Source organism: Pteropus vampyrus, unplaced genomic scaffold (assembly GCF_000151845.1).
Source record: "Pteropus vampyrus isolate Shadow unplaced genomic scaffold, Pvam_2.0 Scaffold223, whole genome shotgun sequence".
Lineage (NCBI taxonomy): Eukaryota > Metazoa > Chordata > Mammalia > Chiroptera > Pteropodidae > Pteropus > Pteropus vampyrus.
In genome coordinates, this window is record NW_011889004.1 from 160,647 (window position 1) to 231,878 (window position 71,232).

General features: G+C 42.3%; 1 protein-coding gene and 1 long non-coding RNA gene across 6 annotated transcripts; one reads left to right on the top strand and one right to left on the bottom strand.

Moving 5' to 3' along the window:
• Positions 1–5,519: 5,519 nt before the first annotated feature.
• LOC105300898 lies at positions 5,520–22,898 on the bottom strand. 2 transcript variants are annotated; one of them, XR_896663.2, is made up of 4 exons: positions 20,588–22,898; positions 18,775–19,462; positions 9,779–17,149; positions 5,520–6,138 (listed from the first exon to the last, which is right to left on the bottom strand). It is a non-coding gene; the product is annotated as an uncharacterized LOC105300898 (long non-coding RNA). The 2 variants fall into 2 exon arrangements; XR_002783534.1 differs by having other exon boundaries at positions 9,779–19,462.
• A 320-nt stretch (positions 22,899–23,218) lies between these two features.
• On the top strand, positions 23,219–60,425 carry MORC2 (MORC family CW-type zinc finger 2). Of its 4 annotated transcripts, XM_011373295.2 has the most exons (27): positions 23,220–24,478; positions 30,699–30,752; positions 32,577–32,611; positions 37,785–37,853; positions 38,386–38,476; positions 41,774–41,882; positions 45,339–45,498; positions 45,590–45,701; positions 46,218–46,343; positions 46,963–47,042; positions 47,710–47,792; positions 48,338–48,423; positions 49,592–49,732; positions 49,830–49,984; positions 50,099–50,227; positions 50,715–50,820; positions 51,130–51,262; positions 52,457–52,531; positions 52,618–52,998; positions 53,546–53,677; positions 54,175–54,229; positions 54,640–54,781; positions 54,892–55,116; positions 55,211–55,304; positions 58,645–58,833; positions 58,927–59,019; positions 60,140–60,425. In XM_011373295.2, exons 1-27 carry the CDS (start codon positions 24,411–24,413, stop codon positions 60,206–60,208), a joined length of 3,192 nt encoding a protein of 1,063 aa, XP_011371597.1. In that variant the 5' UTR covers positions 23,220–24,410; the 3' UTR covers positions 60,209–60,425. The 4 variants fall into 4 exon arrangements, with proteins under 4 accessions (XP_011371600.1, XP_011371597.1, XP_011371599.1 ...); XM_011373298.2 differs by lacking the exon at positions 46,218–46,343 and having other exon boundaries at positions 23,219–24,478; XM_011373297.2 differs by lacking the exon at positions 58,927–59,019 and having other exon boundaries at positions 58,645–58,824.
• Positions 60,426–71,232: the final 10,807 nt, after the last annotated feature.

Below are 71,232 nucleotides of genomic sequence, written 5' to 3' on the forward strand. Positions count from 1 at the left end.
ATATGTTGCTGTTCTGGTGCTTTGGAAACAATATTTCCACAAATTCTTCGATACTTCTCTCTTCAAGAGATAGAGCTTAATTCCCTTTCTCCAGAGTGTGGGCTAGACTTAGTGACCTGCTTCTAATGAATAGAAAAAAAAGCAGAAGTAATGTGTGACTTTGAAGCCTAGATCACAAAAAGGCACTGTGACTTCTGTCTTGTTTGCATTTAAGAGAACTGGCAGTTTTCACTTCCTCTTTCTTGGAATGATTGTTCTGGGGGAAGCCAGCTGACATGTAGAAGTCTATTCTGAGACTGCCATGCTGAGAGGAAGCCCAAGCTAGCCATGTGGAAAAAAGGCAGCATCACAGAAAGATGACCCGCTTACCTCCTGCTCTCCAACTCTTCCCAGCCCAGGTGCCAGACATAGAAGCAAAGGAGCCATCTTGGACACATTATAATGAAGAACTTCCCAGAAGACACATCACAGAGAAGAACTGAGGCCCTAGACACATGGCCCAGGTTGAGCTCTCCCTGCCACCTTCAACCATCCTAGGCACTCCAGGCGTCCCAGATAGAAAAGCACAGAGGTGAGCCATCCATACTATATTCTACCCAATTCCAACTCACAGAATCCTGAGTATATAAAATGATTGTTGTTTTATACAACAAAGTTTTGGGGTGGTTTGTTATAGAATAATAAATAATTGGAACACAATTCATAAATGTTAAAGAAATTCCAGCATTCTTTAAAAGAAATCTTTACTAAACATTATTTTTTCATTGCAAAAGTAACACCTGTTTATTGTATCATAAACACAGAAATATTGTTTAGAGATGGGACTTTATCATGCTTATCTCCTTAGCTCTAGTTCCTAGTATAGGGCCTAGACTTCTAGAGGCTTTATAAAGCTTATTGAATGACTGATTCATACCTTTATTTCCCCTCATCTCCTTCCTTTCTACCTTCCCACTCACATTTAAAAAAAGCCAAACCCTAAAAATTCTGGAATAGTGCTCACATTTCAACTGCTCTAGAGGCCAGGGGAGACTCAGGCCTCATGGGGTGAGCTGGCCAGATCTCAGGCAGAGGGATGCTGCTTCCTCTTATTTTAAGCCCCTCTGATCACTCCTCTTGATTAGGGATAAAGCTGTGGCTTATGGGAAATGAATTCTGGCAATAATTCCAAGGGTAATGGCTTTGGGGATATAGCAGCTCAACTACAATGTCTTTAGGAGTCTGGAGGGGGAGAAACTTCTGGATGTTGACAGGCTATCTGGCCTTGAGTATGGCCTCCCCTCTCTGGTCTCAGTTTCCTCTTTATGAATCTCCTTTGCTAAAGCCCTGCCTGAGAAAACCTGAGGTCATTAAAAGTGGGGTCTGGCAGCATCCCAAAATGCTAGGAACAAATTCACCCTTCTGATGCTTCAAATTTTTTAGAAAATGTGGGCTGACATGTGGAGGACAAGTTAAAAAACAGTCTGTACAGAGCGTTCTCTGTTTGTAACTTTATCTAGCCTCTCTACACAGGACCAAGTTGGGGAAAGCTGTTTGCCACCGTGTTATCTGTGGTTATCTGAGGGGTGGGAGGAGAGTATTTCTGGTAACTTAAATTTTCTTTTTTGATGTACTTCCAAATTTTCTACAATGAACATCTGTTACTTTTCATAATTAAGAAATTAAAAAAATTTTAAAGGCAGTTAGGCACATGCCCTTCGTCATCCTCAGTAAGTATACGACTTGCTTCTAGGTAGAAGTAAAAAAAGAGGAATCATCCATGCAGCCTTGTAAACTGATCTTATGGGGTTTCCTAATGTATTCATTTTCCATTGTTGTGTAACAAATGACCACTGACTTGGCGGCTTAGAGTAGCTCACATTTATTATCTGCATTGCTTAGCTGAGTCCTCTTCTCAGAGACTCACAATATTACAATTAAGGTGTTGGTCAGGCTGTGTTCTCATCTGGAGGCATGAATGAGGCAGAACCTGTTTCCAAGGTCACTCAAGTTGGCAGAATCCAGTTCCCTGTGGCTATAGGACTGAGGGCCCCAGCTTCTTGCTGACCTTTGGTTGGAAGCCATCCTCAGCTTCTAGAGGCTGCCCAGTTTCTTGCCACGTAGATTTTCCAATGAACCAGCAAGGAGAGCCTCTAGAGCAAGTTTGGGAATAAGATGAAGTCTTATGTAATGTAATGACAGTGACATCCAATGACCTTTGCTAGATGCTATTGGTTAGAAATAATCTTGCATGTATCACCTCAGAAGGAAGCCCAGCTTAAGGAGAAGGGATTACACAGAGGTGTTGTTATGGACTCAGATCGTGACCACCCCCCACCCCAAATTCATGCTGAAGCCCTAACCTCTAGTATGGCTGTATTTGGAGATGGGTCCTCTAAGGAAGTAATTACAGTTAAATTAAGTCATAAAGATGGAGCCCTGATCTGATAGGATTAGTGTCATTGTAAGAGACACCAGATAGGTCACTCTCTCTCCTTACACATACTTTGAGGAATGGCCATGTGGAGATAGAACAAGAAGGTAGGAAGAGAGCCCTCATTAGAAACCAAATCGACTGGTCACCTTTATCTCAGACTTCCAGCCTCCAGAACTGTGAGAATAAATTGTTGTTGTTCGAGTCATCCAGTCTGTGGTATTCTGCTATGGCAGCCCAAACTAGGACAGGTGTGAATGCCAGGAGGCACTGATCATGGCAGGGGTACCATAGAGTCTATCTGCCACTCTGACTATTGTGAGATTGGCTGGAATTTCAAATATAAATTCTACATAGAAATTCTAGAAGCTTCTAGGTTATATGTGGAATATCTAAAAAAATGCAGATTTTCCCTAGAGATTTTCATTCTGTCAGCCAGGGAAGTTTTTTTTTCTTTTCTCCCCTCTTTAATTTCCCCCGCTCCTACCTCTGACCTATGGATGTTGCCATTTCCTCTTAAGAACTGGATCTCTGAAGGCGGGGCATCTCCTCCCACACGCTCACAGCAGGGCCTGGTGCACCTGGGGTATGGTCCAGTGGCTCTACCTGGGGTGCAAACCCAGGACCTTCTGCGTGTAAAGTAGACGTGCTAACCACTACACTATGGAGCCACCCACCAGGGAAGTTTCAATGAGCTCTCCCTGGGAATTTTCAATGAGCTTTCCCAAAGTGATTCTAAGGCTGAACAGGTAGCCCAGGTTTGAGGGTTTAAAGACCGATGGCTTCAAATTTCAGCCACTTCCTAGTTATAGGACTTTAGACCAGATTCTTTCTTCCAGCCAAAGTTTCTCCATCTGCTGTAACCTCGCAAGTTATTTAAAGAAAAACAAACAAACAAACAAACAAACAAACAAACAAACAAACAAAAAACCCTCTGGTGTTAGCTGCTCCTCTCCCTAGCCCAGCTATAGCAAAAGGAGGCTGCAACTACTACCTCATATCCCTACCTCCACGCCCTTAGGGTTTGGTGTTTCAAGGCCATGGAAAAGTTTAAAATCAGAAAGGTGTTTGGGGGATGTTTAAATAGTAGAGGTGACTTGGGTCTTGCTTGTCTTTACAGATCCTTCTGGGAGATGCTGAAATATATAGCACCAGGGCTGGAGAAAGTGAGGGTCCAGGTGTAGATCGGAGATTAGGTCAGATCTGAAGTGAGGGCCAATGTCCCTAGACACCAGAAGAAAAAGCAGTCTTTGGCTATGATGTCCATGAGCAGATAGAGCAGCCTCCATGTGGTGACAGCTGTGGAGGTGCCTCAGTTTTCTCGCATCACAGAGTCCATGGCTGGGTGGGGAGGGAAGGCTGTGTTTGGGCAAGTTGACTCAGGGCAGTATTAAATGACCTATAGAGTGTGGGATACTACTTGCACTAGGGCTATGGAATAAAAAAATTCACATCAGAATGTGTCAAATGATGCAGAGCATAGTGCCTGGCACATACTAAATGTTTGATAAACAAAAGTTATTATTCTATCATGTCAGAATCTCCTAGTTTTAGTGACTATAATACCTCTGTTCTTATTTAACCACCATTGAGAGTCTCATTGTTTTTTAGGCTAAAATAGATCCATGGTTTGGAGTACAAAACTTTGGTGAGAAACCTGGGTAGAAGACCACTTATCAGTTGAGGGACCCTGGTTTTCCTTCTATAATGACTGGAGTGTTATGAGTATTAACTGAGTTAATACAGGCAGAGGGCTTAGCTTCATTCCTAGCCCTACTGATAAGTTATCATCATATATTATAATGATTCTGAATGTTGGCCAGAACTGGGAGCCTGGGTGTCATGGACATGTTTTAGAGGTACTGGACTGGAATATACCAAGGCCAGATTCTTGGGCATGAGACCGGTGTAGTCACACAGGGCCTCATACTTAGAAGGGTCGCATGATCAGGAAATGTGCTGTCACATTTCAATTTTTGAACAAGGCCCCTGCATTTTCATTTTGCACTGGACCCCTCAAATTATGTAGCTGGTTCTGTAATACCACCACATCTTGACTATTCTTAGTAGCAATCTACATGTTGTTTCCAAATTTCTTATAGTCTTTTATCTTGTATGAGTCTTAATATATGTTGAGTGCCTTTCTCCATATGAAGTTTCACAAGGCAGGTGTAGGAGAAGGTGAACACTACAGGATTAGAAAAAAGAGGAGCCAGAGCTGGAGGAAATGTATGAGGATTCCTTCTATATAGACCTGGTACTCACAGATGTGTAAAAGGAAGTGGTTTCCTGTAAGGGCCATGTGTGAAGCACATGGAAGCTTGACTCAACTTTTCTTAGTGGAAGAAAGACCAGAGAATGAGAGAAGGAAGGGAACAAGTAGGTTCTGCCTCTTCTTCTTAGGCTGTTAGGTCCAAGGACAAGTACAGAAAGTGAAGCCAAGAGTATCTAGTTATCATAAAACAGGTTCACATAGGCAAGGCCAGGCTCCGGGGGACAGAATGCTATTAAAGCAGGGTTCTTTTCCTTAAAAAAGGAAACTGGGAGAGGTATCCAGGCAAAGAGTTATAAACACAGCCTAAGTCCTTGTTCCCTTTTTGGGTGGCTCAGGCACAAGGAAACAGCAATCCATTTGGCGAAGTGCTAAGAACAATTCTGTATCAATTTGGTTTTCAGCTAAAGCCAAGGCTGCCTGCTATTACAGACTTGAAATTTCTTGAAACTTTTCCACATTCACTTTTGATTATCCAAGCTTTCCCATCATTAGAGATAGTGAAACATCTCAAAGTGGTGGTGATGGGGGTGGGTTACTTTGGGTCAGGGAGTGATGGGAAGAAGCCCTGTAACTGCTCAGTTCTTCTGTAGGACCCTCAAGGTATGATATTCTCCAGCCACAGGCTGTCTTTCATGGAGACCCAGCTGTGCCTTGCCTCTGACGTCAGCTTTCTGGGCTGTCTCAGCTTAGTGGCGGTAGCAACAAATATGTGTGTGTTTACATGTAGCCCTGGACTCTGATTTCATGTTTGCTGTATCGTATACTCTTCAAAATTTGTGGTATAACTTCAATTACATTGGGAAATGAATATTGTAGAATACACACAGAATATACTGCAATGCAATTGTACTGGCCACAAGAGAACCAGAGGATTTATTTTAAAATGTTAAGTCATAGCACACTACAATCCATGTGTTCCGAAGATGAGATGGAAGTTGAATGTTGCTTTGAGGACTGTCACTGCTGTCTTCTGAGCATGCCAACCAATCTTTGTGACCAGAGTATCGTCTGAGTTCATTGGTCCTCCCGTACTCACAACTCCCTGTCCCACATCCTATCCCCATACCAACCCTGAAGGCTGTGAAGCCCCGATCTGTGTATGTCTTCCCGAGTCCTGGACCACGTAAAACAGCGTCTGCACTTGAATACTTTCTCCGAACAAACTTTCTTCTCCCCAACGCCAAACAGTCCCAGGCATCTTCAGAACTCAAGAAATCAGAGCTCCTGTTCAAAGAGGCCAGTCGTTGAGTCTTGCAAGTGTGACTGGGATGTTTCTGTTCCATTGTCGTTGTCTCAGGAGAATGACAAGGATGAGCCCAGGGCTCCACAGGCTCTGAGTGCTTGCTGTTTGATGAAATCTGGCTTCAGCCCATTTCCCTGACCTAACGATTAGGTCTGATTTCAGCTACTTTCCCTCAGCCTTGAAGGCCAGACAGTTCAGGATGGCAACCTGCAATAAAGCCATAAAGTTTCTTGAGATATTTAGAATGATATGAACAGAAAAAAAATCTTTTGTTCTTGTTGGTGTGAAGGACCAAGATTCTTAACTCTGACTTAAACCTGTAGTTTTTAAAACAAGGAGCATTTGGGTGTGCTGGGTCTCAACCCAATGCAGTGAACAAATGAGCTGCACATCCACCTAGAGCATGCCCAGGCTCCCCCATGGGCTGCCTACTGGCATAGATGAGGAAGGACATATTTCTGAGGAAGGACATATTTCTATCAACAGGAATTGGACTTCCTTAACTCAGGCCTCTTACCACATTTGCCAACAGACCAACTGGCATGGGTGGTGTCCAAGGACCTCAGCACACAAGAAAAATGGAATGTGACATGTTTTTCTACCACCAGCACTCTCAAGGGTGATAGAGCAAATAAGGAATCGACTTTCCTTATAAAAGAGATTGAATATGATAGTGTGTCATTGACACCGGCAAGTCGAGGTTAAAAAGACAGCAAGAGAATGGCTGGCTGGCTGGCTGAGCTGAGAGTCTTCCAGGGTATCGTCACCTTAACATTATTACTAAGATCAACTGCAATTTACTGAGGGCTTACCAGGTGCCAGGCATGGTGGTCAGCACTGTGTTCATCTTTTCTAAGCCTCACAATCTTTAAAGCAGGGACTGTTGCTACTCCTCTTTTTATGAGTAAAGAAACACGCTTGGAGAGGTTGAGTGCTTGCCAGCATTCCAGTGCTGCCAATGCAGAAACTTCCGTGGTTCAGTCTATTAGAGTTAACAGGTTCTAAATTTGTACCTCTAACAAAATAATCTCATATTTCCTAAACAGTGTCAAGTGTTGGTGATAAGTTGAAATAAAATGTTTTAGTCAGAACTCTGTCCATTTCATGAAAAGACTCAAATGGAACAGGCAAAAATTGGATTTCCTGGCTTGCAGAAAATGTCCAGAGTTAGTTGGCTTCTGGCATGACTGGATCCAAGTGACAACAATGTCTTTAGGAGTCTCTTAGTCCCCTGTATAGGTTCCATTCTCAGATAGGCAACTTTGTGGTAGTGAGATGATTACCAGCAGTGCCAGGCTTGCAACTTTATAGTTCAAAATTCAATAATTAAAAACAAAAGGAAATGCCCTTCTCAGATGTTTAACCACCACCCCCTCATCCAACCTCTCGGAATAAGCTGGTTGTGTACGATTGGTCTGGCTTAGATTATATATTCACTCCTTATCCAATTATCCAGACCAAGGGGATGCAAGGCTCTGGTAGGTCAGTGTGAGTTATGTGCCAACCCTGGAGCCAGGGGTAGTTAGCATATGAACAAAAAGTGGAGGAGGGCTGGAAGCCTAGAGGGCAATTGATGTGCATTTATCAAAATATGAGGGATGGATATTGGGATGATAAAAGCAACATATCTATAGTAGTGGGGTTTTAGGAGCATTAAGGAGGGGGCGCCTAGCTAATAAAGCAAGAGGCCAACTTATTAATTTATGACGGCAGATACATACTTGGTTCTTGACCTAACCTGTCATCTACCTTGTCACTGCCCTCTTGTCAGTGAGCCCAGCTAGGGGCAGGTTGCTTCAGCAGTTTAAAATTAGAACAAAAGGAATTAGAAAACTTCATATATCAATTATGTAAAGAGGATACATGTTAATTTATCTTGTAAATGAAGTCTAGAGGTAAATGCTTCAGGCCTGGTGGCTCCACATTCATCATGAACTTTGGCTCCTTCTCACTGTTGCTCCATCACCATTCATACACAGCTCCTTCTCCTTCATGGTCCAAGTGACGTGCTTAAGTTCCAGCCAATGGACCCAAGTTCTAGCCAGCAGAATGTAAGGAGATGGGCACACATTCTTTTAAGTCCCAGAAGCTGCTCATGCCCCACTGACTAAAATTTAGTCATTGGGTTATATTTATCAGCAAAGGAGGCTGGGAAGGGTGGCATTTATTCTGAGAAGAATAGATACAGGGAGAGAACCGGTCTTTGTTAGAATGTGGCATCCTAATGGACAGCCCCTTGTCTGCTGGAGAGAGTGGCCTATTTAAAGGTTGAAGACCAGTCACCTGGAAATCAAGTAACCTTAAATATGTAAGACATTGGTCTTTGTTAGTCTTTGTTGCCTTTTTTTTAGCCTATTAATTCAAAAACGACCAGTTGTAATTAAATTGCTTCTTCAAAAAGTATTTCTTCAAAGTGTTTAAAAAAAAAAAAGGCACATGCTTCCCACAAGTAGTGAGACAATGCTAGTATGTATAAAGTGCTAAATTTCTCTAAACTCAACTGAAACCATAATATAGCCTACAGTGAATCCTACTTTCTTTTACTTGGTTATTTCGACACATTTTTAGGTTTCATTTGTTTTTACAAAAATGTGTTCTCATGATGTACATTACCTTGTAACTTTCTCTTTTTGCTTAAATACATCATGGACATGCCACAAGTTAAAAGCTAAGGCTCTTACCTATTCTTTTTAACAGTTGTATAATACTCCAGCTGTTCTATAACTGATTCAAACATTCTTCTTTGATGGACGCTCAAGCTGTTTTCATTTTTCTGCTTCCACAGGCCATGCTGCAGTAAACTTCTCATTCTGACGTTCTTGTATCTCAGTGCTTTTAGTTCTTTGAGTCTTTGACACTGGACTGAGTCAAAGTACATTTTAAAGTTTTAATAGATATGGCCAGACTACCAATGTACAAAAGTTTTCATTTACCCTAATTCTTCCCAGCACTGGAGGTTATTTTTCTTTTAAATTTTGCCATCTGATAGGTGATCAGTGGTACCTCGCTGCTTTGATTTATATCTCACTGATAATGTGTACACTTCTTTCATATGCTTATTGAAATGCAGAGCATAATGGTTCAGAGCAGACAATGGAGTCAGACCATCTGAGTTTGAGTCACAGCTCAAGATGTGTGCCTATGACTTGGGCAAGTTACTTTATTTCTCTGAGCCTGTTTCCTCAGCTGTAAAACAGGGATATTACCTTTCTTACAGGGTAAGTTATCAGAATTAAATAATACTTATAAAGTACCTGAAACAATGTCTAGCACATAACAAACAATAAATGGTTAGTGACTATTACTATTGATCTTTTAGATTTCTACTGAGTTACCTACTGGGTATTTTCTATGGGGGTGATTGTTTTGTAGTGATCAATTTGTAGGAACTCTGTATATTAGGGATATTAATCTCGATCTGCCACCTATGTTAAAAATAATTTCCCTAGTCTATCATGTGTCTTTTATAGAACCAAGATATTTTCCCAAAATTTGTTTCTATAGCCAAATATATCTATAATTTCCTTTAGGGTTTGTAGGTTTCCTGTTTTGCTTATGATCTCCTACCATATGATTATAAACATAGTCTTCTAAAAATTCTTCCAATATTTCATTTTAACATTTAAATTTGTAGTCCTTATGTTATTTCTTTTTGTGTATGTTGTGAGATAGGGATTTGGTTACTCTCTAGGCACCTTAGTGTAGCTCTATTTACATAGTAGTTACACATATCAGATTTCATTTAGAAACTTCATGGAAAGAGAAATTTGGAAGAAAGTAAATTATGTTAATTAGGTAGTTCTGAACATCAAGGGTTTTGATTTTTTTCCTTTTAATGAAAGCTTACCTTTCTTTTTAAAAAAGGTAGAATCCTTTTTCAAATGAAATATTACAGGTAACTCCAATATGTAAAAATGAACTGCCATGTTTGGAGTGGTGAAAGATGAGGCCTGAAAAGCAAAATAATGAAGAACCTTGTAAACAAGGGTAAAGTTCCAGAATAAAAGTTTAGATGATATTCTGAAACAACTTGGGGAACTATTAAAGAGTTTTAGGCACAGACGGGACACAATCAGATCTATTAAAGATTATTCTAGATGCTCTGCAAAGAACAGACTGTAGTAGGACAACAGTAGAGGCAGTGACACTACTAGAAGGGCATTGCAATAGTCCTAGCAAGGGTGATAGAAGTGAAGATGGTTTTGAGGTATATTTACACACCAAAAGAATTTAATGATTCATAGGGATGCCTGGGTGAGAAAGAAGGTAAGGAAGCATCAAGAATAATGAGCATGTTCTGGTTTGAGAAACAAGATGAAGGGTGGTGCTGTTTATCAAGAAATGGGAACACTGGGAGAACAGAATTTTGAAGGAAAAATAATGGGGTCAATGTGAGGTATCTATGTGCTAATCAAGCAGGGGAATATCCAGATGAAAGGTGGACATTCAGATCTGGAACTCAAGAAATACGTCTGTGTTGAAGACAGGAATCTGGAAGCTATCAACAGTTGGAAACTAAAGCCATGGGAAGAGATGAGATTTTTCAGAGTCTATGGGGCAAGAAGGCCTAACACATAGGAAGGACAGTGATTCAGTTAGGGTCTCTGACTGAAAGGAACAAAAATCAAGGCTGGCTACAGGGCCTCTGCATATGGTTGTACAGGGGAAACCTTGTACAGCCATATGTAGCAGCCTGCCTAACCAATGTAATCCACTGAAAGGATATGAGGCAGTTCACGAAATTAGAGTTTATCATTCAAGAAAATCAGGAACCTGGGCAACTGAGGAAATCTCCTATGCTTCTTACATATTATCTTTTGGTAGCGTGGGAGAAGGGTAGCTTCTCAAAGGAAAGGTGAAGTGTTATTCCCAAAGGAGGAGGAAAAAGACCTGGGTAGGCAAATAAATGCAGATGTCCACTAGGTTCTATTCTTCGGCTGTCCAGCAATGCATTCTTCAACATGAACAATTTTAGAAATGCCTCCATTCAACATACTGCAGGAAATGGATTCATTTTCTTCCCAAGGAAGATAACCTAAAATAATTTCGTTATCACATCCAGTGTCAAGTCTAGGATTTCTAGGTGATATTCATCCTATTCTAGTTCTTAACCTCATCTTGATAATCTACAATTATGGATTTACTGCTATATTTAACCATCACCAACATATTCACATATATTAGTGAAGGCACAGTGCCAGCAGAATGTCTATTTGAATCGAGGGTAAATCTGATTACATTAACTTGGATCATATTTAAACTTCAGCCAGGAAGTGAGACGCAAAGTACTAAAATGGAGAAAGAAGAGGGATAAAAAAAAAACGAGGTAAACAAGGAGATATGGGTAAAGTCTATAATATAGACCTTATTTCTGCAACAAGTCGCAGGGCTGTATTTGGTACTTCTCTCTTCCTCCTTCACTATAGATTCTGTATATTTTCTTGAGCCAAGGGTTTTTGACTAACAGGAAAACCCAAACTTTTACTTCTGAGATATATAGGGATTGGGATTTCCCATGTCTTTTGACTCCTTCCAGATATCAAAAGTCCATCAGTCAGTCCCTTTAAGTTTGCAGTAAAGCTGCAAATTCAATCAGCATTGTAATTTCTAAATTTGTGGAATCAATCTCTAAGGCGTAGTTTTAGAATTAAGCATGAAGAGATTCATTCATCCAAGACACAGAAAGGCCCTGGATTTTACTCTCTGCCTACAGACCTGTTTCTGGGTCTAACCTTGTCCTCTCACTTTAAATTATCCAATGTAATCCAAGAAATTATCCTAACTCAATGGTCTTATCTACTTCCAATTGTCCCATTGTCAACAACGAGCTGGCTATCCAAATTCTGCCTGCATAGTCATATGATTCCAAATGACAAGGGGAAGTGTCTTTACTTGCTGTTTTGCCAATATAAATTGCATACACAACCTCCTCACTCTCCAGGGACATAGAGCAACAGTTATTGCCTTTAATTCAGTCTCAATGCAATAATCAATTCCAGATCCTCCATGTTCCTGAGGGTCTGAAATCTACTATTATTTAACTCTATTATCAGCTTCTGAAATCAATGTCATTTGGTTGCAAGCGACAGAAACCTGCATACAAACAAAAAGGGAACATAAGAATATATGATAGTCTACAGAATCAAAGGAAAATCTGAATAACTAGGCTTTGACAACAGGATCCAGGGAACTTTTGGGGATGTCCTTGCACCAACTCTTATGCTTTCCTTGGGACACTACCATCGGAATAACTCAGCTCCTATTATTTTGCTTGTGTCATCTCTCTTAAGACTCAAAGTCCTGGTGGGAGGGGAAATTTGATTGGATAAGCTTTAAGCACATGATCAAATCTCAGTCAGGGGGTACAAGGCCAGAATACTGTAATTTATAGTTCCACAAACATCACAGAAAGAGTAGCATTCCAACGGAAAAATGGGATCTATCATCAAAGTAAATGGGAAATGATTTGAGGGAGGCAAAAATTAAGGGATGTCCACTATACCAATATTTAAAAGATGTGGAGAAGAAAAGAACCTACAATGGAACAATAGCCAGGAAGGCAGGAATGCGAAGTGTATCAAGATGCTGGTGGGAGTCCTCGTGGTGCTGCTGAAAGTTGTAAGATGTATTTGTCATGGACTTAGCAATGAAAAGGTCACTAATGCTCTTAATTGCAGTGAAATCAGAATACCCAGATTTCAAAGAAAATAGATCTTTTTCTTCCTCTCTGCCTACTGTGAAAACTGCAAGAGGTCTTAATAGGTTAACATTCAGCTGAGAACTGAAATACTTTTTTGACGACTGGAACTATGAAGTTCTGATTTTAAAAATGCAAACATTTTAGAAGAAGTTTGCTTGAACAATTAACAATTACTGAGTTCAGAGTTTCTTAAACAAGTAAAGGTGCAGGGATCTGTGGGTTTGAATAATGGATGATGAATATATTTATTGAAATTGTCACAAAGATAAAAGGTGGATATTTTAAATTATTTGATGAAACAGGCTCAGTGTTAAGTAACTTGTCAAGGTCAAACAGTAAGCACTAAATTGAAAAATTCTTTATTTTTAAATAAAACTTAATGTTAGTGTAAAATATTCATATACAGAAATGTGTCAAGTTGAAAGTCTCATATAATCTACACTGCTCAAAGAAAGCCATTAATAGACTTTTCTATGCTTTATAAACAAATTTTAAAATTAGCGCATACATTTTGCTATCAATAGTTTGTTTAACATATCATGGCCTTTTTTTCCCATGTCCATGTACAATAAATGTACCTCATTTATTTTAACAGACATGTAGATTTTCTTATATGGCTAAACTATGTGTTATTTAACCAATTCTTTACTGATAAACAGCCATGTTTTCTTCTATATTTTTCTACTATGTAATTAATTTTTATGCTTCCATCTTAATCATTGCCAGTTCCTGTTTTGCTCTGTCTTCAAGTTTGGAAAATAATTTGTGTGGCTATGACTTCTAGCTTAATAAATACTTGGATCTGTCAACTTTCAAGATTGGTAGATAGTATATTAGGACTCAATTTCAAGCAACAGAAACCCGACTCAAAGTAACTTAAACAAAAAAGGGTTTTATTGGTTCACAAAACTGAAAAGTCCAGAGGATATATCTAGCTTCAGGCACAGGTGGATCCAGGGGCACAAACATTGTCACCAGCACTCAAGTCTCTCCATCATTTGGCTCCGCTTTCCTCTGCACTGGCTTCATTCTCTGACTGGCTCATTTAATATGGTGGACTCTGCTGGTTGAGCTTTTTCATCCTACAAAGCTAAGCAAACTCAGTATAGTTTGAGCTTCTTCTCTTCCATAGTTCAGTTAAACTCCCAAGGTTGAATTGAGTATCACTGGACCAATGTGAATCACACAACCATTTGTGAACCAATTACTATGGTCAAAGAGATGGAAGTATGTTGATCCATCAGGTTTAAACCATATGTCCACACATGAAACATGTCAGACTGTCTGAACCACGTGGACTAAAAATAGGGAGATGTAGTTCCAAGATCAGGGAGCATGGAATGAATGCTGGCCAATCAAAAACAACTGCTGTCAATGATAAGACCAGATGTTGAAAGTTTAGTCTCTGCTCAAAAAATCGAATGGTAACAGCTGGCACTGTTACTTTCTTGATAATAAAAGTATCTGAAAAAGCATCACGAGGAGTATGTCCAGTACTCAGGAAGCTTATAATCCATTCAAATGGAATAATCATGTCCGATAGCATTCTTTAAATGATACAATGGAGTTTCAATATAAGCAAACTCAGTGGTCATGAGTCTGAGAGCTCAACCGTCTAGCTGACATGAAGCAGGACAACTAGCCTTCTGCTGGCACGTAGTTGTGAGGCAATTCAAGTCAGTGGTAAATTTTAAGTTCAGTGGAAAACTTTTCTTGTGTTCCTTTAAGTCCTTTGCCAAGTTGAACTGGTACATTTCTCATTTCTGTACTGGTGGCTCAGACTCACCTCTGTTATTACTGCAGAAGAGAGGAAGGGACAGTACTTTTAATCTGCTGTACTTCAGATCCAGTAGAAAGGGTCCCAGGTGCTGAAGATGATCAAATATATATAGGCATAGAGGCTTATTCAGCACTTAAAAAAAGAGGGAAAAAAAAGCTGCTGCTGGTCAAAGAGTATACAGCATAGTCTTACTGCTGAGAACATTAAGTCCTGGTAGGGTAAAGTACAGGTTACTTCTGTTCGAAACTCCTTGGTGGAACTGGGCATAAGACAGGCTGAAATCAGTTGTAGTCTTCTCAAGCACAAGTGTGATTGCAGCAGCTTGTCAAAAAAGGCAGGCAAGGGCCGAGTCAGGTAAATAGGCAAGTAGGGTACCTTCAGTAGGGCCAGCCATACCAATAAGCACGACACAATATGGAAGAACAACCCGAGTATTCCAGGGTTAATCCAGAGTTTACTCTGGATACAACTTCTTGATCTTAACTAGCCAGTCAGATACAGCAGCTTTCAATTTCCTGCTCATCTGCCCAATAACTTTCAGCTCAGGAGAAGGCTATATCCTTAATCCAGACTTGAGAGTCTGTTGAAGAGTCTATGTTATATCTAGGAGTGATAGGGTTGAGAGAGCCAGGTTCATCAAGGTTGGCCCTACTTTCTTTGGCAATCAAGTCTTCATCTTCTGTACTCAGCCCATCTCTGAGAATTATAAACAAGTCAAGGCCTCAAATTGGTTGACTGGTGTTGCTGGAAAGACTTAGATGAGATCTGAGGCATAGAAATAGTAACAGGTTTGAATTTTAGGCTTTTTGCTTTTCCAACCGTCAGTTCTTAAGACACCGTGTTCATTAGACTCTTGAAAGATGATCATCCTCGCCTTAAGCCCCTCATTTTGACTGAGTATGACAGGATTAAAGGGAATGACTGGCAGTGTAGATCAATGGGTTTTTCTGTACAGGAGAAAGAAAAAAAAATTGAGCTAATATTTTGAAGGTAGTAGAAAAGTGAATTTGTAGATAGTTTCTCCTTTACAAATAATAGTTGTATACATAAGCATGATAGTCATCAGATTTGTTGAGAGTGGGCAGTCTAGAGCAACCAGACTTAGGTCTTGTTTGATGATTTGCAGACCAAGTCATGTAATCACAATTAGTCTAGAAGGGACAAAGATATATATATTTATATAAAAAAAATCGCCAAGTTAATCAGTACATTCATTAAAGTAGCTGAAGACAGCTGGCTCTTAAGTCAACTGTGAAGTAAATGAGATTTTCTCGTGACATACTTATTCAACTCGATCTGGTCTTGAAGTTCACGAATTGAATCCTTCCTGCAGAAACAAGTTAAGCTGTCTTAACACCTGGGAGTATCACATGGCAAGGAATGAGGTCGGCCACTCTGAATCAGTGTAAAACAGATGGAATTCCATTAACACATCCACAAGGACAGGAGACTGTGGTCTTGTGACCACAGGGAGAAGCAGCAGAAAGTTCTTGAGTCTACAGATAAAATCCTTAGTTGGAGGCTTTGTAGAATTTTTTTTCAAGTCAGGCTACATTTCCATCAAAAAGGTAGATGATATACAATTTGAGATTCCCAGCAAGTCAGCTATCATGGCCTGGTCAATAGGCCTATCTCCAAATATCCCCAACACCTAGTTGATGGAACCAGACATCAAAAGACCCACCTCGAATGAAAAATTCTAATTGGCTAAGAGAAAATTTTCCAAATAGCCGTATTTCAAATCACATATGAGAAAAGATGTTCAAAGATTGTCTCTTGTGGACCGTCGTGCAGTTAGAGCTGAGTATTGGTAATTTTAGAGCAGAATATGCCAGTGATGGAGGAATCGTTTTAGCTTTTTAAAGGTTATTAGCTCATTTATTCTAGAAACAGCAGTTAAAGTGAATAAAACCAAACAGCAGTATAAATGCCATTGGTTGAGTCATAGTGACTTGTAGTTTGATAATAAGATGAATGAAAACCAGGTACCCTTTTGGTAATGCTGCCAGTATTTGAATTCTGCTTTCATAGTTAATGGTTATCCCTTGCACATGAAGTAGAGTACCATGGGTGATGATGGAGGTCCAATGTACAAGCTGTTCTATTATGGCCTCAATGAGGCATCAACTTCAACATCTGGCAATTCAGGTATCCAAAAATGAAGACCTCAAAGTCACATATTTCAAGTACCACTAGAGCATTTGGTGTTTGTGAAAGTTGGGTTAAGGGATTTGTCAGTGTAGAGTACATATGAATTACTGTCTATATCCAGTCCCAGGAGTCACTGGAAGTCCACCTGCGGGTAGAGGGCTATTAATCTAGGTCCATTTCATACCACTTTGGCCCATATGACTACTCTGGGTGGCAAAGATAAACCATCTTCTTGCACTTTTCTGAGTTTGCTCAAAATAATTATTCCTAAGAATGTTCAGGACCAACTGAACATGGACTGTGTTGGGTACAGATGAGAATGCCATTCAGGTCGAACATATTGTTTGTTGTCTAGGGCAGTGGTTTTCAATCTGTCCTGAAGAATTCTAGGTGCTGTAAAAAAAGTCTCCTTAGGTGTCATCATGGTGGGAAAGATGCTTGTGGCAGGTTTCAGGCCCCCTACTCCTCCTTCATCCAGAGCAGCTTCACTTTTACTCTGGGCTTCCACACAGTTTTCATTCAAAGGGGTTCACGGCCACAAAGCCTTTGGAAAACCAATGATCTAAGAATAAGCTGTTCACAAAATGCTGAAATACAAAAAATAGGTCACAGAAACCAGAAATTGTGTGAGCAAAGCCTTTGGTAATCCAAAGTGTTTTCCTATTCATTCATCCCCTAAGGTGGGCCACATTATAGAATTATGAAATTAACACTCAAATCTGCTATAAATTCTGATTGTCTGAAATCGGGCTTGTGACTATCAAGTAATTGGTTTTAAGTGACAAGGGTACTAGGGTTTTTGCAGTCAGCATACAGATGCAAAATGCATTCTCTTTTTGTATTATTTCAAGTGGATGACTTCTCTTCGAGCCTGATCTCAATGGGCAATAACTCATATTCTAAGAAAATATCCTTCTCACTCCTCCTTGTTTTCTCCATCTTCTTCCTCTTATCCCTTCCCAATCTTCTCACCCACCTGAAATGTTATGCTCTTGAACTAAGTTTACAGCACAATTCTAGGGACAGAGAAATATGTTACTAAATGTCATGGAATTCATCCAACTTGGAGGCAGAATTAACTTTCCCCCATTTCCCTCCCACGTATCCCCACAAATCTTCTAGAGGTTCCTTTGGCAGAAAATAAAGGTAATGGTCAAGATAAAGGACTCTCAGATGATGGAGACATACTAATTCAAAGCAGTTGTTGATAAGAAAAAGGGGAGTTTCAAAGATGCAGTTTATTCCTGGGCCTCTAGGGCAATCTGTTGGCATTCAGAAAGCACTGGCTATACTGCTCTAAAGCAATTTCCCCATTCCATTAAAAAGAATGCTACAGAAATAACTTTCTGTGCTTGATTAAACTTAGAATATCCTGGGCTAAACAGCTAAATGAGTATTTTTTTGCTGCAAGCCTTCTGAGATCCTTCAATATACTAAACTGCGTCATGAATCAGGGAGGGACACATTTTACAGTACTTTTACCGCCTTATTGAACTACAAAAGCTTTATGATGTATATATATACATGTTACATATATAAACACACACACACACACGTGAACAGTACTACTCTAAAAAAAAGATGGCTCATTTTGTATAAGTATTATTTTGGGGATAAAGGACCATAGCTAAGACCTTGGGTGTTCTAGAGTATTAATAAGCCTTAAAAAATACACACAAGGACATGATATGAACAGGGATCCCCAAACAAGCCATCTTTGGGAAGGCCATGAAGATGGACAAAAGATCTAAAAGTAGTTTTGTTTCATGTTGGGCGGTCTTGCTGTCAGATGAACATGTGCCTTGTTGACTAGACAATCTACCACCATGGAGACAGTCTGCCCCTAAACCTTAGGGGTGTCACCATGGAATTCTGGTCTAGGTACAGCTATCACAACATTATACTTATAAAATCCTGACTGCAGGCACCAGATCAGGAAGTTGGAAAATTTTCCTGGGGTTCCCAGTCTCTACTTATTTTAACACTGCAGGTAAAGTAGAGGCTAAATTAATTCTGAGGAGAGAACTGGACTGTGAGTCAGAAGGCCTGGCTTCTTCCACTTTGTAGTTCTGCTACCTTGGATAACATTATCATTTCATTTGTAAAAGGGGATAATTTACTGTTATTTTGATCACTGAGATTAATGCATGTAAAAGTGCTTTGAAACTGTAAAGTGCAATATAAACATAAGGGATTATCATATAGGTTCTACCTGGATGTCTTAAGAGGCCTTTTCTGGAACCTGATTGGAGCTTTATGAGATGCTGTTAAGTAAAGGGATTCCTTGGTAAAATTTCTTACATTTGTGTTAAAAGTTCTGGTCCTCGCGTAATCCCAAAGATGCTACGAGGACTTTGCTGTGCCTTTGTTTTAATCCGATGGGTCAGAATTTCTGTTTTCTCATTCAGCAGCTACTATAGATTTGAAGTAGAGAGAGAGTAAGGTCCAGTGACCTGGATGGGATCCTAGACACTTCATGAACTTCAAACATTTGAGATTGTGGGGTGTGGTTCAATGTTGTTCTCGAAAGGATGTTGCCATTCTTCAGACAGTGTTGTTAACTAAAAATCCCCTGGTCCAAATTTATTATTTGTCTCTGAAGGCTTTAACTGAAGAAACAAAATGCACACTCTTGGAACAAACTGGGCCTTTGACTTCACTATAAAGGGTGGTGCTCATTCTGTGTAGAAAAGGACAAGAATAGAGGTGAAGGCCAAGATATGATGGCTGAATGCCTCTTGAGTCACAGTGGTCCACTGGAATGGTGTCTTCTTCAGTAGTTAAGTGATAGGAATCACCATGGGCAAAAATCCAGGTACCAGATCTGTAGGCTGATGGGACAGCACAAGGAAGGTAGTTGGAAGGTCCAGGTGAACACTCAGCAATCAGGAGGCACAGGACTGAAAAGGATAGGGACAAAACAGACAACAAATGCATGGAATTACAAAGAGGACTCTAAAACTGGGGTGGGTCTGCTGTCCGTACATCAGCTGTCTGACGGGTACTAATTCTTGACAAGCCTGGCAGAGAAGATGACAGATGATAAAGGGAAACAAAGCCTTATGATTAACAATCAGTGATGGTAAGAATAGAAAGTTCTCTGGCAAAGACTGTTTCCTAACTCTTGAGAACAAACTGTCTCAGGGAAGCAGCAAACAGGCACTGCCCTAAGTCTCTCATACTTTGGGGGAGGAATTTGATTGCATTCAGGCAGTGTGGTTGGTAGGGAAGAAAGTGGCTCCACAGGAGGAGGCAAGAGAGCTGAAGTTTACATACCAACACCAAGGTAAAGGAGGTATTGCCCTTCTTCCCTTTCCAATGTCTTCCTCAAACTGTCTTATGACCTTGTACTTTCAAAAGCTGTCCTTTCATTTTAACAAAGGTCCATATTAAATGGTGGAGAATAAGGAACCTAGAGAATAAGGCCCTGGTCCTGGCACCCTTCTGTAATACATTATGCAACATATAAGTTTCTCATTATGTTTGAGGGCTCCCTAAATCTTTTTGAATTTAGAATTTAAATATAGTAAAAGCATTAAATAAAGGAAGAATCATGGCCCATTACTAGTGATTTTTTCCCCCTAATCAAGAGTAACCAAGTCATCACACAGTAATTAAGCAAACACTTACTAAATGCTTATACTGAGACAGCTTGCTCTCGAAATTCCTTTTCGTTAAGTGATTCATCGTATGTGGTAGTACTGTGTGGGCAAAGATACAAAAAACAAGGCCCTTGCTTTCAAGGGGCTTGCTATCTGCAAGACAGCAAATAAAAGAGCATGCAAATAATGACTTTATGAGGTATCCTATACAAAAATAGTTAAAAGTATATAATGAAAATTTTAAAATATTATTTCTGGCTAAAATTGAGATCTATAGAGAAGAGAGTATCTTATTTGGATATTGAGAAAATGGCAGTTTTGACAGGTGAAGAACCAGAGGAAGGCATTCCAGGGTAGAGAGGAGAGCATGAACAGAAGTGCAGAGATGGTAAAGAATAAGGAATTTTGGAAAATGGCAAGTACCGTGGTTCACTTTGGATGGTGTGTTGACAGAGTTTACACCGAGGGTCTGGCAGAAACTCAGGTCTTCGAATTCGCAGTAACAGTGCTGGTGGCAGTGCTTGCTCAGTCGTCGACTTTGCTTTGAGAAAAGAGACAACAGTCCCAAAATTCAAAAATAAAAAATATCCAGCTCCAGAGCTCCTGTCGCATCCTGATAAGCTCTTCCATAGTCCAGGTCCAGGTCTTGGAAATCTGGAGTCCACACCATGGCTACACTGAAAGATATCTGCTCCAGCTAGTGTAGAACACTGTAGTGAAACTCTCATGTTTTGTCACAGAATTTCAAGCTTTGAGTTCCAGTTGTTTTTTTTCCCCCTCCTTTCTGCTGCAGAAAGCACCTATCACCACAGTCTTAATGTTCTTTTGAGGTACATCCAGATTTAATTACAAAAGACCTAAAAGACCAACACATTTTCTCCAAAACAGTCATTTTTCTGGAATTGAGATAATCTCTCTCTGCCCTTTAGATAAAGAGAACAGTCGACTGATTTTTTTTTTCTTTTTTTCAGACATCTGTATGAAATAGCAGAACCAAGCAACACCTAACCAGACAAAATACACTCGAACGTGTGTGTTCACTTGCTTAGAACTGTACCACCGGTAACCATCACTCCACAAAACGAAAATGTTTGAAATCCAACTGTTCAAATATTTCTATAGTGTTTGCTGGATAATGGCCTGGAATTTGATAACAGCAGCTGACAATTAACAAAGAAGCAAAAACTGATATTTTGGCCATCTTAGTAACACACTTGCAAGCAGATAGAATACAAAGCAGTCCAGGAAAAAGTTACGCTTTGAAACACTTCCAACTCTGATTTTGAGGTTCAGTAGAAGTTCTAAAAACTTTTCAGAGAATGTTAACCTTCAATTAATAAAGACAAACCCCCAACATCTTCAGGAATTCCATGCCTGGTTCAGTCTGTTCCAGTGAGCCAGTTTGCTAAAAATCCACCTGAACCATTAATTAGCTAGACCTGGCAGCACCATTTAAAAATAAGCCTGCTCACTACCAACCACACAGACTAGAGATATAAAATAGGAGCAAATAACAGGTGGCAAACACGGTCGTGAAATGGTCAACTAAAGAGTCAGAAAGGTTGTCGGGCACCAGTATAAGCAGCAGAAAACAAAATTATTAGGCCAAAGATTAAATAGGCTTCTTGATACTAGAGAACATATCTGCTCTTAGTCTTAGCTGCTTTATATGGGGTACCACTGCGCCATATACATCAGCCACCCTTCAGGCAACCCTCAGGGAAACGAAAGGACTCAGAATAGAAGCCAAGCAGTGGAGTGTTGTTACCCCAAATAACCATTATGCAGAGAAACAACTCACATATCCCAGGGATTCAAATAGGGGCTTCAAATTGGTTGTGATGGGTCCCAAATGACATCCAAGCCTCAGTTTCCTCCCTGTGGCATAAAGAAATCATGGTTCTTAACTCTTGGGGGTGACAGCTCCCTCTGAAAACTTGCTGGCAGTTGATCCTGATTCCCCTAAAATGTACATTCCCGCATACAATTTCAGGGAGTTTGCGGATCTCCAACTCCTATCCAAGGTTGAAAATCCAAGGATCGGGCAATTGCTAAGTTTTCTTACAACTCAAAAAAAAAAAATTACAAACAATAATTCCTTACATACACTGACGCTTTATAGTTTACAAAGCGTTTTTAATCCCACAAACATGAATAGGCAGGGGAGGAAACTGAGGCGCAGACAAATTACAGAGTGACTTGCCTAAGATCACTCGGCCAGCTGGTGGCTAGGCCTAGAAGCAAACCCAGCTCTTCCAACTCCGGAGCTTGTCTCCCGACCCCGGAGCTGCCTCCAGAGCTCCCGCCCCTCCCTAAGGCGGCATAAGGAGGAAAAGGCAAAGTAGAAAGCCCACCACCAACCATCCCCCTGCCCCCTCCTGTCCCTCCAACTGGGTCCTTGCAGGCCCCGAAGGGTGGCGCCAGGCCTCCAGGCCGGACCCGGCCACCCCCGCCTCCCCGGCCGCACCAAATCCCGCCGCCGCCGCCGCCGCCTCCCCGGGAGCGGGGCGGAGCAGTTGCCCACCGCCACCGACCACCCGGACGACTCCTCGTCGAATCGCAAACGCATAGGCCGCCGCCCGAGTTCTGCGTACGAGAAGAAAGACGCGGCGCGAGCGCCAACGGCCACCGGGCGCGCGCCGCGGCGGCCGGGCCTGCGCCCCAAGAGCTGGATGCCAGAGCAGGAGAAAGAGCCGCCAACCGATCGCTCGATCGACCGCGCGCCCGCTCCTTCGCCCTACCAGACCGGGGAGGGGGGGAGGGCGCGCCAGGGCTTCTTCAAGTTAGGGGCCTGATTCCCCGGCGACGAGACAAGATGGCTCCTCCGGTCCGCGCCGCAGCTACCGTCCCGGCTGCGTCGCTCGGCCCGCCCCCGGTACTGTTTCTTTAAATGGCGGAGAGGGTCAAAAAGCAGGAAGAGAGGCGCGCTTTCTCACGTGACAGGGGCGGGCCCGGCTAAACAAGATCCGGTCACGTGGGGTCACAATGCCCACCAATCAGGAGGCGTCACATCAGGGCGGGGGCGGGAGGAGCTGCGGCTCTCTGATTGGCTGAATGCGCCGCGGAGGCCTCGGGGGCTTGGGGCGTCGCGGAGTGTGCGAGGCGGCTCGGGTCGTGTGCACTAACGGAGACAAAGCGGTGGCTGAGGTGGCTGTGGCGGTTGCGGCAGCGGCTGCGGAGCAACCTTAAGCACCGAATTTCGTGGTGCTGAGTTCTGTCGTCATCTCATTCAGAGCGGCGCACGGGCGGCTGGTGTCGCGCGGGCGGCGGCGGCAGCGGCGGAGGCGGAGGCGGCGGCAGCACATGGTTCCAAGAGCGCTCTGCGGTTGTTGGGTTCCAATTCCGTGGGGAGGGACAAAAGCCGCTGTGAGCGCTGGGCAACGCCCGGTCGGGTGGTGCGTTCGCCACTGCCCTAGATCTGGGCCTTGAAAGCTGGGACTAACTCCTCTGTGTGAGGAGGAGGCCTCGGGCCGAGGCCCAGGAAGGGCCTGAGGCCGCTGTCTAGGGGAAGTGGGGGAAGGGTGCTGCCCGTACGAGGCGATTTGGGTGAGCTAAATTTGAGACGTTTTTGTGAGTCATTGAGGTAATTTGACCTACTACTCTGGGGAGATTGGGCCGGAGCAGCAAACTAGGTTTGGTCTGTTCTCTGAAAACAAATTGGCCGTTGGGCTTAGGAGATCTTTCAGTTGAGAGGAAGCGAAGCCGGAAGTAACGCCATTTGCACTCCATCGACATCATGGTCGCCATTCTGGGATATGTTTAAGGATCCCAGATCATTGGTGGCGAAGACATGAGTGGTTGGCCAGGTTTATGACAAGTTGCTAAATTTCCGGGTTGGTAAGTTTCTGGATTGGTAAATTTCATAGAAGAACAAAAAAGGGCTCGGAGGAAATGAAGATGAAGCAGTAATAAAACCGCAAACTAGTACTATCTACTTCAAGATCATCCGCGTTCGGCTCTTTGAACTATCGCATCTTAACGCTAACGCTCCTTAAGGCTACAGATTTACAACGCATTTCTTTTCGAAACATTACATTGTAGTCTTTAAGAAGATAAATACTTAAAGGAAAAATCAATTGTAGTTTTAGACGTTTCTGAATATATTTTGGATAAGTATTCATTAATCTTGTTCAACTATAAGGAGCACAGACTTACCAAACGTTTACTGAAAGGAGTCCTGGAAACTCTTCTATTGTAAGGTTATATTTCCTAGTTAGTAGGTAAAGGACTGGACCTCACCGCACCCATGGCTTTCACAAATTACAGCAGTCTGAATCGAGCCCAGTTAACCTTTGAATATCTGCACACGAATTCGTAAGTATCCTATAAGTGCCACTGTGGTCACTGGTAACTCATTCCTTAATATTAGTTTGGAAATCCTTTTCCCAGAAAATTTTGCCTTTTCACTTTTTTGAGACTATCACTGGATGAGTCGAGCTCTATATGGAAGAACTGAGATCAGTGAAATATTTGTTGCTAATCCAGAAGAATATGACCATTTACTGGATCAAATTTTTTTGATCAAACACAAACTAGATATTCGAGGTCAATATATCGAGTGTTTGATAAGAATCCAACAAGTACTGTTCTTTGGATCGCCAAAAGTTGGACTATTCTAGTAGATTCTCTTTAGTGACATGAGCCAAAACAGTTGGGTTATAGCAGATTTTTTCTAACAAGAAAAAGAATGAAGACTTTTAAAGGACAACTTGCGAGAAGCAATTTTTTTCAGCAAACAATTGGCTTTATCTTCCTGGGGAATGCGTCCTCAAAACCAATATAATTTTCATATGCTAAGAAGGAAATGGCAACTTGTTTAAACCCATGATTTAAATAACCTTTCCCCAAAATGCGTGCAAGTCTCGGAACCTGTGCGGCGTTAATGGTTTTTGAGTTCATGAAGAGATTACCATCACTTCACATTGGTCTGGAATGTTTAAGGGTTAATCCTTTGCTCACTCTCTTGGAAGTAATCCATTTGGGGCACGATTACTTACGGTTTTAATACATTTGTTTGCCACTTTTGAGATGATGGTTAAGTTTCCTAACATTTTTGTACGTGGAGAGGTGATGAGCAGCCAAATGAATGCCCTACGAGATCTGAAGAACCATATTCAGGGTTGAGAATATAGATTTAAGTTACTCAATTGTAATAGTATAATGTTTATAGCCTTTTATAGGAAAGGACTTAGAAATGAAACCAAAATCCTAAATTACCCGAGATTCTTCTTTGTGATAATTCTGTAATTTTTGTTTGCTATTTTTCCTATCAAGGAAATAAAACTTTTTGAAGTGAAGTGCCAAAGTATGAGAGCCTGCTTTTATTTTGTTTTGGTTAGGAAGCTTATTATTGAACAAGAATGTTCTAGAGTAGATTCTGTAGTTACCTAGGTGAATCCTTATGAATGATGAATCTGAAATCCAGTTAGATAAGGTGGCTGACCAGGGTCACTCAGTTTATAACATAGCCTTAGGCAAAACCTTCAGTATCCTTTGTATTTGAACTGCCACATTAACAAGCAGTTGAAGGCCTCTTAGATGTTCACAGATGATTGTGCTTGATAAATGGTTGTCTCAGTTCTGAATTTTGGAATGAGGGGCCAAATTTGGAATGGTAGACTATTTGATAATCTTGGAAGAACACGAATGGGATTTCAGAAACTGGATTCTTGTTCTTGCTTCCCCAAAGACTATGCGATTATAAAATAATAGTAAATTAATTGCTTCATGGTTGAAATTAATCTTTATAGGATTATGTCTGTTTTGCATTGGAGGAAACTGAGGCTCAGAGAGATTAAGTTACATGCCAAAGGTAACATAGCTGCTAAGTAGCAGCTGTAAAGCAATAAGGTTTATCTGGCCACAGTGGTTGGTGCCTGTGTTAGTACTGTATCTAGTCAGTTTTACCTTTAAGGTCTTCTTTCCTAGTCTATACAGCAAAGGTTTACTTTTCACTGTAAAAGTCTTCAGTTTTGTCTCAGTGAGCCCCTAATTTGAGGATTCTGTGATATTTCTGTTTATTTGTCATGCTATTTTATAGCTAATTAACAGGTGGACAGAGGCAAAGCAAAGAATTCGACCTCAGTTAAATCACTTTTTAAAGTGATGTTGGAGAATTTTCTGTGAATTTGATTTACCAATGTTGAACTGGAACCACCTGCTTGCATGGACATTTGGAGGTATCATTTTGGAAGCTCTGAAATGTCTGGATCACGCTTTTGATTTTGTCTACTTTTGAATGTGTCCAGTTGTGCCAGAAGAAATATGAACCCGAGAACACCAAGATAAATTTATGATTTGTAACCAATTTCAATTTTTTTTTAATGAGATGACCTGATTGGAAGTTCATTTCTAGAGGAAACACAATTTTAAAATTTCTTAAGATGTGACGTGTTACTTTTAATGGTGGTAGATGTATCTCCTCTGTGTTAAGTGGTGCAGTGTCACCTTCAGAGGAGGGGAAATTTGTCTTAGAAAATTTGTCTTTGTTCTAATTTTAAAAACAAGGTCATTTTAGGGTGTCTGACATCTACAATATGGCCATATTGTGAATTATGAAAGAAGTGGCACTTTCCTCATCTCTTGTTTAATGTAGACTTGCAAGGATGGAAAGATGGAAATCAGTATGATATGGAAAGAGCAAAGGCTTGAGAGCCTGCCAAGATTTGATTGCTTCCTGGTTGTGCCTTTGGGCAAGTCAACTTAGCTCTGAGTTTCAGTTTCTTCATCTATAAAATAGTGCTAGTTTGACAGTGTTTTTGAGTATTACATAAAATAATGTTTATAAAGTAATTAGCTCGTACATGGTAAATGTTGAATGGAGGGTGATTATTGTGTTTGTAATATTAGCTTATGTAAAGCAAAAGTTAGTCAGTGTGGTAACAATTTGCTGTTTGGTGCTAGTCATTAGGCAGATAAATTCTTAGTAAATTCTGGAGTGTTTGTTAGAGACAGTAAATATGTCTTGAAATTTTTGGGTTGTGGGGTGTATTAAGTTAGCAGTAACCACTGATGGTTATTCTCTTGGTAACATTAGCGTTAAGGTTTAAAGCAGGCCTGGGAAATTCTCACAATAACATGAAGGTCTTATGCTGATTTCTTTTAATGCTAGATGTTATTAGTGTAAGATGATAAAAGTTAAGGTTTTTAAATAAAAGGAGTTTTATGCTGTTACTGCTTTTCTGTGGCAGGTTTTGTGACTGATAGTAAAAAGTTAATGAGCAATCTAGGTGTAGTGGTAGTGATGTTCCTTTGGTGTAAATAAGATGCATATCTTAAGTTACTCTGTTTGCTGTACTGCTAAGTGGTCTGATAGAGCAGAATGCTTAAGTGTAAGATGTCTACTTTCTATGTCTGTTCCTTTGGGCACATTTAATAACTTCTTATTTTGGCCATATGATATTTTTGGGTTTCACCTATATTTGAAGTGAATATAGAGGAACGTGTCAACTCTAGAGACAATAGTTCTTATGACTTATAATTCCGTTGAAATGTAGGTTCACACTCTAAATATATTAAAGCCATTTGAATACAAAATGGTTGCTCTAGAATTTCTCAGCTTTATTTTGTAGCAATTAAGGCATTTAACTATTGTGAACATATCTGAGAACTCAGCTGGTTTAAATTCAAGCTGAATATGAATAGGGAGACCATTTTCCTTACATAACGGATAGACTTACAAGTGAATTTGTTATTGGAAATGCTGCAGAACTATTTTGACTATGGCACAAATGGTATAAAAGCCTCTATCAGTTGAAAGTGAGAGTGTTAAAAAATCTTTTTCCAAATGGTTGATCTTTTTGGATAACATGCAAGCAGTCTTTAGGTCTGTGAAGAAAAGAATTTCTTTTGATAATTATTCAGATATCTCTTTTCAAAAACTAGCTAGAAATGAGTATACTTCTTTGAATATTATTTGAAAAAGAGAGAGAACTTATGCAGTTTGTATATTTTTGGTTCTTATTTTAAGAGGTATTTAGCACTCTTGACTTTAGCATTTGTTAGTTGGATCCCTATTAATCATTTGGAGGTCTGGAGAACATTCTGAGTGTTGTCTCTGACCTCATCAACAGTTGTCACAAAAGGCCCCTTTTATGATGTTTTACTACACATCACCAAAGTACTCTTTAGTTACATTTTAAAGATATGTTAACTTACTTGAAATAAGTGTGTGTGGAACAGCATCGATACTGTGTGGAACAAGGAAGACCATTTGGATGGTTTTCTTGAAATTCTAAATGTACAAGGCACATTTCCAAACATTTTATAGAAAGTAGTGAAAACTTAGGCAGAGGTGCTTTGTGCTTACCCTTTTGAAATCTTTCTGTTGAATTCTAAATGTCTCTCATTTTCGTATGAACCAATCAGGAATATGTATTTCTGAGAAGCAATTGCTATTTCTGTTTTTTAATTTCTTTACCGTGATGACAAAGGATATCAGAATTTTCCAGATTATTCGTATTTACCATTCTTACTACCAGAGATTAGATACTTCATTCTTTAATTAACTTATTCTAAAGATTCTGCATGCAAGTTGCATCTCATTTTTATTATGGTTATGTTCTTCCCCCTGCCCCCGGAGCTGTATTTCCAAGATTCCTTTACTTAAGTACAAATGTTTATTGAAATGAGAAGTGCAACAGAATTTATATTTGTATTTAACAGTTTTCAAAATTTTAAAAAAATTAGAGTATAGATAACTGGTTCACTTTGGAAGTTTCTAAGTCACTTCTAAGTCTGCAGAATGACTAATCGAAAGCTTGAGAGCAAGTGTTAGATTTATTTTTACTATATTACCTTCAGCAAATCACTTTAATTTTCTATCTTATTTCTCTGTTTTTAGTGGTGTAATCTACAGAATACTTTTGTATTTCAATTTATAATTGAAGAATTTAATATTCTAGAGACTTAAATATTTTTAATTAAAAATATGGATGTTTTATGCAGATTTTTCTTTTAGAAATTTTTTTTTTCCTGTAAAATGATCAAGAACTGGATTTTGGCCAAAAGAATTTGAGCTCTATTTCCTAGTCAAATTGGAGATAAATTTTCTATTTTTTGTTGAAATTTATTTATTGATGCCACCTTTGGATTAATAGCATATATTCACTGATCTCATGGGAAAAAGTTCTTTATAAAATTCCAATAACTGGTAGTTTAATTTAAAATTTGCATTTGTAAAAATTTGAATATTTATTTGAGGAAAACCCGGAGTTTCTGGACAGTTCAATTTTGGGTATTCTATAAACAAACATTTTAGTTTGTTTTAAACAATATAGGTGATCAGAGATCCTAGATTTTGGTTATTTAATATTGGTATATTTCATTCTAAATTTTTAGAAAATTTCAGTTTATTGGCTGAAACTTTGTACAGAAAAATCAGCTGTAATTATTTGGTTAGTTTTGAAAACTTGACGGTAATGCATTATATGGGTTAATGATTTTATATTTTTTTTAATCAAAAGTCAAGGTTTCTAGGTGAACACATCTTACTTTTATATCTAATTAGGATTATTATGGGAAGTAGCACAAATTAAAGAGTGTAAATGAAGGAAGGCTAATCTTATGCATAAATGTTATCTTTGTTGAGTTTTGAATAACATGGTAATTGTGAATTTACCCAACTCAAACTTTTAGCAGCCTCTTGGAGGAAGAAATGACCATTGGGTTAACTTTAACAGAGGCCATAGGAGATCATGCCATGCTCTTGTCTTCCTAGGAAGAATTGTTCTAGAGGGTCTTGGATTCCTTTCTTCATTGTGGAGAAAGTTGTTTTTAGCCAGAATCAGAGAAAGTCAAGAAACGAATTATTCTCTCCTTTCTCCCCACTTTCAAATGGAATATTTTTGCTTATAGGTTGCACAAAAGTGAATGGGTTTTCTTCTTTCACCAGACCATACACAGGTATTGGTAAAGCAAAATGCTTATAAATAAGTCCATTGAGTATGCAGAAACTGACAGCTGTTTAAGGCAATGAAAAATACAATACAGACTTTTTTCTGGACGGAATATGAGTAGTAAAAAATACTGTTTTAGCAATAGTACACATAGGAATCTTTTAATGCTTTAGAATGGGTTTCTCTACTCAAGATAGTAAAGATAAATATTTCCCTGTAGATAGCAAGATTTGATAGATTAATACTTGAGAGGGATTAGTGAGTTAATGATGAAGAAGTTTAAATTTCAATAGTGTAAATCAGCTATGCAAGTAGTGATTTTAGATTTTTTTTAAAAACGATAGTTTATAACCTTGACTTTTTTTTAGTTTATTTTTTTTATTATGGTTACATTGATTAATGAAATCTAGAAAGTTTCAGGTATACAATTTATCAGTAAGGCATATGTGTGTGTGTGTATTTATATGTATACACACACACATACATATACATGTATGTACATATACATGTATACATATATATATACACACACACACATATATATATTGCGTTGTGTATTCTATAACCTTGACTTTTTATTAGGAGTTATAGTTCAATTCCATAATTCTTTTGCTGACTCTTAGTATTTATCATTTCAGAACTACTCATGAATTCTTGTTTGGTGCTCTTGCAGAACTGGTTGATAATGCAAGGTATGTTGTCTTCAGGCATACAGTTTGTACTTGAAAACTTTTTGGGGCGTTATGACCTTTGCTTCCTAAAGACTTGGGAGGAAGGCAATTTTGTAATAGCTATAACTCATTCCTAGGAGGCTTCATACCCCAAAAAAGTATTTTTAATAGCATATTAGTTTGTATTTCCACTGTCTTTGATTAACTTTAATTCATTCATTGCTCTAAAAATAATGAACTTATAACCTCCAAGTTGAACTTCCCTCGTGTATTAGAGCAAGATAATTGTAGTGAAATGCAGGGAATTAAGATAGAAACTTAAGAGTCAAATTAATGGGACAGACAAGCTCTGATTTAATTTGTGCTACCAGGAGAGTGCACTGTCTAATGTTTTTAAAATTATTCAAGAGTTCTGTGTTTTCCCAGAGTGTATATTTAATGGTCAGGTGATTCCAGGTGATCAAAGTGTTTTCCACTGTTAACAGCTATGCTTGGAAGAAATCAAATGTTATAATAAGTTCTTAGAGATGGAAACCTATAAATAGTATAGTGCAAGACTGAAAAGAAGTTTAGGTTAGTTCAGAGATAAGCAAATAGCAAAGTGCAAATCAAGATTCTGTTTACAATTGTGAAAATATTGACTGTCTTATTTCTGAATGCAAACAAAATTTAGACATTATTGGCCAAGTGTTGATGACTAATAAAGGAAGAAGAATGTTAGAATTGACAGAAATACTTTCTAAACAGACCCCCAGCTAATGAGGTTGTTGATAATTTTCTATGTATACCTATGTCTATACTATAAACTTATTACTATTTTTATTATTATTCACTGGACTATTCATGGAAATGTGCTGGTTAACAAGTTATTTAACCAGAAAACCCATTTTTTTCAATCCTGGTTGACTCATAATTTTTATATTCGATTTTAAAATGTAGCTTAATGGAACTATGAATTTACCACTTGTTAGCTTACTGAGACCATGACGTGCTGTGGCAGACTGCTTTTTTGTATATCGTATAGTGAGTTGGAGATTTCTGGGAGTATGTGTTCCTGCTTATACACACATTTTGCCAATCTCATATTTGAAAGTGTTTTTTTTTATGTCTTTGAAAATAGGTACATGTAGAGCTATATGGATTTGAGTGGATTTTTTTTTTTTTTTTTCATTTAAAACCAGTGAAACTCATTGTGCCTTATTTTCCTTGCTTGTACTTGGCAAAATTGGACTAGATTACTTCCAAACCTTTATGGAAGCCTTTGTTGATGACTGAACTTATATTTCAGCTGATGGCTGGAGTCTCATGGGGTGCCTCAACTTCCTTTCAGGGTTAGGGAGGACAAGATTATGGGCTCATGAATCAGTCTGCTGATTGTGTTGTGTATACCATGAGACTTTATTTTTCATATGCTTTGTAGCAGGTTAATTTTTTCTTTTTTTTCCCAATAGCTTGGTGAGTAGGAAAAATGGGCAAGTTACTGGAACATTTTTTATGATTGCGATCAATTGAGAGAAACACAGATTCGAGTCATTTCTTAGTGCCTAAAGGGGATATTTTTACTTCTAAGTGGTTTCACTATGATATTTGTATTTAAAAATATGTATGTCATATGATTATTTTTAATAATTTGGAACTCCAGCTCCAGAAGTTTTTCACAGACATATAAGAAAAATTATATTGTCAAGTGTAACATATAACTTTAATGTCTACAGAATTTCTGTATAACTTCCTGAAAATAGACTCAAAATAGTATCCTTCCCACTCAAAATACTATGCATTTTGATAGTTGATACTTAATATTCTCATTCGGATCTTGATTTTTTTTTTCGTTTAATTTTACAGAGATGCTGATGCTACCAGAATAGATATTTATGCAGGTAAGATGTATGTCAGCCCTTTCTTCTATGTCCAGTTCCTTTTAATGCATTTATTGCTATGTCTATAACGAGTGGGAAATAACGGGTTTCTGGAGCCTGGGGAGATGGCACAATTGCTCTTGGTCCTAGGTAACAAAATAAGGCAGCCCTGGTTAGGCGTGTAACAGAAACCAAGAATATTGGTGTAAAGAAACTAACATAGGGTCCCCAGATTTATAGATCTATTTAAATAACCACTAGGAGATTTATGGGGATGATGGAGTACAGTAGAGGGGAGTGTAATGACCAGCTCTACCAGTGATTTTACTCGTTGGAATTACCAGGTGACAAGGTTTGTTGTACCTGCAGCCAAAGAGAGATCTTGCTGGAGGCCAATTTCTCCTGCAAGCATTCCCAACTTAGAGAGTTGCTGGTGCTAGTCACATAAAACAGCTGGATAACTGGGTTTGCAGAGGAGATGTTCTCAGGAGGAGGTGTCAGATAGGAAAGACGGCTGCTTTGCTTGGAATTTAGATACTGACTGCCTCTACTGTCTTGTTTTTTTTAATTGGCTCTGTTGTTTGGCAGCAAGAGCCTCTTTTTTGAGGGAGGGGGTGTGCAACAGTAGAAGAATTCTTAGTCATTATCATTGGTCTTTTTTTTTTTTTTGGTTTACTTTCTGCCTGTTTGTACCAGCATTTCTTTTGGTCATTTGAATGCTAAAAATCTGGAAGCAGAATAGAGGAAGATAACATGATCTGTTTTTCTGACAAACTTTTCTGAAGTATTCTTAAAGTTTTGAGGTAGTATTTTGAAAAACACTGATTAGCTTCTGAGAAGACTTTTGAGTGTTTTTGTGAGGATATACAGTTATCAAATAATTCCTCTTATTCATAAACTCATTTGATAAATGGGAATGAGCACACAATTAAATAATTCTCAGAACCTCCACTTCATATAATTATGAAGAATCTATCCAGATATGATTAATTTCTCACATTTGGGGAGATTTGGAACAAAGTATATATTCAGAACAGATAAAAGCTATACTACTTAAATTCTGAAAGGCTTCTGCTCAGAAGGCTCTGCCAAAATGGTGAAAATAAGACTCCTTTTAATTTTAGAAGAAACTATCAGGAAAAAGGGGCATAGCAGAAGATGGTTACTAAACCCTCAGGCCAGATGAAGGGGCTTACCACCTGTGTGCTTTAGTGGGGAGTCACTATAGCTACCTCTGAAAGAAATGTTGGCTATTTTAATCATTACATGATGGCAAAGCAGAGAATGAGCCTCAACTCCAAGTGACATTGAAGGAACAAATCATCATAGCCACGTCTATTTGGAGAAACTTAAAAAAAAAAGTTCATCTCTGCCCCCTCCTACCACCTTTGATGGGTGAATTTCAGCAAGAAAATTTAGTCTTTGACACTCAGAATGCAGCAGAACAGTTGGATTTCAATTTAAATGAAAAAAGGGCCCAGTGTGCATTATTCAGTGCTTAGCACTACTCCTGTTGTGCTTTAGGAGGAGTCCAGAGAGAATGAGATGGGGGCATTGCTAAGTTCTCATTAAAGAACTTAGTCGTTAATTGGAGAGACAGAATTCTACAGATGATTAGGGAAAAGTAAAACTCAGTCTTGAGGGAACTGTCAAGGCAGTTAAGGATTAAATGGTGTGATAGAAGCACTATAGTATTTTTTTAAGCACTATAGCACTTTAGAAAAAGACTTGATTTACTTTAAGATTGGGAGTCTTGGCTGAGGTGTCCTTAATTTCACACTTTGTTACCTCAGTGCCTTATTGACACATTCAACAGAAGGAATAAAAGCAACTTCATTTTACAAGTAAAATAATAGAATTAGTAATATGTAATACAGGCTTATCTTGATTTATTGCACTTTATTGTATTTCAGACATGTTGTGTTTTTACTAATTGAAGGAAAGATCCTCCACTAGCAAAAAGATTACGACTTGCTTTATTGCAGTGGTCTGGAACTGAACCTGCAATATCTGAGATATGCCTGTAATATATAAAGTTCTTGTTAGTACATGGGGGAAAGTATTCTTCTAACCTAGATTGATACTGAACTTGGAAATTTCCCCAAACATCAGATTAGTTTGAATTCACCACAAAGTCACATCTTAGAAGATTGTATTTAAACCTAAGAAAGGCAAGAAAGAAACCAAACTGTCAAAGTACAGAGGTAGGTGTTCACTTACTCAAAGCATTCCTATTTGATGGGGCCAGACCATAATGTGCCTGTCAGAAGTAGACTGGAAATTAGTCGGAGCAAATGTAACTGAAATGAATACTGTTCAAACATATTGCAAAGTACAATGAAGAACTTGGATGTTATTTTATTACAACCTCTGCTAAGGACAGTTGTATTTTATCATCTCTGACTTTTGACTTACAACTCCATTTTACATCTCTTCCATTCTTTCTTTTTCCGGTCTTCTCTCCAGTGGAGTTGATGGAAGGATGTCAGGCTAATTTGGAGAAGCCAGACTTGGCCATGTTGAGGGAAGCTTAGATATGCAGCCTTCCAGAGTGGCTCTAATAATCTTACGTAGCTGCTACCAAGACCTGAAGCACAATTCAGAGAAGGCACTTTGTCTTTGCTCTCCCTGTCTTGTTTCCAGCATATGTGATGGGAGGGGGAGCATACAATCCCTAGCCGATTTGACTCTCTATCCAGAACCTTCCTTCATCATAATCTTTTCCTAGGAGGCTTCAGATATCTTTGTGTTGACTGCCTAAAGTAAATATCAGATATTAAGAATGCATTTCTAACTGGCGGAATATCTAGTTGGATAGTTTTGAGCAGGAAAGCCTTGTACTTCCTCTAGCTTAGTGCTTCTCAGAGAGTGGTCCACTGATGGACAGAGTGGTCCACCGATGGACTGTATTGGGATCACCTGGGAGTGTGTTAGAAATGCAAATTCTCATATACCACCTTAGATACCACCTCAGGCCTATACACTTAGACCCCCCAGGGTAGATCCAGAATCTTTATTTTAACAAGTTCTTTAGGTGATTTTTAGGCGCACTACATTTTGTGCTAGCTGATACTCTTCTGTAGCATCCATTGGAGTATAAGATCTGTGAAGGCAGTGATCACATTTGTATTGTTCACTGGTGTTATCTTCATCACAGAGTCAGGCACAAAGGAAGTGCTCAATAAATAGTCATCGAATAAATGAGTGATTGGGGTATTTATTGTAGCTTGGTAAAGATGTCACACTACCTTTTTACAAAGTTAAAGAAGTCACTGCTGTATCAGCTAGTCTCTCTTGGCCCTGAAGCAGTGTTGTACATGGCCGTGGATCTAGACACTACTAGCTGCTTATGGGTTGTTGGTCACTGTGTGGCCAGAAGGGTCTTCCACAGGTGGATCTCTTACCCTCATAAACCGTATGAAAAATGTTTGAAATGAAGTCCTTGAGCAAGAAAGGGGTCTCAGACTCATTGTTAAGTGATGATCTTGTGCTGAAACAGCCTGCAAGTCCTGTTCTAAGAAACTCAAAGTCCTACAAGTAACTTCCTAGGTAGCGTTCAAGAAATGCCAGTGATCCTTGGGGACTTTTCAGATGCACTTGGTTCAAACCAATTTCTAAGTTCCCAAAGTAGAGTCTTCATGTACATTTTATGGCTGAAGTGTATGGCAAATGGCTCTTGGCTAGACACTTTTCATGATCTGTACCTGACCCAGTTTGAGTCTCCATATAACACATTGCTTTCTTCAGAAGAAACTTTGGAGTCTTTTTGTACTATTCTTGCACTTACTTCTGTTTGCTAGATCTCATTTGGTTTCTCCAGACTGATAAGAGGTACTGCCATAAGGACAAATTTTCTTGCTACCAATATTACTTCCAGGAAGGTCCTTGCCCTTGAACTTTCAAGAAGCGCTTGTTATTAATGTTTCGGCAAAGTTCACCTTCCTGGACAGAGTGATACTCAAATCTCTGTGGTTTATAGTACTTCTGAAATAGCATTTTAAATTATATTAACTAGTTCATTTAACAGAATGGTAATGATTCACTTGACTCTTTAGCCTGAGGGGAGAACAAACAGCATTTAAACAGATTCCTTAGCTTAGATAGTTGTATAAAGTTGGTGAACTGCAGCTTGGAGAAGACAAAAAAGTCTTCTATTAGGAACTAGGGCAGCCTTGGGCTTGTTCCTATAGTATCTTACACAGATTTCCATCCTTTTAGTAGAAGTGCTCTCCTGATTACAAGGCCTGTGTTGTTTGCCCACCTGAGTCCTCATCATTGGGTCAGAAGGCACCTTGGAAACTAGTATGGGTCCCTTCCCTATTTGAGAATCTCTTTTCCAATGTTTGTTTCATGATCCAGACTACTTTGAATAACCATTTGCCACTGCAGAAGACAACTGCTAAAAGAAGTGTGTCTTCTACCCACTGGAATGGCAGTCACAGTCTGTTGTGTTCACTTCCTGTTGGCCAAGAAGCTCTGCCACGGCTGCTCTGTAATGTACTATTGTAGGACTATTCCTCTTTGCAGTCAAGCCTATCCAGTTGGGAACCAAGCAGCTTTCACTGCATCCTGCACTATCTCACTACTGGGTTGGGGAGCCATTTCAAAGACCCATAGCAAGCAAAGGATACGACGATGAATACAGATAGCCAAGAAACTACAGTTAGGCTGGGTTGCATAGAGACTTAGTAATTCATCTAGATAGCAGCTGCCACCACTGTGCCCATAGCATGTCTGGCTTGATCACTTTGTATTTAATCCACAAAGAAGGGGCCTTGTTGGATTTGAGCAGTGTTGATAAAGTATAGTGTGTAATAGTTGGGAGAACTTTAGTGGCTTGGAGTTCATGGCAGAGAGCAGAGTTGAAGTAATCTAGTTGGAGGCAGGCAGAGGGAAGATTGAGGTATGTGTGAAATACATGTTTATTCAGTGGTCCTGGGTGTAGTTAGATGCTGGGCCAAGTATTCCCTGTCCTCATAGGGTCTCTCAAACCATGTTATGAACTAGAAAGCTTTGGAGAAGTTTTGAGAATTCCCATCCTCAAGGGCCCTGATATTTAACTCACACTAGCTAAATCTAGTGTAGAGACCTCGGTTTGGAGAGACTAGGTTTGACCTGACCTTTTTGGACTAACCTTCACATTGATACACCTTCTGATCATACTACCCAGTAATGGCAGCTGCTTCTTTTACAGAAAGGCGAGAGGATCTTCGAGGAGGATTTATGCTTTGCTTTTTGGATGATGGAGCAGGAATGGATCCAAGTAAGTGATGAGATGATTGCTTCTTTTAGGGAGGATATAACCATTTTTATAAAATACTGTGTGAACTTATTTTTCTATTGCTGCACTGTTGTGACTAGAAGATCCACCTGGAGCGAGAGGAGTCTGTTTCAACATCTCAGGCTTAATTCCACTGATGGATTTGCCAAGGTTTTGTCCTAGCATTGGAGATAGAATCTGAATGGCAACCTGAAGTCAGTCAGGTTCCTTGTCTCTTGACATTATATTTACCAGGATGCACAACATCCTGGAGCCGACACTACAGACTTTCCTCCTCCCTGCCCCCCAGCCTTATTATCCTTTTTGGGTAAAACGGAACAAGGTTATTGCGATGGCATTTACTGACAGCCCAGTCAAGTTGCCTACATTTGCCTCATGGTTGTGATTTCCTTGGACAGAGGTTTTCGGTAGACACATAGCTCTGCCTGGAGTTAACAAAGTTCAGACATTTGATTTTGAGGAGCCTGGGAAAGAAATACTAACTTTTCACTCTCTTTTATGCCTGCCATTTCAGGCGATGCTGCCAGTGTGATCCAGTTTGGGAAGTCGGCCAAGCGAACACCTGAGTCCACCCAGATTGGGCAGTATGGGAATGGGTTAAAATCGTAAGTATACTAGAAGCTGCCATAGGATTGAAAACAAAATCAAACAATGCTCTCCTGCTTCTGTCCCATGAAAGCTTTCCTCTCCTTATACCTCTATCACTGTAACTCTGGAACAGGAGAGAGTTAGAAAGGAGTAATTTGGGGACTAATCAACTGTTATCTGGTCTAGTTTACTTTACAGATGGAAAAGTATGACTGTCCAAAACCAATTGGGGTAGGAGAAGCTGTAGGTTTCTCTTGAAACTGTGCTCTGTTACTGCACTCTTCTGTTGAAAATTCTTATTTTGCATTGTGCTTGAGGCCTTGAGTGGTAGTTTTGTGGGGTTGGAATGCATCTGAGATAGTGAGGGGGTCGCTTCATGGCGTGGTAGTGTTCTCTTGAGCACCTGCCATGTGTCATGCTTTGTGTTAGGCACTGGGGATCCAAGATGAGTAAGAGAGTCCCAAACTCTCTCTCCCAGAGGACGCGATCTCCACTCACATGTCCTGCTGGGTTGTGTAGCTGGGATCTACCTAATGTGTTCAAATCCCTTGGGACTTCTTTTTCAGCCCTTGGTTCCCAGTTGTTTGGTATTTGGAATGTGTTGTTCTGATTTTGAGTGAAGCCCCAAGAGAAAGGTTTCTATTTCTGAAATGCTCACTTCCAGCTGTACATACCTTTGGATGGAATAAATTTTGGTGGAATGGGAGTTTGTACAAATGGAATTCTGAGTCACATTTCTAGTCTTGTTGTGGAAATGTTTTGTTTGAGAAAGGGTGGTGGTTTAATCAGTCAGTAGCATCAGTTGTCCCTCACATGCAGCATGCTTTGGGTGTGGGGAAGAAAGAGAGTGCTTCCAAAGACATCAGGGACCAAGTACCTGGATTTTTTGATTTCTCTCATGGCAAGAATCAAATTGTAATACCAGGCACTTACTGTGTACCAGGTACTGTGTTAAAAACTTTATATGAATGATCTTGTTTAATTCTCTCTATAGTTCTATGAAGCGTAGGTATTATTCTTATTTTCAGATGAGAAATCGAGGTTTTATAGGCCTGAATAATTTGCCCAAAGATGTAAAAGTGCCCAAGTATAGAGCAGAGATATGAACCAGGTCTTTTCTGACTGCCAAGCTGGAGCTGTATCCATCTCACTTAAGTCAGACAAACTGGAGTTCAAATCTCACCTCAGCCAATTAATTACTTCTCTGAGCCTCAGCTTCTTCTTTTGTAAATTGGGATCATAATACATACGAAGTAGGTTAAGGATTAAATGCTATCATTGCTGTGAGAGCTCTAGCCTGGTTTCTGGCTTTTAAAAAAAGTTCTCCTTTTTTGATCTTTCCATGTTAGATTCCTGACCTGATTGAATGAGTCTAGGGCAAGGCCTAATAATCTGTGTTTTTCATAGATTCCCTAGGTGATTCTGATGCTGGCAATTGAAGTCCCCAATAACTGAAGTCTCCTAGAGTCAGTGTGATGTAAGAAACCCTGACTTCTCATGTAGGTTGTAGGCCAGCCTCCTCCTACTTGTCTTTTCAGTTCTGGGGCCTCAGATAAACCATTTCACCTCTCTGAATATCTACTTCTTAATCTAGAAAATAAGATTCTAATCTGACATTCTCCCTTACACAATAAGTTTTAGGAACAGCTAAAATGTGACTCTGAAAGTGCTTAGAAAACTGGGAAGGAAAGTGTATAAAAGTTGGAAGTGTTGTCATTGGCATATTAATAGAAGGATTTTTTGCGGAGGACCCATAGAGATGGAGCCATCTAGTGTTCAGAGTGGGTCCATTTTGAAACCAATTCAGAAGTTGAAAAAGAATTTCAGGTGGAAGGGACTTGTGGTGAAAATAGGACTGAGAAGCAGGGAAACCAGCAAGAGAGGTGACATTTTTGGGTTGTTGCTATGCAGCTTCCAAGGTCAGGTTCAAAGATGGAAGAAAGAGGACAAAATGAGAGTTTTTGCCAAATTAGGGCAAGAATAAGCTTTGACAGAAGGCAAATAATGTGCCTCATTTTGCCACCCAAAGCTTTAGGGAAGAGGGAGGAGGACTGTGAAATTGTCAGGAAGGAGCATTGCCAGAAGCTTGGGAACTGGAGGAGGAGAAACAGAACTTGGCAGCCCCTAGGGTGTCTCTGGATAGTGTCCTGGGAGTTTTCCTAAGCATCTGGGGAAATGGGACATGGCATTCATTTGTGTGCTTGGCATGCCAGCCTGGTTTGTATCTGTATGTAGATGAGACTAATAAGGCTTCTTACTGCCATCACCACCTCCTTAGGGTATTATGAGGGCTAATGAGATAATAGCCATAAAGCCCCAGAAGCTGCTCAGAAGAAAGGAGCTAAATAGCCCCATTGTTCAGTGGGCAGTCCTCCTGCGGGTGCTCATGCTTCTGCAGGGCAACTGTTCCGTGTTGCCTGGAAAGGCCTGTCCTGGCCTGCTCCTCAGGTGGTTAATGTGGCCAAACAGAGGAAGGAAGCAGTTGCTTGCATTCAGACTTTTGCCTCAAGGAAGTCAGCCTCATTTCCCAGAAACCAGTTGCATCCAAAAGCAGGGACCTGCCTGTGTCAAAATGAGCTCGAGGTGACAAAATAATCTGAGGCAGAAGATGGCTATAGTCATAGGACCTGAGCCAATTATAAGCCTTCTCGAAAACTGTGATGAAGAATTGTATTTTATATGGTTAGCCCCTATGTTTGGCTGAGCCTTGAGATCATACTGGTTTTTTTTGAGGACTTGTGAATATTGGCAGTGGGCTGTTCCCTTGATGGTGCTGCCATTTGATGAGTGGATGGGAGGGTAGAGTTTGTCAGCGAAGGAAGGATAGGATGAGAACTGGATGTGATTAGTATAGAAGATGCTATGTTGAAGGTATCAGTTACTGGGATGAAACCTGATGGTGGCACAGTCAGAGGGTATAGCAGCCCTTGTGCAGCTAAATAAACCTGGAACACAAGCGACAGGGTTACTTGTTATCATTGTGGCAATAGCCTGGTGGTGACACTAACCCAGAGCTGAAAATTGGTGGTGAATGTGGCCTGGAAGGGTGGTGCGAGAGCCCTGCACAGTGGGTAGGTGGTAGAGAAGGTTATAAGTGAAGACTAAAACCAATGGAGGAGCATAGGGAGGAGTGTCAGATGGGAGGAGAGGGAACGAGGACTGTGGAACTCAGCTCAGGGTCCTGAGAACTTAGGGACCCCTTTACAAGAGTCCTCCAAAGGCAGTTTAATCACGTCCAGAGGGTAGATCAGTTTCCTTTTTCAGATGAGCTTTTGAATCCGTGGGAGAATAACCCATTTCTGCTTCCTTTTCAGGGGCTCTATGCGCATCGGGAAAGATTTTATCCTCTTCACCAAGAAGGATGACACCATGACCTGCCTCTTCCTGTCTCGTACCTTTCATGAGGAGGAAGGCATTGATGAAGTAGGTCCCATACTTGTCATTTGAGTCACCATACCATATTTTTTGGGTCTGCCCAGGCTGTTTTCATTGGTCATTTGCAATGCTGGGCTCATTGGAGATGCAAGATTGTAGCCATGCCCCCTGTCATTGTGGTTAGCCAGAGGGATGAACTGGTTGAGGGGTTAATGAACACAGAGATCCTTAGTGTGAGAGGAAGTAAAATCTCAAAGCTTCAGGCTATCAAGGGGCAGGAACCAAGAGTTGGATTTGCAGCTCCCCTCGATCTGCAGCTTGAGTTCAGTCTGGTAGGGTGTCACTAGGGACTGTTGTTTTATAAGGGGAAGTATTTTGGACTTCCATGACTATAGGTGAAAACCGTATCTGGTAGTAATAATAGGAACAGCACTGTCTTTCTTTTATGATGGTGATTTTGTGAGATATGCTGTGAGTGCATTTTCCTTTTGAGGAAACGTTGCTCTAACCATCTATGTCAGAACATAAGTCAGACACCTACAGGGCCTAGGCAGGTAGTGAAGCTGGTGAGTATGTGGAAAACATCGGAGTAAGTTCTTTGCTAAATGGCAGCTGACATTTAGCCCCAGCTAATTATTGCTATGTTGGAAGGTCTAATGAATTTACAATATTCTGATTTAAAAACATTTGGTAATTAATTCACTATATAAGCTAAACAGATGCTCAATTGATTCTTTTTGTGGCCTGGTGACTCAGATATCTGCAGAGGTGGTCTGGTGAAGTTTTTGCCCCCTCATGGGGACTAAGCTGGGTAGGCTTTGGTCTGCCCCGCTTCAGACTGGACTCTTATCTCCTTTCATATGTGACAAATGGAGGCCAGAGCTTGAGAGAAGGTGCTGAGAGGGTATGCAGAGAGAAATCCATGGCTGTCATATCAGCAGATAGGTGAATTCAAAGTTTCAATCTAATTCATTTCTATTGGTTAACTATGATTAAATTTATACTGGCCCTGTTTTGTTGTGAGCCTAAATCATAGCAAATTAGTTTGTGCTGGAAACAAAAAGCTGTCTTTTTCTGCCATTGTTACTTGGCAAGCCAGTGTATTTGTTTGCCTTTTTGGTGAGTGTGTCAGTTCATTCAGCATACTTGGAATGAGGGAAGTGCTTTAGCTGGAAAGAGCAGGCTTCTGGGAGAAGGTAGGGCAGGAGAGCTTAGTCCAAGCTCACGTTTTCAGGAATGTTTCCTTATGGACCGAGGGTGGTGGGAGGAGAGTGTTAAGTCAATAAAAATAGTCTGTTCAAGGCCCTAGGGCTGGTGAGTGCTGTGGGAAGAGACTTGGCCAAGGGGACACCTGAAGAAAGGGAGGGCCGGATCAGGCTTGACCTCAGGGCCTTGGTGAGTGTGTGGGACTTTGTTAAAAAGCAACCATGAAAGGGAATTTAAGCAAGGATATGGCAGTATGAGATTCTCTTTTAAAAAGGTCAGTTTGGTTATTGTGTGGTGATTGGATTGGAAAGATTGAAGTGTTGGAGTGGACCAGCTGAAAGGTCCTGGCTGTGTGTAGCCTGATGGGACTCAAAGTAGAGGGGTGAGAGAAATAGAAGGCTTCATCTCTTTAGCAGGTGTGATTTGGTGTTTGACCTTTGGATGATTCAGGTTCTGGTGTGGCAGTTGGGCATGACAGGCTGTCTGGAGCTGGGGAAGAATGGAAGAGGGACAGCTTGAAAGGGAAGAGTGTTTTATCCTGGGCACGCAAGGTTAAATCTGGCTCTGGAGCCGGGGGGATACTTGGGCTCCCAGATTCTTGGTAGCAAGTGAGGTCAACTAAAGGAGTGTGTAGAGTGAGAAGAGGACCTGGGATCTCAGGCATGCTGACATTTAAAAGGCTGGGAAGAGGAGAAAGCAGCAGAGGAGACAGGAGCGGCCAGAGGGTGGGAGGAAAACCAGGAGAATGGTGACATTGAAACTAAAGGAGAAGTGTTCTGATGGCAGGAATGGGTGCCAGTGGAAGTGAATGCCCATAGTTTAATGCTGTTGTCACTGGGGACTCCTATGAGAATTGGGAGGTGAAGAGTAAGGTACAGATTCACAGAACACAAATGGAACTCAATTCCCTGGTGAAAAAGCTAGGTTGAAATTTTTTCCTTACTTGGTGCTAGAAGGTCACTGTTTTGGATTGTACTCTAGTGTGAACTCAGCCAAGATTTCAAAATAAGATCATTTTTCGCTGGCTAGGAATGTTTCCAGACCAGCCCTAGGGTTGGATACTATAGGCATGAAGCTTCTTAGAAACTAGCAGATATCTCAGAACTCTTAACAGCTTGTCCCCCTGGCACTTGTTAAAATAGAGTTCTTTTTTCCTCATGGTGGGCCATCTCATTTGAACCTCTGAGGTGCCTGGGCTGCTTTGCTCTACAGAGGGAATCCCAGCAGTCAGCCATCCCTAGGGCTGCCTTGGCAGCTGGCTGGTTGAGGGGGAAAAGCACATTGAGGCCTCTGGGGAAGTGGCATTTGAGGTAAGGTTTTGAAGAAAGAATAGGATTTTTTCCCCCAATTTCATTGAGGTATAATTGACACAGGTAGGATTTTTGAAAAACGTTGCTTAGACATAAGATTAAATTCCATACATACGGAACAGCGAATTAAAATGTATATACGGTAGAGAGAATAATTATAAAGCTCACACCAATGTAGCGACCATCATAGACTGATGCTGGAAGTCCCCAGTGTGCCCCTCACCAATTATTGTACCTAATTGGTGAGGGGGACCTGCCTTCAAGTGACTTTTGTGATCATCAGTTCCTTGTTTTTTTGTTTTTTTGTTTTTTTTTTTATAGTTTTGTCACCCTATGTAGACATTCTTGAATAGTTTTGCCCACTTATGAATTTTATATAAATGGATTCTTTGTAGGATTTTTTTTTTGTATTTTGCTGCTTTCAGTTAACATTGTGAGATTCATCCATGTTGATGCTAGTAGCTATTAGTTTGTTCATTTTCATCGCTGCACAGTATTTGATTATACAAATTACTGTAGTTTAATTTATACACTCTGTTGTACATATTTTGTTGTTCTTACATGTTTGCTGGTGTAAACGTACAAAAGTTTCTCCTAGGATATATACCTGGGAGTGGAATTGCTAAGTTGTAGGTTATGTTTATGTGTATCTTCAACTTCACTAGATAATTGCAAATACATTTTCCTTAGTGGAAAGAGTAGGATTATTACCAAACTAGGAAAATAGCCAGGGACATCCCAAGCAGGGAGTTGCCTATGCAGAAGCCCCCTGGGCATAACCCAGCATGCCCCAGAGGACCTAGCAATGTGAGGCTGAATCTTGGGTAGGGGCAGAAGCCACAGAACCTCTGGTGCCAGGCTGTGGAGCTTGGGCCTCATGCCCTGGGCAGTGTGGAGCCATTATAGGGAGGGTCAAGATAGATGCATGTTTTTGGGGAATGCTGTTCTGGGGTCTCCCTGAAAGTGTCTGCCTGTGCTTACTCCAAAGGTGATAGTCCCATTGCCCACTTGGAATGCTCAGACCCGGGACCCTGTCACAGACAATGTGGAGAAGTTCTCCATTGAGACAGAGCTCATCTACAAGTATTCTCCCTTCCGCAATGAGGAGGAAGTGATGACTCAGTTCATGAAGATTCCTGGTGACACTGGTAAGTAGGATGTGTCCCCTAAAACCCAGAGCTCCAGAGCCATGAGGTTGGTGGGAATGCCTGGCAGATCAAAAGGATTTCTTTTCCCCAGGAACACTGGTGATCATCTTCAATCTCAAACTCATGGATAACGGGGAGCCAGAGCTAGACATAATCTCAAATCCAAGAGATATCCAGATGGCAGAGACTTCCCCAGAGGGCACGTGAGTGTGGCTGGAAAGGGAAGGAAGTCTTGGAGCTGCTTTTTATTCTCTCAGCAGAGAAAAGCTCAGGAGGCGACTTTAGGGAGAGAGGACAGCTCATTCCCTGGATTTCCCAATTTTAAAGTTGATGAAGCTGAGAACTCATCTTCTTGCCACAAGGCAGAGAGATGAATAGGACAGTAGATCTTCAGCTAAGCCAAAAGAAAAGATTAGTGATCCCATGTTGTTCCAACTCTTGATTTGACAGAAGAAACAGGCCTAGAGAGGGGAGAGGAATTGCTGGAGCCATGGTGGGGCAGTGGTAGGGCCAGGTCAGGTATCTGTGGGGTGCCTGTGCTGGGGATGTGCGCTGGGGCAGGATATGGTATCAACACTGAGGGAGTACCCCTTCACAGTGGCAAGAGATGCCAAGATGTGAGTTGGAAAGGTGGAGGGCCTGCAGAGAGGCTGTCCTACACCCTTGGTCAGGCTGGTTGTCGGGTGGGTGACAGCTTTCCTTCGTTCTACCACCTCCAGGAAGCCAGAGCGGCGCTCATTCCGTGCCTATGCTGCCGTGCTCTATATTGATCCTCGGATGAGGATCTTCATTCACGGCCACAAGGTGCAGACCAAGAGGCTCTCCTGCTGCCTGTACAAGCCCAGGTAGGGGCGTGCCCACCCTGGTCTGCTGTTTCCCTCGGGCCAAGGACAGGGCCTGGTTACATTTTTTCTGGGGCACTGATTATTTGGAGTGATGTGGGATGGGAAGCTCTGACAGTATTCACTGCATTGAGGCCTTTAAGCTGCCTGTGGTTTACTGCGGAGAAACTTCTGGGTCCTGAGGGAGGGACAGAAACAGCTAACGGGCTGTGGAGGTTGTCTGGCGAAGCTCGTTGAGTATGAGTATCTTCTATGACATGGAGGGTGCCCTGCCTGGCACAGTGAGCTGTTGGAGCTCTCGGCTTCAGGGTCAAGGGGCCTTTAGATGCTACATAGGAAAGCAGAGGCCCTGGCCGATTACTGAGGTTTGTTTGTGCTATGGAATTAATGACACGGGGTGAGTAGTGAGGTTGCTTATCAAACCTGGAGCAGGAGGCAAGGGGCAAGTAGAGTAAGGAATTGGATCTTTTTGCTGAAATAAGCTTGGCTATGACTCATCCTGTGAGGCCAGGACAGTGCAGCTTGGGGGGAGGCAGGAAGGCAGGGTGCTTCCTGTGCTGCTTGGGTTGCTGCCCTGCCCTGCTGCTGCTTGGTCCCTCAGGTTGCTTTTTGCCCTGTTCAGGATGTACAAGTACACGTCAAGCCGTTTCAAGACCCGTGCAGAGCAGGAGGTGAAGAAAGCCGAGCATGTAGCACGGATTGGTAATGACCCCCACTGTGCAGGAGGGACTGGGTGGGGGTTGCCTGGGGGACACTGCTTGTTGCCAAAGCAGGATCCAAGAAAAGTCTCCATCCACCACCCTGGGACATTCTGTTCTCTTGCACCTCTTCCAATGCATGCCAGTCTCCTCAGCAGTTTTTCTTCCCAGACTCCACTTGCCTTTAATCAGCCATTTGTCAACTCCCAGGCTTGCCCAGCGTGAAGAATCCCACACAGTCCTCTGGCCCAAATATTTGTGAAATTGGTTTTTATGACTCCAGGGCAAAAACCTCAAGGTCTGTCATGGTCACAGGGCTTCTTGGCTGCTTAATGGAGAGTAATTGGATGAGGACTTTGATAACTTCTAGCTCCTGCTGAGGGTTTAACTCTGGTTGCCTCGGGCGGTTTTTGACCTGTTCTGATTCATTTGTAGAGTTTGAAAAGCACTTCTCAGGTATAAATAATGCCTGTTTTCATTGGGCATCCTTTACTTATTTGTTTTTGAATCTATTCTGTAGTTCAAGCAGGGAGGTTGCTCACTGGTTCTCCTGTTCCTTGACAGTGTACACACATGTCTTTTCGAGCAGGGATTGCACTATGGGATCCAGGAGGGATGACTAAGAGTTTTAAACCTTTAAATTCCTTATCATGGTTTCTTCTGGATTTCAGCTGAAGAAAAGGCGCGGGAGGCAGAGAGCAAAGCTCGGACATTAGAAATACGCTTAGGCGGAGACCTCACACGGGACACTAGGGTAAGGCCCCAGACCTCTGCGGCTGTTCTCCAGCATTTCTGGTAGTGGGATCCCAGGGCTGGCATGGCTCAGCCCCAGGACGGTCATAAATCCCTTGCTCTAATGCTGGAAAATGGGATGTTATGGATGTTATGGGATGTTATGATGTTTGCATAATCACTATCGAACACACTGTATGGCAGAATCAACATGCCAATAATGATATGATGTGAGAACACTTAATATTCTCAGTTTATAGAAAGAGAAATTGAAGAGCGTCACTTGCTCCAGGTCACACAGTGGTAAGGGTCAGAGCGCCTCTCCCTGTCTGATACACGCCTTAGACTTTTGTTTCAGTTGGGGATGTTTCCTCTATGTTAGTGAGCCTGGTCAAGTAAAACACAGCTTTTGAGTTTGTCTCCGCTTTCTGTAGAAACGAAGTAAATCTCTTGGTGTAGTTTTGCATCCATGTGCTTTAAAGAAAGAGGTTTTAGATGTGTTGTAATATTCCCTGCTGTGGCCCAGAGCACCACCTCTTCTCATTTAGTGCCGACGTTCATTTCCAGGTTATGTTGCGTCAGGTTCAGAACACAGCCATTACCCTGCGTAGAGAAGCTGATGTCAAGAAGCGGATCAAGGAGGCCAAGCAGCGGTAAATTCCAGGGCTAGCCTTTGATCTTTTAAAATTATGGAGCTTTTGTACTGATCATTGACAAAAGAGCTTGAGGAATCGCTCCCCACCCAGCAAGGTTGCCATTCTGTCCCAAAGATTGCTTTGAGAAAGTCATTAATGTGATGCCAAATGCTTGTCAAATTTTTACTGTAGGAGAATGGTTTTTTCCTAGCTCAGTTCTTTCCTGAGCTAGAAAAAGGCATGGCATGGCCAACACCTTGAACACCAAACCCTTCTCACTGGCACTTGTTCATTTGTTTGTGTCTCCTCCCTTCTTTCTCCCCTCTTCTTCTCTCTCCCCATCTCCCTTTTCATCTCCTCTCCCCCTTCCCTCCCTTTCCTTTTTTCTTTCCATTTAAAGGATCTATAAAATGCTCATTGTATAAAACTTGTGAAATATAGAACATTAAAAAAGGTTTTTAAACTTCCCTATACTTCTGTCACCTGGTGATATCTATTCTTAATTTTTTATCCCTATTTACAGTTGTGGAATAATGCTATAGATTGAGTTCTGGACCTTTTTTTTTTTTTTCTTTTTTCTTTTGTAAATCTAGAATAGGCATTTGTCCTGGCTTGTTAAATTGTCTTCCTGTCCCACCTCTGTGTGGAGCCTCTCTGGGCTCTGGGCCTTGAATTCTTGGCTTGCTTCTTCTAGGCCCCCTTTTCACAGGTGTAGGTTTCGGGTTTCTTCCATATGAGTCAGTCCACTGCACATCCATTTGCTTTTCAGCTTCCCTGATTTTGTTGACATTTATCACATGATGGTCTCTTTTCTCAATGTTCTTGTGAATTTTTGCCTTTTCAAAAATAATTAATGTCACATTAATGGAGTAAATATGCAGAAAACCTTGTGTTTATACCACTGTGTAACTCACAGATTTGCAGCAGCTTTACAGCATCCCATTCACACCTAAATCTGTCTGTTTTGTTATCAGAAGCCAAAGTCATAAGCTTTTAATGAGGGATGCTTAGAGTCACTGCACAGTGCATATTCCTATCAAGTCTAAAAGATTATATACATTAAATGAAAATGCAAAACTTTTTGCTTAACACATCTTAAGTTTGAGCTTAACACATCTTAAATAAACACTGTGGTATTTGCTTGTTAATGAGTTGATTTTCTTGAATTTATGTTTTGTCTTCCCAGAGCGCTTAAAGAGCCTAAGGAACTGAATTTTGTTTTTGGGGTCAACATTGAACACCGGGACCTGGATGGCATGTTCATCTACAACTGTAGCCGCTTGATCAAGATGTATGAGAAAGTGGGCCCACAGCTGGAAGGGGGCATGTGAGTACTGCCCCAGGAGAGCTTCCCAGCACAGGGTGGATGGCGGGAGGGTTTTGGCCAGTGGGATGACAGAGCTGTGTCTTCTTTCTCTTGGCAGGGCATGTGGCGGGGTCGTTGGGGTCGTTGATGTGCCCTACCTGGTCCTGGAGCCTACACACAACAAACAGGACTTTGCTGATGCCAAGGAGTACCGGCACCTGCTGCGGGCAATGGGGGAGCACCTGGCACAGTACTGGAAGGACATCGCCATTGGTAATGGCCTTTCTCTTCACCTCCAGCCTTAGTATACTCTCACTGCCTGAGGGGTGAAATTAGAAAGAGAGGCTGGCTCCTAAGGAGGTGTGTGGGTGTTTGTTTGCCTTCTAGCCCAGCGGGGAATCATCAAGTTTTGGGATGAGTTTGGCTACCTCTCTGCCAACTGGAACCAGCCCCCATCCAGTGAGCTGCGTTACAAACGCCGGAGAGCTATGGAAATCCCAACCACCATCCAGTGTGGTGAGTCAGTGGTCGGAACCTCCTCCTGACTCCTTTCTGTCATAGTTCATGGTCCTCTTTTCTCTCCATCCCTGTACTGGTCTCCTGGTGGGACTGACATTCGTGGACTTATAGTCCCACTAAGGATATGATGATGTTCAGTGATGGACCTGAGAGCTCAGTCTTAGTCTGTCCCTCCTGATTGAGGCAGGTCATCTAACCTACTAGACCTCACTTGGTTTGGTACCACATTGTTAATGGTACAAGTGTAGACTGAGCCAGCATCTTAGTGGAGGAGGGAGAGGGGTTGGGGGTGTTGAGAGTCCACAATATAAAGTTTCCATCCTTGCTGGAATCACTGTCCCTGAGAAGAGTTACTGTTCTGTAAGGAAGGTAGAGTTGGAGCCAGAGTGAAGATCTTTGCCTTGGACCTGACTAGGAGGAGCCTGACTGTAGATATTGTTGGTAGGCATGACTGACTTTGTGGGGTGTGTTTTCTGTGTTACAGATTTGTGCCTGAAGTGGCGGACCCTCCCCTTTCAGCTGAATTCTGTGGAAAAAGATTACCCTGATACCTGGGTTTGCTCCATGAACCCTGATCCTGAGCAGGACCGGTGAGCACTTTCTCTTATAGGGAGATTGTAGATATCTCCATCCTCCCACCATGTTCTCCCACCACTCTTTGAATAAATAACTCACTACGCTTCTTGAGGTCAGCGCTGACATCTTTACATCTATGTTGCTGCACATAATAAGTGCCCTGGAGGTAAAAATAGAGGTGTGTCCTGCAGTGAGTATTCCGTGCACTTGGGAACTCTGAGGTGGTTACTCTGAGAGACAGTATAGGTTCACTGAGGAGATAGGACCCTGCCCCACCTAGAGCCCTGGTTTGCCATAGCCTCCTTAGCACCTTCTTTCTGCAGGTGTGAGGCTTCTGAACAGAAGCAGAAGGTCCCACTGGGGACATTCAGAAAGGACCTGAAGACACAGGAAGAGAAGCAAAAGCAGTTGACAGAGAAAATTCGCCAACAGCAGGAGAAGCTGGAGGCCCTGCAGGTGTGTGGTCATGGGCAGTACGCAGAGCTAGCCTGTGACAAGGGTCTTTTTGGGATGGGATAGCAACCCTCAGTGGCTCCCCTATTCTCTCAACCCTCAGTGGCTCCCCTATTCTCTCCATTCACCCATGAGTACTGCCAAAGCTTTCCAAATCCCAACCTCTAGGCACACTGGTTCTCAAGTACACCCTGATTATTCTTTTAAAAAGAGTTTTTTGTTTATATTACAGTGGTTTAATTAATTTATGAATGTTTTAAAACTCCAGAAAACAAATATCCTACCTTAGACATAACCGTTATTTACTACAAATTCTTCCAGCTTTTTATGATTGCTTACATACACATAAATACATATGTATTTTTAATAGTAATATAGAGCTCACGACATGTCACATGATATACATATACATACGTATATATTTAGAAATGTCTTTTTAGTGCATAATTATTTTGGGGGGCATAATTTTCTAGAAGTGAATTTGAAAGAATAAAGGGGTTTATAAAATTTTATGGCTTTTAAAAGCATTTCCAGAAGATATATTAATTTCTGTTTCTTTTTAAATCAGTAGTACATTTATTTGTAAACGTTTTTGCAAATTTGATAGAGGTATACATTTTATAATTTGAATTTTTTATATTTCTAAAATTGACAGTTTTTCCATGTGTCTATGTTTCTTTTAGAATTGCTTAGTCTCATATTTCATTTTTTCCCTTTAATTGATTTGTCAGGGTTTTTTAGACATATTTGTGGTATTAACTCTTTATCATATGTATTATAAAAGCTTTTTGCTTTCTGGTTTCTGTGTCTGCAGAAATTCTCACTAGTTCGGACGGCTTATGCATGTATCCCTGTTTGCTGAATCTCACCGTCTTTTCTGGTCTTATTGATCAGACCAGGCCTTTCCCACCTTTTTTGATGTTTTTTATAGTAATTGAGTCCATTGACACTTTTTCCCAGTCTCCCAATTGCTGGATTAATCATACAGAATGCTGCATTTTGCTGATGGTTTAGTGTCTGTGCATATTTTTTTGTCTCCTCAGTCAGTGAGCATGGGAGACTCATGTAACAGTAGGACTGAGGCCTGGGTTTTCTTTTTTATTTGCCTGTTGTCCTAGACACATAGTAGGGATCCAAAAAGTTTACTTGAATGTACCAAGACAGGCAGACAACCTTATCATCACGTTTTCCCTGCAGAAAACGACACCCATCCGCTCCCAAGCTGACCTGAAGAAATTGCCATTGGAAGTGACCACCAGACCTTCCACTGAGGTAAAGCCCAAGGGCAAGAGACGGAACTTTTCCTCAGGTGTCTTGTGCTAGGATCATTGTTTTTACTCTCCCTGGGCCTCTTTTAGGAACCTGCACGTAGACCTCAGCGTCCTCGGTCACCTCCTTTACCTGCTGTGATCAAGAATGCCCCAAGCAGACCCCCTTCCTTGCAACCTCCCAGGCCAGCCAGCCATCCTCGGAAGGCTCCTGTCATCAGCAGCACCCTAAAGCCTTCTGCCCTGGTATCCCGGGAGGAGGCCTGTACATCCAGGCTTCTCCAGCCACCCGAGGCACCCCGAAAGCATGCTAACACTCAGGTCAAGACTGCACCCCGGCCTGCCCCACTGGTGCAGCCTCTGTCATCATCTCTGCTGCCCAACTCTAAGAGCCCTCGGGAGGTTCCTGCCCCCAAAGCCATCAAGACTCCAGTAGTCAAGAAGTCAGAGCCACCCAGTAAACTTTCCCCGGTAAGATGTTTTACTTTCCCCAGCTCCCAGCCCACCCTCAGTGGTATAGGAGTGGTGTCAGGAAGTGTCAAAGCTGTTCTGGGGGTGCCTCAGTGGAGACCAGCTGCTGCCCCTGAGGAGAAGTCCAGATGGCTGAAGGGACTCGGTCAGGGGCACAGAGTGATTTGGTTCCTTGTTCAGAGAGCTTTTCACTGCTCTCTCTGAGTTTTGGTCTGCCACAAACTTGAATCACCTCTACTGGCTTCTCACACTGGGCATAGATTGGTGGGCTGCAGAAGTGGTTGGTGTGTCTCAGGGTGGTCACAGCTGGCTGGCCAGGGTGGCTGGCCAGCCAAGCCAAGTGTGAAGTGGATTGAGAGGCTTCCCTGGTGACAGCTTTGAGTAAAAGTCCTCGTGGGTACAGGGGCCAAGAGGTTTCTGTGTACTGAGTCATGTCCGGGGGTGCTCAGCTATACAGGCCCCTCTCTGAAGCCCTGTTAGGCAAAATGGAATCTTTTGTACCTCAAGGACTGGCAGGACTCTCATAGTCCCTTTTCTCTTGCTCTAGGCCACGCCTGGTCGGAAGCGGACCCTAGAGGTCTCTGATGAAGAAGAAGCCGAAGAAGAGGCTGAAAGGAGGAAGGAGAGGTCCAAGCGGAGCAAAATTGCTGTGAAAGAGGAAAAGAAGGACTCGAATGAGGTAGGTGGTCAAGGTGAGGTTCTTAGAGACTCCCCCCTCAGGGTCTATACTGCCCCTGTAGTCTGTACCTGCAGTCTGTACCAGCTCTGTTTGTGCTCTGTGACATGAGCCTTCCAGGAATGCAGTCCATCTCTGAAGGCCTCTCAGTCATGCAGATGACTGGAAACATGGTGCCAGGGAGCATCCAGAGTGTGGCTGCCTTCTGGCTCTAGGCACAGGTCTGAGGTCACACTGGTGCAGATCAGGGAGGCTTGAAACCCTTGCTTCCTGTGTCTTCGACATTCTGCCCTTTGTCAGCTATCTTGTTTATAAGGGTAGCAGAAGTGCAGTTACCTAAGGTAGTAATTTAAGGAGTGGGTCTCAGCAAGACATGGTGATTTAAACTGCTGTGTAAGACAACATGAATATGATGGCTGATGACCCTGGGCAGCGAGTCATGCAAAAGTCCACTCTTTGGGGACACTGGGGATGACTCTGACAGACTCTTCTCCTTGTAGCTCTCAGACAGTGCTGGGGAAGAGGATTCAGCTGACCTCAAGAAGGCTCAGAAAGGTAAGTTCAAGGAGGTGTATCTGGCAGCCTATGGGGAAAATGGGGCACCTCAGCCAGCAGCAGCTTACCCCAAAGGCTTATGGAGGCTCTCCTGGCTTTGGGCTTTCATGCTACAGTGGTTCCAAGTCTAATTCCGAGAAGAATTCTGAAGAAAGCCACTATTGTGTGTATTTTTAGCACTTAATTCCTTGGCGTGCACCTCTGGTAGTCACTTGTTCTGCTGCTCTTTGGCACCCTCATGACAGATGGGGAAGGAAACCCAGATGGCTGGGCTCTATGTCTCCGGCATAGTGGGGGCAAGCACCTAGGGGTTCTTGTCCCTGCAAATCCTAGGGTGACCTTATTCGAGGTGGCCCTGGCTGTGTGGAGTCTCTGTAGTTTTCTGACTTCCACCCCATTTCCATTCTCAGATAAAGGGCTGCACGTGGAGGTGCGTGTGAACAGGGAGTGGTACACAGGCCGTGTTACAGCTGTGGAGGTGGGCAAGCATGTCGTGCGGTGGAAGGTGAAGTTTGACTACGTGCCCACAGACACAACACCAAGAGACCGCTGGTAATGCCCCTTCTGAGAGGCTGGGTTGACTGTTGCTCAGGGCAGGGGGAGGTGGTATCCCATCCTGGGAGCCCAGAAGACATGTGACACAAGCATTATGTTCTCCCTAGGGTGGAAAAAGACAGTGAGGATGTGCGGCTGATGAAGCCCCCTTCTCCGGAGTATCAGAGCCCTGACACGCAGCAGGAGGGTGGGGAGGAGGAAGAGACCATGGTGGCCCAGCAGGCTGTGGCCGTGGCAGAGCCCTCCACTTCTGACTGCATTCGCATCGAGCCTGACACTACTGCTCCGAGCACCAATCACGAGACCATCGACCTGCTCGTCCAAATCCTCCGGTGTGTTTGTCGTCCTGTTCCAGGGCCAGCAGCAGCTCTCTACTCCTCCATGCCATTCTGACTTCCTGTCCCCACCTTTGTCTTTCTTGTTTAGGAATTGTTTACGGTACTTCCTGCCTCCAAGTTTCCCCATCTCCAAGAAGGAGCTGAGTGCTATGAATTCAGATGAGCTAATATCATTTCCTTTGGTGAGTCTGGCCTGACCTTTGATTTTGCACTGTGTGTGCCCCTCTTGGTGCTTGTGGTTGGCATCTTTTAGCTGTGGGCCTCTCAGCTAGCTATTATGCTGAGAGAAGGGAAGAGGAGACTTTATATTGTAGGAAAAAGAAGTGGCTTAATTGGAGGACATGATCTGGCGTCGTGAGACTCCGGGCCTGAGTCCTCACTTAGGGATAGTAGACCTGTCCCAGGTAACAGTGAAGAACTTAGGCTCAAAGTGCCTAAAACTCGACTCTCTTGGAGGGAAGTATAAAGAAGCTCATGATGTGCGAAAATAAGCAGAGTCTTATTTAACCCAGCAAATGCTGATGTGGCATCTACCCTGAGCAGGCCCTGCTGGACCTCTTAGCAGCAAAAGTGTCTTGCCAAGTGGCTTAAGATTCTAGAGACTGAATTTTTACAAAGTAGCTGAATGTGAAGGTGGAGAGCAGTAAGTGCTGTGGATGTGGGCAGTGTTGGGGACAGGGGAGAGCAACTCAGTTTGAGGAAAACGTGGGTTTTGGCAAGTGCCTGTGTAAGTGACAGGGAGAGTTTAAGACGAGGGGACTTTCGTGAGCAAATGCCCAGAGAGATGAAAGAGCAGGTGGGGGAGGTCAGGACAACAGGTAGGGGTGAACGTTTAAGATAGAAGGGGCCTGAGAGCTAGGATATGATGCATCTTGAATGTCCAATCTTAAGCACAGTGGCTTAAACTCTGTAGGAGATGGGAGGGCCAGCAAAATGTTTGAGCTGATGGAATTGTCAATCATGTCTAGGGCAGAGGTCAACCGACTTTTTCTGTAGAGGACCAGTTAGCAAATATTTTCATCTTTGTGGGCTACATAGTCTTTGGCAAGTACTCAATCCCACTCTTATAGCCTGACAGCCCCCACAGACAATAAGTAAAGGAAAAGATGTGGCTGTGTTCCAATAAAGCTTTATTTACAGAAACAGGCAGCAGGCTGATTTGGTTTATGGGCCTAAGTCTGTTGACTCTGCCCCTGAGAAGGTAATTCTCGTAGCAGTATGTTTAGGTAGGATGGGTGGATGGGAGATGCAGGGGCAAGGAGGCCAGTATAGTTGTAAAAAGTCAGAGGTGAGGGAATGGGAAGGAGAGCCAGAGTGGTGAGAGAGGACCATCAGGTGAAAGGGACATGTCAAGAGGCAAGTGATTGGGGAGGAGGCAGAGGCCACATGCTTCTTTGTGTCTCAGGCCTGTGGGAATTGGAAGTTGATGACAAGGCTGTTAACTGGGAGAAGAAACAGCTTTTATCAGAGGAAGATTAGTTGAGATTTAATTGTGTTGGGCTGGAAGTACAGACACTAAATTTCTGGTGATGTCCAGTGGGCAGATGGAGATTGGGGACTGGTGCTTGGGAGTGGGAACGGCAGGACTGGAGATGGGGATCTAGTAATTGTCCACATCAAGTGAGATGTTTTCATGGTAGGAATAGCTAAGTTTTTGAAGGAGGTTTTTGTAGAATAGACTGGAGTTGACACTGCAGGATTAGTATGTTCAAGATGTGGGTGCTTGTATGGCAGCTACGTTCTGGATAAGTTTTTCCAGAGAGAAAAATATGGGGTATTATTTCCATTCCATTTTTAAGGAAATGAGGCTAAGAGTTAAGATACTAAGTCTCCAAGAGGTGAAGAGTCTGTTGTAATAGAGCCAGCTTTTAACCCAGGCACTCCTTAGGACAAGGGTCTTGCTCTTCCCATGGTGCCAACGTGATTCCCTGTGAGATGAGAGGGGGTTGTCCATACTGAGGAAGCTAGAAGATAGCAGAACTCATGACAGCTTCACAGAAAGCTCCATGCTTCAACTGTTGCCCTGCAGATTCCAGGAACAAATAGCTGATAGGCTATGGCCTGGCTTCCTCTTGCCAGATTTGTTGCTTTTATCTTAACGTTTTTGCCAAACTCAGAGCAAAGCCTGGATGCAGTGAGATCTCTGCAGTGGGCTCTACTGCTCAGACCAAAACATAGGAGCGTGTGAGCCTAAAATAGTCTGTTAGCTTATTCTTATAAAAGAAGGCATATCACCAATGCATGAACTTTATATGTCCTCCTGATTGTAATGTCCAAAAGAACTCACTTTAATTTTTTTAATGTTAGAGACACAACAGAGTCTAATGTTCATTATGTCCTTGTCAGTCTAAATGATCATCCTTTTTCCCATCATGCTGGACCAGGAGTTCCATATAGTCCACAAGTGTCCTTCAAATATTGGATACATATATGTGTGTGTGAGAGAGAATCTATGAGTACTTTAAAAGTTAAACTAATACAAATCACAGGTTCAAGACATTGTATACTAAATTTTAATACATTGGAGCAGTTTGAACATTTATTTTATGCTGCCAAAGTAATTTTTTTGTGTGCAGAACTTGAAGTTTTTCTTGCCTTATTGCTTTAATAGAATAACAATCTGGATTGTAAGGAGAACGACACAGTTAAATACTTGCCAGTAACACTTTTTAAAACCAGCAATCAGGAGCCACCCAATGCTAGGTAGCTCATTCCTCTTCATAGAAGTAAATAAATGCTAGAGATAAAACTGCAGTGGTTAGCCAGGATCTGCTGGTTCATCTAAATGGCCTTATCATTCTCATTGGTAATTTATGAGTTGATCATGGTGCTGTAAGTTTGAATTTAGAAAAGAAATATAATCTAGAGATACTACCTAAATTGGTTTTTACACTGAGATTCCATGTAAAATTTCATTTGAAACAAGTGTTCTGCTATCTTTTAAAAGTTTGAAAAGCCTCCTGTCTACAGAAACTAGTTAACATTACTTCCCCACCCCTTGGAAGTTCCAGGGACTCAGGGAAGTTACTAAAAACTGATGCTGTATAAATATACTACACAAATCTGGAGCTATCTGCTGTTGGTAGTTGCTTGGTAAATATTAGAGGAAGAGAACTTTTGATCCTGACATTGTCAGGCTGACTTTAGAAATGAATTGTTGAAAGGGCTGCCGTGAAGTTAGAAAGGTATGATGGAGCTGGAAGAATGACTGTTGTCCTTTTGTGCCACCTGGAATGGTAAGAATCATCCTTCACATTTACTTATGGCTTGCTGTCTGTTAAAGCACTTTGCTGAGTGCTTCACATGTGTGATCCTGTCTTTGTCCTCATGGCAGCCCCATGCGATGGGCATCAGGGTCTTTCTACTTTGGAACTAGGGAGACGGCTTGCCCCTCGTGTTTGACATTTCTTCAGGTCCAGCCTCCTTGTGCCAAGCCAGTTGGGGAAACCAAGTGCTCATCTAAAAGGGCCCTGAGCACCCCTTTGAACTCATGTACCCACTTTCCGGCTTCCCTTCTGACAGAAAGAGTACTTCAAGCAGTATGAAGTGGGGCTCCAGAATTTGTGCCATTCCTACCAGAGTCGTGCTGACTCGCGGGCCAAGGCCTCTGAGGAGAGCCTGCGTTCCTCTGAGAAAAAGCTCCGTGAGACAGAGGAGAAGCTGCAGAAGCTGAGGACCAACATCGTGGCGCTCCTACAAAAGGTGCAGGAGGTGAGCCAGGCAGCCCTCTCATTGCAGCTGGACCACCTGGTGCCTGAGGGAGGGGGGCCTGGGCACCTCTTGCTCGCTTCTCCCCACTCACAGGAATCTGTGGTTCCAACCCTGGCTGCACAGCATCCTGACCAGAAGGGCTGGAGGTGGTGCGGCTGCCTGGGCCTCATCCCAGCCAGACCCACGGTATCAGACTTTTGCCCTTGTTTAGACGTTCTGATATACAACCTGGTTTGAGAATTCTTCAAGCCATAAAATAGAAAGTTCTCACTTTTCCAGATGACGCCCAGATGGGATTGGGTGGCCCAGAAGTGGGGAGTGCCCTGTAGGGTCTCAGTCCTTCATCCAGGCAGTAAACACTGAGGGCCTACTTTGTGCCTGTCCTGTGGATACTGGGTGAACCAGGCAGGCAAGATAGGTCCCTGCTCTCACAGCTTGACAGTCTATTGGAGGAGATAGAATTATTGATGGTGGGAAGTGTCATGAAGTAAAGAGAATGAGAAACAGAAAAAGGGGAGACAACTTTACCAGGGCGTTTATGGATGGCCTCTCTGAGGTATTTGAGCTGAGAGTGGAACCAGTCATGCAAGAGTGAATGTGAATGCTCTGGGCAGAGGGAAGAGCAGGACTCTAGGCCCAAGGCAGGGAGTTGTGGGCAGCAGGAGAAGTAGTAGGGCCTCTATGAAGTAGGAAGTCACTGAAAGGGTGTGGCATCATTCAACTTGCAATCTAAGACACTATGGTTGGTTATAAGAAGGACTGGAGAGGGTGGAGTTTAGAACCCAGGACTACATTGAGGAGGTTCCCACAGTTATCTGGGTGAGAGATTCTGGTCTCCTGAACCTTGGATGGTGACAGTGAAGATGGAGGGAGTGGGCAAATCTGTAATATCTGAGAGATAGGGAAGAAATGGGTGATCTCTTGTGGCTTGTCTTCAGTCCCTGGGTGAAGAGAAGATGGTGGTGTGTATTGAGAAGGGAACAGCTTGGGTTGGGGTACATTTGAGTTGTTTTGGATGTATTCAGTCTGAGAAGCCTGCAGCACAGCTAAGGCAACCTGGAACTTGGGGGTAGAGTTAGGGCAGAGGCAGAAAATCTGGGCGTCATCTGTGCACAGAGGATTGGGCTGGGGGTGGTGGGGAATGATCAAGAGGGAGGGGAGAGGGCTGACAGCCAGGGTGCGGGGGGAAAGGAAGGAGGAGAAGAGGGGACTCTGGGCTCAGGCCCCACAGGCTGCAAGAAGGGTGGAGAGGTGAGCCCCCCACCACCTTATGGCCTCCAGCTGACCCTGCCCTGCTCTATTTTAGGACATAGACATCAACACAGATGATGAGCTGGATGCCTACATCGAGGACCTGATCACCAAGGGAGACTAAGGAGCTTGGAGCCAGAGATCAGCTCTCCTGCCCCTCAAGGCAGAGAGCTCCCAGGGGGGTGGGGGTGATGTTTCATTCATGGGTTGGTGGATTTACCTTGGTTTGATGCACGTGGGACATTTGTGCTTTTGGAGGGAAAGAGACTCTTGATTCTTTGAATCTTCCTCCCTAAGTTTATAAATATTTATTTTTTAAAAGAACAAGATGCTGTGCCTGCTGTGAGACTATACATTTTTTTTTAGTGCATGACTCTGGGGCAAAGGACAGAGAACCAGTATGTCAAGCTTAAGCCAATTCTCTTGGCTCCTGGCTCCTCAAGATGTGGCAAGTCCAGCGCCATCCAGAAGTCGGAGAGGCAGGGCTGGTTTCTCTCCTAGAAGATGAACAACGTTGGAATATGAGGGATAGGGGAGGGAGAGAGACCCCAGAGTTGTGCTCCTCCTAGGGGCTCTGATCCAGGGGACCTCCAAGGGGGCTGTGGGTCAGGAAGAAGCTTGGCACTGAGCGGCTCCTTTCTTAGATCAGGGATGTGTCGGCCTGAGCAGCTGTCCTCTTGGCTGTGGCTTTGTCCAAACAGCTTGGGGAAGAAAGATCCATTCAACCTCACTATCCACCATTCAAGTTCTCATTGCTGGAGTGATTTCCTCATAACTGTGGACAATGAGGTTTCCTGCCTCAATAACTTGAGTCCAGGTTGAGTGGACAGATCCAACACTGGTTAGACCACTGACTTGGGTAGCACATTGAATGTCTGAATTCCAAAGGATTCTTTTTAGGAAAGGACCTTGTGTGTGAAAGAGCCCTTGGTACTGATGTGGTGGCCTCCATCTCTGGTTTGGCAGGGAGTGCTGCCACCTCAGGTGGTGCTGGCCAATTTAGAGGGTCTGCTGCTGCTACTTTTCTCCTCCTCTACCTGGCTCCACCATGTTCCGTCAAGGTCCCTGCTATGGGGCAGACAGAAGGGGTCACTGAGCCCCCTGGCCCACAGGTGCAGGAGGTGGGCTGCAGGGACTCCAGAGGCAGTTCTGCAGGAAGCACACCATGCCTTCCCTACTGTCTCACACAGCTCATACAGCTGTGTCCCTCAAGCAACTTCTCAGGGTCAAAGACAGGCAAGAATTGTTTTCTCTTTAATGGCCATTGGAAAAATTCTGGTTTGATTTTTTTCCACTCTCTTATCTCTTCTCTTTATTTGGGGACTTTGGATTTTCTAAAGGCATAAGGACTATGCCCTTGTACCCACTGGTCTGATTCAAACTGGCATCTACCCACTCCCCGTGGGTAGATGGTGCCACCCTGTGAATTCTGCAGAAGACTAGGAAGTAACTGGTGAGGGAAGCAGGCCACACTGGATTCGGGAGTCTTTAACCACTTAGGCACAATGGCTTAGGGTTTTGGGTTTCCCCAAACCACATCCCTGGAGGAGGGTTGTTTGGGGAAAATACCATTCAGAGAGATGAGAGATCCTGGCTGCTTCCTCTGGAAGATTCTCTTAAGAGTCTTGGGGTTCAAGCTGGTGGTTCCTCTCCAGTCCATCTCTCTCTCTTCATCCCAGGCAGCATTTTGTCCCCAAACCTTTTCTTTTAATCTAAAAGAAGTTGGTTCTGCATTTTTACCAGAAGGTAATACTCAAGTTTTTAATTTACACACCTGTAATCAAAATGCAATACTATAAACTTTTACTGGTGAGACTCCTGAACTTATTTTGTTTTCTTCTTAGTAAAATCCAGTAACTTCCTCCTGTTTATTCTTTTTACCATGGTGTCTTTAAACTCTTCAAATTCTTCCTCATCTTTACCATCTTCATTGTTTCCTGTCTTCATCCTCAACACCCACAGAAACTGAAATACTTTATTTCTAAAATGTTGTAGCTTCAACTTCTAGATGTGCCCACTGTGCTGCCTATAGCCTATTTCCTAGGAGCACTCCTGCCATTCTTGGTGGGAAGATAAAATGCAAGGTCCCCTCCCTTTTCCCTGTCACAGAATAGCTGACCTGTTTGGGAGGAAGGAGATGGTCTGGCTGGTCTGTAGCAGGAAGGTCCTTAGTTCAAGGCAGCAAATAGGGGAATGAGTGCAGTAACTCTTGTTAAAGAGTGGAAGGGATGGGACTTTAGTCTTTTTTTTTTTTTTTTTACAGTGTCACATGTACATGGTAAAAATTCAAACAGCACAAAAGGTTGGACCATGAAAAGCAAGGTTCTCTTCCACCCCAACCCCCATTTTCCCACTAGAATGAGTATCCATCCTGAGCACACAAATATACATATATCCATTCTGTTCTTTTTTATTTCCCACGTACTGTATTTTGGAACCTGTTTCAGAATAACTAGATGACAATGTACTGTCACCTAGCAGTCCCCTATTTATAAACATTTCAGGTGTTTTTAACAATGAAAAATGCCATGATGAGTGTGTGTAGATGTTTATTCATTAACTCTTCTCTCTATATAGAGTAAATTCCAAAGAGAAATGGCTGGGTCATACGATGGTTGTATTCAAACAACTAAGATACATTCCAGAAAAGACTTCCAATTTCAACTCCTACCAACAGTTCCTTTCCCCCCACTTCCTAGCATGCATTCTTTTACATATTTACTAATTTGAAAGGTAAAAAGCCATGGACTTCTGAGTTGTTTTGAATCAATTTAAGTGAAATGGAGCATCTTCATTGGCCAATCATATTTCTCTTGTATAGGGCTATAGTTCTGAATCTTGGGTTAGGGAGTCTACAAGAGTTTACAAAAATCAGATGAAAACAAGGGGTGAAGTCTTCAGGGAAATGTTCACTTTATGACCCCCCTCTGCCCCTAAATGTCCCATAGACTTAGGTTTAAAAACCCCACTTTAGGATCAATTTTGTTTGTTACCAGATCAGGACAAAGGTTTGACATTTTTTGTTTATCAAACACAAGCATGGGTTAATAACAGGCTGAGAAAAACTTATTTGGTTCTCCTTTATATCCATCTGAGTGATAATGATTTTTGGCTCCTCTTTGTTGAGTCCAGTTCCTTGCATCTTCATGATGCCCTTTCAAACCTGTGGTTCAAGCAGTATTGGCCAAAAGTTCACAGCTCTAGGACCCAAAAGTGTTAAGACTGATGAAACTCAAAAATTATTTGCTATGTACATAGAATACAAGGCTTGGCCTAAGTGAGTGGTGCCTCCACTGGATGCTTGTTCCTGTTGGAAGGTTGTTCTGCAGCTGGGCCAAGCTGTTAGGGACTTACTTGGTGGTGATCACCAAGGTGCTTGAAACATCCTCACAATTCCACTGGAGGTTTCAGCCTTTGTTGGAGATGGAATCTCTGAGGCTTCCTTTGGAACCAAGAGGCAACATTGCTCTTGGTTCCCTGAGCAGTTGAACAACCAATGTGGCCATGGGAAGCAGAGCTCCAAAGGAACATCTTTCTCCACTGCTACATTTGAGACTTTAGACAGCCTTTCGCCTATTTTCAGCACTGGTAGAGGCACTGTCTCCATAGTAAGCAAGAAAGACTGGACAGACAAAGAGCCTGGCAACGCACATCCCATTCAACAATGAGCCAAAATGTCACCAGGCTTGTTTTTCATCTGGGTATTTTCACCTGGTAACTTTGAATGTACCAGGCCCGACTAGGGTTCCTGGTGGATCCTGCAGAACCAACCTTCCTTTGAGCTTCCAAGGCTTCAGACAAGTCACCGCCCACTCTGGCTCCCCATTTCTCCTCTAAAATAAAGGAGTCAGATGATATTACAGGTTTCCCAGCTTATTTAGCCACAGGGCCAGCTCTCCACATGAAATTTATCCAGAAGTCCATACAGATTGCCAGTCAACTGGAGCTGGTGTGATTGAAGTTGGCCTGGTGGCCCAAAGCCCCTTCTGCCCTGACCCCCAAACTTTGCACCCAAGATTACTGGTCTCCATCTGCTACCTATACGTCTTCCGCTGCTTAACCCCACAGCCATCCTCGTGGCCTTTTAATCATTTGGCCAGTTTCAGTATCCCCTAAGGGTGAGGAGGGTGCAGCTTCCATCCACCTTGCCTCGGGGCTGCACCACAGGTTGCCTATGGTACTTCCTGGAGCTCTGGAAGGCTCAGCTGCCGCTAGCTAAGGCCTGGAGGGTAGGGGAGGTCATAGACTGAGCAGACTTGGACCAGTGAGAGGGGAAGGATCTGACGGACACACCCCTCCTTTCTTGTCCACCCTATACTCTGCTGAGATGCTTCCATGGGATTTTCTGGGGCCACTTCCTGCCTCGGCAACAGCAGGTTTCTCGGGAAGCTGTGGCCAGCTTTAACCACAACTTTGAATTTGTCTCTCCTTCCCCACTACTCTTTTCCTCTATTGAAGCTCTGGACTCTCAGTCCCCTCTCCAGTGCCCCACCATTTAAACCAATCTATCACTAGCTGGGTTTGGGGTGCTGCAGTAGAAAGAGAGTCCCTATTTATCAGAAGAAGTTTCGAGTTCCTCACGCTCAATCAACTATCACAATACGACCCTGTGGGCTGGCTGGAAACTCATCTCACTTAGAGGGCTCGGGCAGGACCTGGCACTCGGCCATCTCTCATTAGCGGCTTTAAGGGTATCCAATGCACAGTCCTATCAGGGTGACAGCCTTCTTCCAGCCAGCCAACACTTGTGGTCTGCGAAGATCCACCCCTAAGCTCATTGTCCAGGTCCTCAAGGCGGTTGCACAACGGCGCCTGCGTGGTACGTCTGCCCTGCACGTGCGGCTGCGCTCTGCGCATGCGCCTTGGAAACATTACGATTCCACCGAGATGGCCCGTGCTGGGTAGGTCAGCATCCGTGCCTCAGCCTGGGGTCCAGGAGAGAACCGTGACCAAGTTGGGGTGTGTGAGGTCGGTCACTGAGCCGGACGTCGGGTTTCAGTGGCCCCATTGCATTTGGCCAGACCGAGGGCCAGACTTGGGGCGGCAGCTGCGGGCATCGCCTCACATCCTACAGCAAGCTAAAGGCCTTGTGGACCCAGTAGCTCACATCCCAAACAGAAAAATGGGGATTTTTTTCCACTGACGTCTGTGTATTAACGCCAAGCACAGGTGAAGTGAAGCCTTTTTCCTAGGTTGTTTTCCAGCTGTTTGCTCACTACAGAAAACATTTTGTATAGATGTCCTTATGATGTGGTGCTTTCATATCTGCAAGATAGAGGACCTGGAAAGGAAGCTGCATGCTTTACGTTTTAAAATAGCTATCTCCGGGTGATTTTTCTTGAAGGTCCAGTCTGCTTGTTAGCTTGTTGGCCTCTCGGCACCTGAGGCCTCTTAGGTTTCACAACTTTGGCACCTTTTCTACTGGTTTGTCCTTGGATTGATGTATGGTGTTTCTTGAAAGGTAAACATTTTTAGGTTTGTGGGTTTCCTATCATGCTTAAGAAAATCCTCCCCCCAACCCTGAAACATTCTATTACATTTTGTTGCAGTGTTTTAAAAATTTGTGTGTCAACCTCCACTCCTTGTGGAATGTATTTTAGTATAAGCAGTAAGGCAGGAGTCAAGCTTTTTTTTTAAAATCCCAGATGGAAATTCACTTATGCCAGTTCCATTTATTGAATGAACTATCTTTGTCATTATTTATATTCCACTCTATTTGGTTTTGGACCTTTTGGGTTTGAGATGCCCCTTAGACATGCCAATATAGATATCCTGTTATCAGTTGAACAGGCAATTCCAATGTGAGGGGTGAGATCCTAGCTGAAACTAGAATTTTGGGCGTCATCAACATCTAGATGGGTCAAACTCTTTCACTATTTTTCTTTTTAAAATACTTTTCCAGGCTATTCTTAGGATTTATTCTGTCACATGAAATTTAAAATCACTTATCCAGTTCTCTCCCATCCTTGCCAAAACCAAACATTCTATTGAGATTTAAATAATTGAATTAAATTTAGATGTAAATTTTGGGAGAGTTTAAGACTGATGAAACTCAAAAATTATTTGCTATGTACATAGAATACAAGGCTTGGCCTAAGTGAGTGGTGCCTCCACTGGATGCTTGTTCCTGTTGGAAGGTTGTTCTGCAGCTGGGCCAAGCTGTTAGGGACCTACTTGGTGGTGATCACCAAGGTGCTTGAAACATCCTCACAATTCCACTGGAGGTTTCAGACTTTGTTGGAGATGGAACCTCTGAGGCTTCCTTTGGACCAAGAGGCAACATTGCTCTTGGTTCCCTGAGCAGTTGAACAACCAATGTGGCCATGGGAAGCAGAGCTCCAAAGGAACATCTTTCTCCACTGCTACATTTGAGACTTTAGACAGCCTTTCGCCTATTTTCAGCACTGGTAGAGGCACTGTCTCCATAGTAAGCAAGAAAGACTGGACAGACAAAGAGCCTGGCAACGCACATCCCATTCAACAATGAGCCAAAATGTCACCAGGCTTGTTTTTCATCTGGGTATTTTCACCTGGTAACTTTGAATGTACCAGGCCCGACTAGGGTTCCTGGTGGATCCTGCAGAACCAACCTTCCTTTGAGCTTCCAAGGCTTCAGACAAGTCACCGCCCACTCTGGCTCCCCATTTCTCCTCTAAAGGAGTCAGATGATATTACAGGTTTCCCAGCTTATTTAGCCACAGGGCCAGCTCTCCACATGAAATTTATCCAGAAGTCCATACAGATTGCCAGTCAACTGGAGCTGGTGTGATTGAAGTTGGCCTGGTGGCCCAAAGCCCCTTCTGCCCTGACCCCCAAACTTTGCACCCAAGATTACTGGTCTCCATCTGCTACCTATACGTCTTCCGCTGCTTAACCCCACAGCCATCCTCGTGGCCTTTTAATCATTTGGCCAGTTTCAGTATCCCCTAAGGGTGAGGAGGGTGCAGCTTCCATCCACCTTGCCTCGGGGCTGCACCACAGGTTGCCTATGGTACTTCCTGGAGCTCTGGAAGGCTCAGCTGCCGCTAGCTAAGGCCTGGAGGGTAGGGGAGGTCATAGACTGAGCAGACTTGGACCAGTGAGAGGGGAAGGATCTGACGGACACACCCCTCCTTTCTTGTCCACCCTATACTCTGCTGAGATGCTTCCATGGGATTTTCTGGGGCCACTTCCTGCCTCGGCAACAGCAGGTTTCTCGGGAAGCTGTGGCCAGCTTTAACCACAACTTTGAATTTGTCTCTCCTTCCCCACTACTCTTTTCCTCTATTGAAGCTCTGGACTCTCAGTCCCCTCTCCAGTGCCCCACCATTTAAACCAATCTATCACTAGCTGGGTTTGGGGTGCTGCAGTAGAAAGAGAGTCCCTATTTATCAGAAGAAGTTTCGAGTTCCTCACGCTCAATCAACTATCACAATACGACCCTGTGGGCTGGCTGGAAACTCATCTCACTTAGAGGGCTCGGGCAGGACCTGGCACTCGGCCATCTCTCATTAGCGGCTTTAAGGGTATCCAATGCACAGTCCTATCAGGGTGACAGCCTTCTTCCAGCCAGCCAACACTTGTGGTCTGCGAAGATCCACCCCTAAGCTCATTGTCCAGGTCCTCAAGGCGGTTGCACAACGGCGCCTGCGTGGTACGTCTGCCCTGCACGTGCGGCTGCGCTCTGCGCATGCGCCTTGGAAACATTACGATTCCACCGAGATGGCCCGTGCTGGGTAGGTCAGCATCCGTGCCTCAGCCTGGGGTCCAGGAGAGAACCGTGACCAAGTTGGGGTGTGTGAGGTCGGTCACTGAGCCGGACGTCGGGTTTCAGTGGCCCCATTGCATTTGGCCAGACCGAGGGCCAGACTTGGGGCGGCAGCTGCGGGCATCGCCTCACATCCTACAGCAAGCTAAAGGCCTTGTGGACCCAGTAGCTCACATCCCAAACAGAAAAATGGGGATTTTTTTCCACTGACGTCTGTGTATTAACGCCAAGCACAGGTGAAGTGAAGCCTTTTTCCTAGGTTGTTTTCCAGCTGTTTGCTCACTACAGAAAACATTTTGTATAGATGTCCTTATGATGTGGTGCTTTCATATCTGCAAGATAGAGGACCTGGAAAGGAAGCTGCATGCTTTACGTTTTAAAATAGCTATCTCCGGGTGATTTTTCTTGAAGGTCCAGTCTGCTTGTTAGCTTGTTGGCCTCTCGGCACCTGAGGCCTCTTAGGTTTCACAACTTTGGCACCTTTTCTACTGGTTTGTCCTTGGATTGATGTATGGTGTTTCTTGAAAGGTAAACATTTTTAGGTTTGTGGGTTTCCTATCATGCTTAAGAAAATCCTCCCCCCAACCCTGAAACATTCTATTACATTTTGTTGCAGTGTTTTAAAAATTTGTGTGTCAACCTCCACTCCTTGTGGAATGTATTTTAGTATAAGCAGTAAGGCAGGAGTCAAGCTTTTTTTTTAAAATCCCAGATGGAAATTCACTTATGCCAGTTCCATTTATTGAATGAACTATCTTTGTCATTATTTATATTCCACTCTATTTGGTTTTGGACCTTTTGGGTTTGAGATGCCCCTTAGACATGCCAATATAGATATCCTGTTATCAGTTGAACAGGCAATTCCAATGTGAGGGGTGAGATCCTAGCTGAAACTAGAATTTTGGGCGTCATCAACATCTAGATGGGTCAAACTCTTTCACTATTTTTCTTTTTAAAATACTTTTCCAGGCTATTCTTAGGATTTATTCTGTCACATGAAATTTAAAATCACTTATCCAGTTCTCTCCCATCCTTGCCAAAACCAAACATTCTATTGAGATTTAAATAATTGAATTAAATTTAGATGTAAATTTTGGGAGAGTTGACATTTTTATGAACCTAAATCTCCCCAGATGATATAAATGGTTTTCATTTGTTAGACTTCTTTTAGGTCCTCCAATAAGATTTTATAATTTCTTTATATGGGTCCTATCACTTTCCCATTAAATTTATTCCTAAGTATTTTATGGTTTTTGTTATTGTGAATGGGATATTTTTTCCCATTTTTATTCCTGATTATTAATGTAGAGAAAAGCTAATGACTTAATATTTTCTACCTTATGAATCCTGGTAGTTTTAAAAGTAAACCTGTTTTATAGATACAATCTGCATATTGGCCAGTATACCATTTTATTTGCCAGTTTACTTTAGCTAGAACTCTGAAACAGTGTTGAATAATTATGCCAGTCTTGTTTCTGATGTGGATGGATATCCACATGTGATGTGGATGGAAATCACATGTTACAGTTAAGCAGGAATGTGGCTGTTGGTTTGGCAAATGGCCTTTAAAATGTAGAAGGAGTTTCCTTGCCCCCCTCCCCCTTTTCTTTAAATTAAATGTGGAGCCTCTGAGTTGGAGCTGTGGCTGCCAGTCTTGCCTGAATCTGGCAGGCAGTGACACCAGTGACACCAGTGACGCAGAATAAAATGTGGTTGTGTGCCCCTGGAGACTGCTGTCAACCTTAAAAATTGACAAAGGTAATCTACCAGCAAATGAGTTTATTTGGGAATAGCAGAGGAATTGCAATTCCGGACAAGCAAACTATAGCGAACCTTAGGCAAGTCCAGAGGAGAGGAGTGTGCTTTTATGGAGGAAATTGGGAGGGGCAGTTTTGATAAAAGTTTATTAAAGAAGAGGGAGAGTTCTAGGTTGTGGCAGCTTCTCACTGGCTGAGTTGTTGCTGGGCCAGGAGAAAATCTTCCTTCTTCCTGTTCTGGGTATGTAAAGTAAGCTTTGACAAGTGGTATGTGTTTGAGAGCCCCTCCCTTCATGGCTTCCCAACTCAGTTTTGAATGAGGTTTTCCTCTTTTTACTTTTACACGGTCAAATGTCTTTTCAGCAATTATTGATACAACCATATGGGGGTTTTCTCCTTTAAGCTGCTGTTCTAAGTTATTTTTATTAGACATTGAGTAGCTACAAAAGAATGCTGTATAAAATATAAGGTAAGAAGACTATACAGTGTACTGATTTGAGAAAAAGCATATTATTACTTTATAAATCCCTGTATTTTCCTCCTGGATCCTCTCTCCTTTTCTCCCTGCTTAACTGTAATCATCCTGAATTCTGTGTTCATCTTTCCTTTGCTTTTTTTATACTTTGTATACTTGGTTTGTATTCCTAAATTGTTTTATTTTGCCTGTTTTTGAACTCTTGGACATCACATTTTATTTCCTATTCTGCAGTTTGCTGTTTTTTTTCAATATTATTTTCCATAAATTCAAGATGTTGGATGTAGCTGTAATGTTTTCATCTTTGCTACTGTATGGTATTCTATCACTGCTGAATACTAGACAGTAATGAAAACACCTACGATTGAAGATATCACAATTTTTTATCCATGCTTCTTTGGCATTTGGGTTATCTTTTGTTTTTTGTTTTTTGCTATTACAGTACATATGTGGATTCTTGTTTATGTCTCCTGTTGCATGCCTGCAGGACTTTCTTTGTAGGATATAATCCTTGGAGTAGAATTGTTGATTCGTAGGTTATCCCCATTTCAACTTTAAATAGGTAATGCTAAATTGTTTTCAGAAGCAGTTATATCAGTTTACATGCCCATTGACACTAAGTGCTTCATCCTCTATTTCCTTGCACTACTACACTTAATATTGCTAGACTTGAATTTTTTTTTTTTTTTGCCAGTCTGATGGGTGTGTAGTGGTATTTCATTGTGGTTTAATTTACATTTCCATGATTTCTAATGTGGTTGAGCACTCTTTCACGTCTATTGACCATTTACATTTCTTCTTTGATAAAGTGTTTGCTCAAGACTTTTGCCCATTTTTCTATTCTTTTATCTTCATTACTGATTTGTATTTTTGTTATTTTAGATACAAGTTCTTTATTAGTTACCTGTGTTGCACATTTCTTCCAGTCTCTGGCATATATTTCTCTTTATTCGCTTTTTATAGTCTTTTGTTGAGTAGAAATTCTTAATTTTAATATAGACTAATTTAATCAATCTTTTTTAGTTTGTATATCTTGTAACTTGTTAAGAAATCTTTCTCTACCCCGAGGCCATGAAGATATTATTTTATATTATCTTCTAATGTCTTCATAGTTTTGTCTTTCACATATAGATCTTTAATCCACTTGGAAATTGACTTTCATGTGTAGT

Coding starts and splice junctions, on each gene's coding strand:
- MORC2 (XM_011373295.2), top strand. CDS start 24,411: ATGGCTTTCACAAATTACAGCAGTCTGAATCGAGCCCAGTTAACCTTT. Junction 50,821..51,129: donor CCTGATCCTGAGCAGGACCG/GTGAGCACTTTC, acceptor TTCTTTCTGCAG/GTGTGAGGCTTCTGAACAGA. Junction 54,230..54,639: donor CCTCAAGAAGGCTCAGAAAG/GTAAGTTCAAGG, acceptor TTCCATTCTCAG/ATAAAGGGCTGCACGTGGAG.